Genomic DNA, 60948 nt, shown 5'->3' on the forward strand with positions numbered 1-60948 from the left:
ATTGCTTTGGCTATTCGGGGTCTTTTGTGTTTCCATATAAATTTGAAAATTATTTGTTCTAGTTCTGTGAAAAATGCCCTTGCTATTTGATATGGATGGCATTGAATCTGTAGATTACCTTGAGTAGTATGGTCGCTTAAATTATATTAATTCTTCCAGTCCATGAACACATTATCCCTTTCCATCTGTTTGTTTTGTCCTCAGTTTATTTCATCAGTGTTTTATAGTTTTCTGAGTTCAGGTCTTTTACTACCTTAGGTAGGTTTTATTCCCAGGTATTGTATTCTTTCTGATGGGATTGTAAGTGGGATTATGGGTAAATTTTTAACTCAATCAATCTCTTTAATGCTTATGTTTGTTTTCCTTGATTAACTTTGGCAGAGGCTTGTCTGTTTTTAAAAATATGATTTTCAGGGCTTCCCTGGTAGCACAGTGGTTGAGAGTCCGCCTGCTGATGCAAGGGACATGGGTTCATGCCCCGGTCCGGAAAGATCCCACATGCCGCCGAGCGGCTGGGCCCGTGAGCCATGGCCACTGAGCCTGTGCGTCCGGAGCCTGTGCTCCGCAACGGGAGAGGCCACAACAGTGAGAGGCCCACGTACCGCCTCTCTCTATATATATTATATATATAATTATATATATATATATAATAATATATATATATATAATAATATATATATTACTTTCAGATACATGTTTTCATTCTTTATTCCATTTACTATTGATTTCAGCTCTTATTTCCTTCTTTACCTTTTAATTTTCTTCAGGTTCATTTTGCTGTTACCTACCTTTTTACTGGTATTCTTAAGCCATTACATCTTTTACATCATTTTAAGTAATATGCATTAAAGCATACAGGCATACCTCAGAGATGTTGCAGGTTCAGTTCCACACCATGGTAATAAAGTGAATATGACAAAGTGAGTTTCACACATTTTTTGATTTTCCAGTGCCTGTAAGTTATCTTTGGGACCTCCCCAGCAGTTCAGTGGTTAAGACTCATGCGTCCACTGCAGGGGGCACAGGTTTGATCCCTGGTCGGGGAACTAAGATCCTGAATGCCATGCTTGGTGCAGAAATAAAATAAATAAATTAAATAAATGAACAAATAAAAATAAAGTTATGTTTACCCTATACTGTAGTCTGTTAAGTGTGCAATACCATTAAGTCAAAAAAATACATACATACCTTATGTAAAAAGTACTTGATTGCTAAAAAATACCTACCATCCTGTGACAACACACGGTTGCCATAAAGCTTCAATTTGTAAAAAAAAACAGTAAAATGAGGTATGCCTGTATAAAATTCTAAATTAGTGCTTCAGCTGCAAGTTACCAAGTTGCATTTTATATGCAGGTTCATTGACTTAAAGATTGCTGAGTGCTTATTATGTGCATGCTCATGTACTGCAATGAGAGAAAGAGTAGGTCCAAAAGAGATTGAGGTTTAAGGGGTACAGCTGCCATTTAAAGCAGTTTATATTGTCATTCAAGTAGAAGTATGTTCTGATTTTCAACAGGATTTGACTTTTCTATAAGTTCATTTTTTTTCAATTCAAGCATATGGAATTTCTTTTGGCTATGGTGTCATGTTTACTAAATATTACATATTTATGTAAAATAGTTTTACCTGATAGCTGAGTGACAGTTCATATAATTATATTAGATCTAGGTTTTAAAGTTCTATTCATTTGTTTATACTTATAGCCTACTACCAGTTATCACTGATACTGTGGGCCTAAACTTCTTTTCGTAGTTGTCAAATTGCTTTATATATTTAGAGGCTGTTGTTTCAGAGTTACATTTCTGGTGAATTGCTCTACCATTATTAAAACTCTGTATACCAATACTCCCCCCTTTTTTTCCCCACTGTAAAGGCAACTTAATCTGATTAATAAGTTTCTTTTGATTGGCATTTTTTCATTAATTTACTTTCAACTATTACATCATTATGTTTAAGAAGTGTATTTGTAAACACTACATGTAGTTCTTAAACTGCTAAGTTTATGGTACTTACGTTGTCATAACTAGTGATATTTGGACTTCTATTTTATTTCTCTTTGTTCTTTGCTTCTCGTTGCCTTCAACAGGGTTAATTTTCTTTACTACAAATTCCTAGTTATTTGTTCTTAATTTAACGTGAATCTTGTTATGTCTAAAACGAATACACAAATCCTTTTCAGTGAGGTTAAACAGGAGACCAAATATAATTGTGAAGAAAAGTAAGGAAATGCTGCTCAACAGAACTGCTTCAAATTGCCTTTTGGCATTTGCAGGATGCATGAACCATCCTGAACCGATTTCTTTACCTTTCAGCAGAGGGGAGAGCTTGAGGATAAAGTATTAGGAGGTACTTACAGTCAACGGACATTCCTTCTTCACCTCGGGAAGGTTATCAACTCTTTGCTGTTTAATCACTAGGGATTGTGGGTTAAAAAAAAAAAAGAGCAAAATCCTCTCCAGTTCTTCCCCAAATCAGGATAAGATGAACAGGAATGAACTGCCAAGTGTTCAGCCTTCTAGACTTTGAAAGTACTCATTTCCATTTCATTGGAAAGTTAAATGGGGGTATAAATATTTTTCTGAGTTGAGGATTTATTATCCTTCTTATTCTCACAAATTGTTCAAGCACTAGAAGATTAAGCACCAAATGCTGTAATCTAGACCAGGGGACCTCAGTTGTTTCCTTATCCCAACATGCTATTTGACACATGTTCAACTGGAATAGCAATTCTCAAAAAGAGGTCAGGAGAAACTTGGGCAGGGAGCTCCTCTTTGTGTACTGAAAATTTCTGAAGTCTAGTTCATTTATCGCTAGATTTTCTCTTCTAATATAAAGTTAAGTTATTCGCTGACAACACAGTATTAGCAAACTACTATTGTAGTTTTCAGAATCGATATCATTTGATGGTTTAAAAAGTTTGTCAATTTACTCAGAACCCTCACTGCCAAGCAAATTTATGTAAATGACTCTGATGACCTGTCCACAAACCACCAAGTCAGTGAAGTTCAGTATGTGAACATTAAGCCTCAGGTGTGTAAAACTCATGGTTCAAAGAGTAAGTAGATAAATATATTTATAATTACATAACTTCTTGACAATGTGCACTTGCCATCCAAAACTGAAATGCATTTATCAATTGCTATTTGTTCACTAGTATGAAGATGCCATTTTATATATATAATGTTTTATATACTTTGATTCTGTGAAATGTAAACATTTTAAATGTGAACCAAAATTGTATGCCACATATATATTAGCATCATATATAATAACATTACCGACTTAACATTACAAACCATTCTCAAGTCTGCTTATTGAAACTAAGGGTCTGTTATATGCAGTTTATAGACACATCACACTTCATTATGATTTTCTGCTTTGCACTGGTCAATCTGTGCTAAAAACAAACTGGGAAATTGAGAAATCAAATGCAGTAGTTTTCTTTAAAAAAAAAAAAAAGCTAGTAGGTACTAAACTGCCAGAAGGTATTTTATACTAATGACTGGAGTCGGAGTCACTATGTGTATAAATTATTTTAATAATGGTTGGAGAAAGGAAAAATGACTTGGATGCCATTTTAGTACTAAACAATTCAGTAACTTCATTAAAAATTTGCTTCTATATTAAACAACAATGGCTTCATCCTGCCAAATATAACATTTTTTAATTTTAATGTGAGTCTCCTTCCAAGACACTAAGCCATAAAAGTATTATTTCAGGTGAAGAAACCACAACACTTTAATGTTTCCTTTGCTTAGCTCTCCATTTCTAATTACATTTTTACATCTACATTCTGGGTGGGTCCATAAGATTTCAAGAGCATGTTAACTCAAGGTCTTGGAAGCAAAAAATTTAAGAAATTCTGAAAAACAGCAAGAAGGATGCACAAAACATGTACGTAATCAGAAAGCAGCAAAGAATTGAAGTTGTCTGATCTTTAACAACTGTTTTGAATTTCTGACCCTTTTTGTTACATTGATATCTGGATTAAAAACGAGGGACGTTGGTTACTTAATACACAGTACTCACAAAATTGACCTCTTTTGGTCTAGAACTACTTAAAAGTATTCAAAGGCCAGAATATGAAAAATCTATTAAGCCTTATTAAATTTTAGAGAAATTACATATGGAAACTTATAACATGGCTTTTCAAGTATAAATTTAAGAGTCAAAAAATTCTTAACAGTAAGATTTGGTTTTAAAGTAAAAAGACAGGTAATAAAATTAGCCATCAAAGTGATCGTAAAAGTATTTTTTTAAATCCATGAAATAAAAGGCTTAAAGAATAATCCAAAATAAAACAAAATGTAATTGAGAGAAATATAATGATTATTTAAGAGTCCAGAACTGAGAGATAAAACAAGGTAACTGGAAAGACTAAGATAATTTCCACTTATAGTGTAATATACTATAATGCAATTAAACTATCTAAAACATGTTGAAGTTCACTAATCTCTTTATAGGATGGGTAATCAATACACTTCCCTAATACTCATCATGTGACCTAGGACATGACAGTAAATTAGAGATTCCAAAGCAAAGATCATTACCATTTATTTTTGTTGCTGTTGTTGATATGGATTTTGACCTGCCTGACAGACTAAGTCAAATGTTCGTGATTCAATTATTAGTTTTCTTTCTTTGACTTGAAAGCTCCAAGTTATTTCATAATGTATCTGAACAGACATGCCTTTTGTTTTAATGCTTACTCGAACAATATGCTAGAGGTACCCCTAGAGATCTGGAAGGTGAAAGAGCCATTACCACTTATAGGTACTGACTACTGCCATAGACATTTAGGGGTTTTTCTTCTAAGCAGTTTGTTAATATTCTAAAAATTCCAGGTACCCTGTTATTGTATGAAACAATCACCCTTGAATTTAACAAGGGAAAAAAACTTAAGACATCTAGCTATATTATAAACCCAGAGCTGTCTGGTTAAGAAACATGGAAGAATATTAATTTTAGTTTATTGTGTATTAGAGATGTGAAAGTAAAATAACTAAAGCTTTTGTTTTGGTTAAAGACCTGGTCTTGATCTGCATTAAATCTTATTACTTTTTATCAAAAGAAAAGATTATGTGCTTCCTGGAAGTTGTCTTAAAATTATACTTTGGCTTAACCTTGACAAAAAAAAAAAAAGGTAGTTTTAAAACTGTTTTCTCTTTTTTGATCAAAAAGTCTGTCTCTTCTGAAACTGACTAAGAAGATTAGTTTGGTAAATGACTGATAGTTATAAAACATACTGTAGTTAAGAGGATAATAAAACATTAGAATCAGACTTTATAAGCATCCTGACACCTGTGTCATTTGAAAAGATATCAGTGGCTGACTTTAATCAATGCCATCAGATTTTAAATACTGAGGTATCAATACAATCAGATATGCCTCTCATTAAGTTTTACAGAATCCACTATCACAAAACCAAATTCCACTTAGAAGTTCTGAAGTCTAACCACAAAATAACATCTACTTTAGAACTGAAGTTTTTTTGTTGTCAGATTCTAAAAGTTGAGAAAGATGAAGTTATATTTGTCTATCACTTCTAAATCTATGACATGTAAAGTTAATGCCAAGACTTTAATTGTTGTGGACTACCAAATACCAACTATTAAAAACAAAACAAAATCCTAATGGGAATGTTTGTAGGCTTAGTTTTACAATTCAAATTTATGAAAACAGAGGGATGGTTAAATCTGTTTTGGGTCAATTGATCACTGTATTCAAATGTCTATTATCTTTAAATATAGTCTTTCAAAACAGTTGCATCTGTGCTAATTTGGATAAACTGTTTTAACATATCACTTTATTATATTGATAATTGATCCCCAAAATTCACTTTAAAGATTTCTAGCTAGGAAATATAATCATAAGTATACTAAAAATTGACCCCCCAAAGTCTAAGAAATCTTTATTGCTTCTTAAAGTCTAATTTTTACCTTTTTAAAATTGAGATTATCTGTTATTCCAATAGCCTCATTCTTTGGTGTGCTGTTTGTATTGATAGTTGTTTTAAAACTTAAGTATTCTGTATATTGCTAAGGAATTAAAACATCACAGACTTTCTTTTGTTACATTATTTAGCAATCTGTTTTTAAAATCACCATGCGATTGGCTATCAGGAGTTGATTTCTAAAACCAAATAATTTATACTTTTCCAGAGTCGTAGTGTATTAGATTAATACATTAAATTAATCATTTCCTATTAATCCTATTAATCATTTCCTACATACTTAGTTCTTATTTGTTTACTACAGGAATACATCCTATTTTGCAATGTATTTTTAAAAATAACGTCTAAAATAGTGGCTTTTTATTTTGAAAAAAGGTCTTTAATTTTTCATCTAAGCACTGCATATTTCATACAGATTAAAATTAAACTGAACCCATGCCTTCTACCCAAAACTATATTGAGAACATTTTCTCTTTTATTACTGTATTCAATAAATAATTATAAGGTTAAGGGCTTTTGAAAATCATTTAAGTTGAATAAATGGGTAGGAAAAGTATACATATTATCTTTGGATATATTTAACTTATTAAATGAAGTGTTACATAACTGCAGGAATTGGAATGTTATAATTCTGACTAAAACACAGAACTATATAAACTGACTTATGGAACTGGAAAATGTCAGGATGTACTACACAATTCAGATGCAGAAAGCTTTGTTCCCATATATTCCCAATTAGTTTTGGAGGTACAGCTCCTAACAAAGTGGGTGGAGATTTTCTTCTTAAAAAGCTGTGAATGCCCTATGTGTACTGTTATATATTCCCTTTCATAACTTTTATGCTCTTACTGAAGTGAACCTATATATTCAACATACAAACGAAAAGTAACAAACATGCTTTTAAAAAAATGTATTATTTCATCATTACTAATGTATATAATTACTTCATTAGTTTGAAAACATTAAAAAATATATTGGGTCTATATGATTTTTTAATGCAAAAAAGGGACATCTCCCTCAAAAATGATGAATAAAAATCCCTGCAAAATGCACTGCTCCATACTTTCCTTTCAGTGCAGACTACACTGTAGAAACAGAATCTCTCTTAGAGAACTAGTTGTGAGAAGTAACGACTATCCCTAAAGATATTAAACTCTCAATTTTTATTACTTAAGAAAAGTCCATATTAATTTGTTTTTAATCCTTAATATAAAGATGATGTAGCTTTGGGGAAAACTGAGCCTTTCAAAATTTTAACCTATGTCAATCTAGTTGATTGGCATTAAGAACACAAGTGCCCATGCATTGTCTATGCTTCTTTTTCTTGTAGGTTGAAAAGTCATTTCATTCTGCTCCCATATCAAGCTTCTGCACAGAACTGAACAGTGTGAACAAGTCTGGTGATGAAGCACAGATTAAGTCTTTAAAATATCTTAATTTCACAGCCCTTCAACACATATAATTTATATATGAAGCACCAAAACTGGAGCCAAGGTCTGAACAGGTATTGTAACAGCAGGAACTATAATTTAATCACATCATATCATATTACACTATGTAACATTCTATATTTTGCCTGTTGATGTGTAACACAGTTAAGTTTATTACAAGCAGTATTTCCTAAGACCTATGGTATAAGTGCTTCTTTTCAAGTATTACTGCTTATTTAGTGTTTATATGTTAACATTAAGTAAATCAGTGATAAATGTATACAATGCAATACACATTGTGCCGTTTCTCCCTGCCCTCTGTTAACATATTAACAAAATCAACTAAGAAGACCAAAACAACTATTAAAACTAAAACAAGGTTATCAACATCACAGATGCATGTCTGAGTAGGTCAACAGCATTTTCCCCTTAACATGAAGGTATTTTCATCAAAAATGCTTCATCATTTTTGGGCCAGCATCACTTTAGCAGCAACTGGTCTTCAGGACAAGTAGATCAGAAGTTTCAAGCGCTAAAGACACTGAATTACTCTAAGAAACATCAATCCACATGACTAATGAAAAGAAGCTAACTGCTGGTGTCACCTTAACATAAAATTGTGCATTTTCCTTTTCAATGTGTGATTTAGTTCATTTATATGATGAAAACAAAGTTTTGAAGTTCTCATGGCACACCAACGAGATGGACTAATTTGTCAAGGAACCTCTTATTTGTTTTAATATTTAAATTATAACAATACCATAACTAGAAAAAGGTCAGTGACTTGGTGGCTTTAAACCACATCAGTGTCAATATTTGTTTTTCAAAATAATGATGCAATTAAATCTATGCTTCTGCAACAGTAGCACAATACAGTATCCTTTCCTGAATAAAGGAGCTGAGGTTTATCCAAGTAGAAGCTTTAAATAAGGTTGCCAGCTACTTATCAATCTTGCATGTTTGACATAAAATATATTAGGAAAGCTTAAACTGACTTGTTAATGTATATTCAGCTAAATCTTCACATTAAGCAGCAATGGAAATGAACAAGAGGTGAACTCAATATAAAACACTTTTCAAAACTACTCCAAAAAACAAATGACAAAAAGTGGTTAAGAACAACTAAATGTCTGTTGTGTGTACCAGATGTAAAAGAAGAATGGACCCTGTGGTTACTTGCACTGTTTGAATTACGTGAAGGTGAAATTAAGACTTAGTCCACTTCCATCTCTCCAGAAGATTTAGTATGCTGTGTGCTGTCTTTTGTTGTATCTGGTTTAGTTTCAGTCCCACTCTGTCCATCCACTGGTCCGTTGTGTTCACTATTAGCTTTTGCCTTGTCTTCAGCAACCTCTACTTTTGGTTTGGGCTTATAAATGATGGGGTTACAGAAATGATCCAGTTCCTAAAGACATGAAGAAAATTGATTATATTAAAAATATTATGTAACAAGTTACCATTAACATTCTAAAGTCCACATTAACTTTCTAAATTTCCACATAATTCCACATTCCTGAATAGCTGTTGGCTCAGCTAGATAACCAACTAATTCTTAAACTACCGATTTACCTTCTCAGCTAGTGTTTGTCAGGGGTGATAAGAAACTATTCAGTCTTTAATAATATATTCTGTATTTACTGTTCCTAAAATTTTTTCCTCATAATTTGAATACAGTGTATTTTGGCAGGAATCGTTTTTATTTTATTTATTTTTTTGGCTGCACTGTGCAGCATGCGACATCTTAGCTTCCCGACCAGGGATTGAACCTGGGCTCTTGGCAGTGAGAGCGCGGAGTCCTCACCACTGGTCCGCCAGGGAATTCCCAGGAATAAATTTTAATTCATTCCTTTAAATTATGCCGAGAGCTCTGTTATGAAAATTACATCATGTAATACCTATTGCATAAATTAAAATTTCTCAACATTTACAAAAAACAGTTTTAATAAATGGAATTATATAAATATACACACTGACTTCATTTACTTTCTGAAAACAGCTCAGTAGCCTTTTCTGTTGAAGGAAAAATAAGCCATGAAAGTAAATTCAACTTAATAATTTAAAAGAGATATATTTTCCATATCCTTGCTTTTTCTACACAGAAATAAAAGACCATTTCAGATAAAGCTACTGAAAACACTTTAAGTTCTTTCAAGACCAGTGTCACAGATATTGGGATAGGGACGGAAACATAGAAAGTAACATCCTTGGAGAGTGCTTTAGTGCAAACTGTTCTTATCACACTCTGCATCTCATCTGATTAGGAGTAAATTACTGTAGATTCTTTGTCAAACTTTCTCAAAAGGAAAATACTCTTATTTTATGATTTTAAAAAATACCCATTTTGGTACAGGAAAAGTTGCTCAACATCACTAATCATCAGAAAAATGCAAATCAAAATCACAATGACATATCTCACACATGTCAGAATGGCTATCATCAAAAAGAATACAAATAACAAATTTTGGCAAGGATATAGGGAAAAGGGAACTTTAGGTACACGTCTGGTGGAAATGCAAATTGGTACAGCCATTATAGAAAACAGTATGGGGGTTCCTCAAAAAGCTAAAAATAGAATTACCATATGATTCAGCAATTCTACTTCTGGGTAAATATCCAGAAAAAATGAAACTACTAATTTGAAAAGATACATGCACCCTAATGTTCCTAAGCAGCATTATTTACAATAGCCAAGATAAGAAGCAACCTAAGTGTCCATCAACAGATGAATGGACAAAGAAGATGTGGCACGTATATACAATGGAATATTACTACTCAGCCATAAAAAAAGAATGACAATTTGCCGCTTGCAACAACATGGAGGGTATTATGCTTATAGAAAAAGACAAATACTGTATGTTATTACTTACATGTGGAATTTTAAAAATAAAGCAAATGAGTGAATATAACAAAAAAGAAATAGATTCACAGATATAAACAAACTAGAGGTTACCAGTGGGGAGAGGGAACTGGGGACGGGAAAGATACGGGTAGAGGATTAAGAGGTACAAACTAATATGTATAAAATAAATAAGCTACAAGGATATATTGTACAACATAGGGAATACAGCCAATATTTTATAATAACTTTGAAGTATAATCTATAAAACATTAATCACTGTGTGTACACTTGAAACTAATCTTGTAAATCAAATACACTCCAATTAAAAACACCCTAAAACCTGTTTTTGTTTTAAAAATGAATCAAATACCTACAGACATACTGAACTAGATTAAAAAGAATCACCTGAAATTCCATCTCCTATAGATTAACATAACTAACCTTTTGGTGAACATCCTAGATGTATGTCCATGCACACACACATCTCCAAACATACAAATCTATGAACATGCTAATTGATACAGTGAGATTACAGAATCTAAATAAAGTTATCTTTCCTTTTTCACTGAATATGTTGTATAAATCTATATATCTAAATAGATTTACCTCTGATATCTTAAATACTATATTTAATTGTTGAAATGTGTTTTAATATTGAAATATGCATCAATTTATTTATCTAGTTTCTTACTGATAGGTATTTAGGTTGTTGCCAGTTTTTTGCTATCATAAGCAAGGGTATTTATCTGCATATACTTATGCAACAGTCAAATTAAGGTGAATTCCTAGAATTGTGATTTCTGCATTAAAGGGTAAACTCATTTTAAATTTCTATACATATTCTGAAATGATGTCCCAGAAAAACGGTAACAAATTTAACCAAGTTGCTCAGGAAGAGCGTCCATTTCTTCACACCCTTGGCAATTATGGCAAAGATTGTGAATGTAAACACACAACCAAATCAGAGAGAAGAGATTCGCATTTCTTAGATTAGTAATGAAGATGAACACCTTTTCATGTTTATTGGATATGTATTTCTTTCTTTGTCAGATGTTTTACCAATGTCTTTACTCATTTTTCTACTTAGATGCTGATCTTTATTATCATGTTTGTCCCCGTGTTTTTCATAGTGTTTTCTATAACCTTTGATATTTTCAGTAGTAATGTTTTTTAAACTGGAAAGTTTAATCTCATAAGTAAGATTTTACCATGGAATTTTACACGTTTCAAACTACGTCAAAGACAAACATATATTGCAGTTTTACAATGGAGGCTCAGAAGTATTATACAGCCTAGAAAAATCGGACATATTTGGAGTTGTCACATTGCTTTACTTCATTCTGTATTACACTTAAAATCTAAAAAACAGCTTTGTGTATATGACTAATTAAATCAAGGAACAGAGATGTCCCACCTAGAATGTTTTTTTCCCCCAAATTAAAGATTAGCCTCAAATTCCTGTTTTTCTATATTCTTCTGCCAAGCTGATTATTTCTCAAAGTATGGCTCCTACTAACAATGTTTAGTGACTGAACCCATGAAAAAGCGAAGTTTATAGTTTCTTACCTTTGACTTTGCGACTATTTCTGAAACTTTGACCACAGGATCTTGAGTGAGACTTAGTTTGTTCTGTGCATTCATCTTACTGTTCAGCCAACTCATGGCTTCACTGATATATTTTTCAACTTTTTCCATTTCAGCAGGATCCAAATGATCGTATCTTTCATCCTATTAGGAAAAAAAAAAAAACTTTACTTAATGTAACAGGTTTTTCAATAAGCACCAATTTATTGATAATTTCTGCTTAAAAGAGTTAAGACTCTTATTGAGTGTACACCTCACACATACGCATGTGAAGAAGCCATTTACAGACTACACAGAACTGAAGAAACTGGGAGAAAGAAAAATCAGTATGGGGTTTTAAAAGGAAAGGCCTTCTGAAGAAGTCAGGTTTGGAAAAGAATGGTGAAGAGTATTAGAGGAAAAAGTAGTATTTAGCCAAGAAAGAAGCTGCATGGACTTAAATTTGTCAGGGAGTAAAGAAAAATAAGTTAAGCAGGCACATAGCAAGCTAGACAGAAAATTCTGACTGTACAACAGAATATGTTTAAGTTGTTGACAAGAATTACTGGGTTGGCCAAAAAGTGCCTTTGGTTTTTAAGTAAAAATAAAAGACACATTTTCCATGTTCACCAAGAACTTCACTGAACAACGCATTCACCCTTTTGTTCCACTACCTTCTGCCATTTTTCAGGCAACGTCATAATTCCATCTTCCCAAAACTTTTTCTTTATGAGCAAAGAACCGTTCCAGGCCTTTTACAGTCTTCCAGGGAACTGAAATTTTTTCCATTAAGAGAATTTCGTAAAGACCAAAATAAGTGGAAATCCGAAGGTGCAATATCTGGTGAATATGGCAGATCAATTAGAACCTCCCAGCCAAGCTGTAACAATTTTTGCCTGGTCATCAAAGAAACACGTGGTTATCCTGATGGAAGATTATGCGTTTTCTGTAGACTAATTCCGGACGCTTTCCATCGAGTGCTGCTTTCAGTTGGTCTAACTGGGGGCAGTACTTGTTGGAATTAATCTTTTCGTTTTCCAGAAGGAGCTCATAATAGAGGACTCCCTCCCAATCCCACCATATATGCAACATCACTTTCTTTGGATGAAGCCCGGCCTTTCGTGGTGCTGGTGGTGGTTCATTTCGCTTGCCCCATGATCTCTTCCGTTCCAAATTATTGTACAGTATCCACTTTTCTTTGCCCCTCACAATTTGTTTTAAAAACGAAACGTTTTCATTACATTTAAGTAGAGAATCACGTTTGGAAATATGATCAAGGTTTTTCTCGCTTAACCTATGTGGAACCCAAACATCAAAGTGATTAACATAACCAAGCTGGTGCAAATGATTTTCAACACTTGATTTGTATATTTTGAGTATGTCGGCTATATCCCGCGTGGTATAACATTGATTGTTCTCAATGTCTCGATTTGATCGCTATCAACTTTAACTGGTCTACCTGATTGTGGAGCATCATCCAGCGAGAAATGTCCACCATTAAACTTCACAAACCACTTTTGACACGTCTGTTCGGTCACAGCACCTTCTCCATACACTGCGCAAATCTTGTTTTTCAGTTGCATTTTTACTTTGCTTGAAATAATAAAGCATAATATGCCGAAAATGTTGCTTTTTTCTTCCATCTTCATTATTAAAATGGCTACACAAAAATCCACCAATTTTGATGTTGTTTTTAAAATGCATGCTGATATGACAGCTGTCAAAATACAATCTAATAAAATTGTTTTGAATGAAGTTTAAGACAACTAAGTGCTAGTAGAGCCATCTTACAAAAAAACCGAATGAACCTTTTGGCCAACCCAATACATAATAAAATTTTGTCTGAAAGAGACAACTGCAGCTGTCACATGTAGGCAGCGATCTAAGATGTGATGATTTAGACTGGCAGTCTCAAAACCAGAAAGAAATGACAATGCAACATATAGAAAGAGGATCTCCTCCCCATTCATCCCTCTATCTGCATGCTTTTTTAATTTATTTTTTATTTTATTTTTTTTATTTTTTGCGGTACGCAGCCCTCTCACTGTTGTGGCCTCTCTCGTTGCGGAGCACAGGCTCCGGACGCGCAGGCTCAGCGCAGGCTCACGGGCCCAGCCGCTCTGCGGCATGTGGGATCTTCCCGGACCGGGGCACGAACCCGTGTCCCCTGCATCGGCAGGCGGACTCTCAACCACTGCGCCACCAGGGAAGCCCCCTGCATGCTTTTAAAAAAATCTCTAGCCTGAACCTCTTCCCTGAACTCCCTAGTCTATAGCCAACTTCCAACTTGAATTCTTATTTGTAATGTTTGAAACGACTTACCTATGTTTCAAACTCATGATTACCTCCCCACCTACTCTTCCAAGTTCTCCCCGTCTCAGTAAATGGCAACTTCACCCTTGCAGGCCAAAAATCCTTGGAGTCATTTGACTCCTCTTTCTGTTATATTTACATAAAATCTATCAGTGAATCTTATTGGCTCTGCCTTCAAAATATATGCAGCAGAAATCCAACCACTTCTTCCCCCTCCACTCTCCGGGTTCAGGGCTCCGTCACTGCTTGCTTGTGTTATTCTAATGTTTTAACTAGTCTCTCTGCTTCCGTAGCCTTTAAAAGAAAAGTCAAAATTTAAAATTCTATGCTCAAAAGCCTCCAGTGGATTCCTATCTTAGTGTAAAATCCAAACTTTTATAATGGCCCACTAGGCCCTTCATGATCTGGCAGCTGATAATCCCACCCCCCAATGTTCTGAGCCACACTGGCTTCCTTACTGTTACTCCAACACATTCTCCCCTTTGCAACTGCTATTCCCCCTTTGTTAAGGACATTCTTTTTATAGTTATCATACGTCTTGAACCCTCACGTCCTTTAATTCTCCCCTCACATGATGTCATCTTATTAGTCTATATTTCTGACAAATCTCCTCCACCTATGGCAGTCCCTTACTTTTCCCATAGCCCTTATCACCATCTGACTACTTCATAGTAACTCATTTATTGTCTATCTCTTCCCACTGAAGCATATTAGAAACAAGTTCAGTGTTTTGTTTGATGCTGTAGTTCCAGAACCTTGAAGAGAGCCTAGAACGTAGTAACTCAAAATTCTTGAGCATAAGTGAAATCTTGCCTTGCTTTGAATAATACTTTAAACCTGCATCCTCAAGAAGACTGCTACAGCCTGGCGAACACTAGGTTATAGTAGTTGTATACAGATCTTCCAATACCAGATGTGAAATACTCTTGGTGTTTTTATTTGTCTGCTTGTTCCTTCTTACTTTTCCATTATCCTTACATTCTATTTGTACTTATATGGACACTGATATTGGCAGGCACATTCACAATCAGTACCTGGGTTATTCTTTTAGGCAGGCTGGATTGCACTCTTTATTTTACAGAATTTACAAATCTTTATTTCTAAAATAAGTAATCACCCTCCCTCCACATTGTGTAGTGAAAAGCAGTATAGTTGTTAAGGGTCTGCATGTTTCAGATTGCTTAGGTTTTATCCTGACTGCTTCTCTTAACCTACCTGTGTAATCCTTGACAAGTTTGCTTAAGCACTGCAATTCTCTTACATAATACATTCTTGTGAGAATAAAGTGAGATAATTCATGCAAAGTGCCTAAAATTTAGTAAGTGCTTGATAAATGTAAGCTATGATAATACCCTGCCTAAATCTTTCTGGTGCTGGCCTCTGCAGCCCACTGATGCAATTTTAACATCAGTGGTAAAACCTGGGGAATTATAGTGGATATCTGTTTAAAACAGGAGTCAGCAAACTTGTCCTGCAGGCCAAATCCAACTTGCTGAATTTTTAAATAAAGTTATTCTGGAACACAGCAATGCCCATTCATTTACACATTGTGTGCTTGCTCTTGCGCTACAATGGCAAAGTTGGGTAGTTGTATAGAGATGGTAGGCCTACAGAGCCTAAAATATTTATTATTTGTTCATTTAAAGAAAAAGCCTACTAACCTCTGATTTAGAGGGCAAAAATCATCAGCTTAATTTTGTCAAATCTTACTGTTACATCCAAATGGAGATATTATCTATACAACTAAATATTTCAGGCTGAAAAACAGTGGAAAGGTTAAGGGTAGTAAGATAGATTTGGGCACATATATAAAACAATAAATGATACGGGAGTTACAGATGAGTGAAAGACCGGAAGACAAAGTGCAACCAAAAGAAAAAGAGGCCAAGGGACAAAATGAATGCTAGCAGAGTCCAGTTTCAAAGAGGCCTGTAAATTAAAAAAGGTCCAAAAAAACCTTCTGCACTATAATGAAACACCTAAGAAGAAAACAATGCATTTGGTCACTGGATTAAATTTATAATATCGTTTTAGGGAATTTTAAAAGATTAAAGCCACATATCTGCACTGTATTTGAAATTATCAGTATCCTTTACTGATAATTTTACAATAAAGAAAAAAAAGTTTAAGTTTGGTGCACAATGTCTCTGGAATTTGGTAGCAACAACTGCTATAGCTTTGTAGTTGAGAATTTTTAGATTTACCCCACCCTCTCTGCGTAATACACACCAGTTTACTTTATGAATTCAATACCTTGTTTCTGTATGCTTCTATAACTTTCATGACAAGTTGGATCTTTTTTCCCAAGTCGTTTAAAGCTTTTGGTCTCTCTTCATGTTCCACGTACCTCATTTGAATTGGCTGGCCATATTTCTGTTAACACAAGTTTTTTAAAAAGAAAAAGTTATTAACAGAAAACAACTTCTATTGGGCCCTTACAGAATGATGAATAGGAAAGAAAGCTGGTCAGATTAAAATATGTCCCCTCTTGTTTTCCTACATGGAGATGAGTTCCAGTTGTTATTTGCTTACTGAATCCTACACAGGAATGCCTATCTTCTCTCATTCATTAAGATTACCTCTTGATTCCTCTCAAATCCAAAGAAAAACTTTAATTACTTTAAAGTTACATGTTAAAAGTCTATAAAACCATTAAGAAAACCATAAGGACTATATACTGTGTGCAGGACTCACGTATTTGAAACTTGGTTTCAAATATTTATAATGCATATAACTCTCTAAAAGCAACATGATTACTGGGATTTCCTGATATTTAATACCTATTGAATATTATTTGTTATATTTATTCATTAGATTAAGATGTGTATTTTAAGTATAGTGCTTAAAAACAAAAAAACCCATTCAGCCCCTTGCCCCAGGTGCCTGGTAGGAGGGAGTTTCTAAATTTTAAAACAGCCTCCTATAACTTTGAGGAGGGGAATGCATTAGAAAGACAAATATTTTCTTTCAAATCCTTTACATATTTAAATAAAAATCAGCTTATTTTAGAGCAATTTTAGGTTTTCAGAAAAGTTACAAAGGAAACAATAAGAGCCAAGCACCTTTTCTCTAATGTTAACATCTTATTCCTCGTGGTACATTTGTCAAAAATAAGAAACCAACACTGGTGTATTACTATTAACTGAACTCCAGATTATGTGGATTTCATCTTTTTCTGTTCCAGGATACCATATTGCATTTAGCCTCTTTACACATCATACTTTTTATTGTTAATGTTTTTGAAAGCATTTTAATTCCTAAAAGCCATCTCAAAAAAAACAGTAAAGCCTATGAAAACATCTATAACATTCATTTCTATGGTTACTTATATACTTGAAGTGAAATAATCCATTCTGGGAGCTGCTGGGCTTTTCAGTTATTTCTATTAGCCTCAGCTGCCTGGTTTGCGCCTCCAGCCCCAAGTATATATATTTTAGGGAGATGGGGAGTAAAAACCACCAAGATAAAATACAGTAAAGCTAGTTTTGCGTTCATAAGCTTAGGTTTTCAAGTTGCTTTTTAATTATTCCCTTTGAAAGTAATTTATTGGCATGAAGGTAATTTTTGCAAGGTATTAACTTCTTTTGCTTTTAAGTTAAGTAACTTCTTTTGCACACACCACCCCCGCCAGTCCCTAAAGGGCTTCCTTTTCCCATACGCTAGAAGTCCTTATTAATGTCATCACCTAGCATCTGTGTATTCACTTGCTACTCAAAGAATGGTTCAGGGACCAGCAGCATCAGAATCTCCCAGAAGCTTATTAAAAAGTGCAGAATCGGGCTTCCCTGGTGGCGCAGTGGTTGAGAGTCCACCTGCCGATGCAGAGGACACGGGTTTGTGCCCTGGTCCGGGAAGATCCCACATGCCGCGGAGCGGCTGGGCCCGTGAGCCATGGCCGCTGAGCCTGCGCGTCCGGAGAGAGGCCACAACAGTGTGAGGCCCGTGTACCGCAAAAAAAAAAAAAAAAAAAAGAGTGCAGAATCATGGGCCCAACTCGGATATACTGAACCATAATTTGCTTTTCAGTAAGGGCCCCTGGTAATTCATGTGCACATTAAAGGACTGCTATGATTCACACTAAGAAGGAAAATTTCCTGTCATCCTTCCAATCTGAACTTCTAATCTTTTAAAGCATTTTTTTTTCTGCGTGGGGGGAGCGCTGGGTAGCAAGCAGGAGGAAAAGAGTAATAGTGGTCTTTTCTTAAAGTCAGACCACTGACCTAGTAGAAGAAGGGCAGCTGGTGGACACATCTCCTTATTTCTTTGTAAAAGGACACTGAAGAGCAGGGGTACTATTTCTGAAGTTCTTTGCTGGCCTGGTGTCCCACTAATTTCACATTAGTTATAATGTGAAAATAGGAATGGGCAGTGTATTACTCCTCAAACTCAGAGCAGTCAAGGGGGAAAGAAGCAGAGCAAGGGTAACTCCTTTAATGGATAAGGGGTCAGGCTGACAAATCACTTATTAATGACATCTCAGAAACATATGGCTTGTATGAAAGTAATATTAACACTCTGGTCATCTGCTAAATTTTTATATCTGAGTATCATGATAGACAAATATGATTATACATTATTTCAGTTATCATGTAGCATTACTCACCTCAAATTCAGAGAACACTTCCTCTTACACATACCTGCCTTAGTAATTTCTTATATATTTATTAAACACATACACTGTGCTCTTACACCATAATTTTTAGGACAACTTAATGTTCTGTTCAACACTAACATGGACTTTAAAAAGTTTACCTTTAGTTCTTGAAGCTTATCCACATAAATCTGTTTAGCTTGGTCCTCTCCTTCTTCATAAAGCCAATTTTCTGTGTCTTCCAATATTGCAGACAGTTTTCTCAAGTCCTAGTTATACATTTAAGAGATACTGATTGAAAATGCTCTCCTTAGAAATAAAAGTCATCAAGGAAGCACAAAATGTTTTTCAAGTGTAAAAAATTATTTTTTTCTGACTTTTTATTTATAAACATCTTTCTCACCAGCCTTCTGTAATTTGGAAAAATAACTAAGAACCATTCCTAAATGTGCTCAAAAAGATTGACAACAATAACACATTTGGTACATTTATTTACATAATTCGTATTAGCATTCTCAAGCAAACATTTAAATAGTTCTCATAAAAAACTACAAAATTTAGACTTACTTCTAGAGTGATGAATTTTTCATAGACAGTGCCAAGCTTGTCCCTAAAATCATATACATATTCTTCAACAGCATTCTTCGCATCATTTCTTTCTTTCTCTAATTTGTCCTGCATTATCATCTTCCCCTATTCAAAAAGTTTCAGATTAGCTGCCATGAAAACACTAGGGAAATACAAACCAAAACTGCAATGAAATACTACTTCACACCTACTAGGATGACTATAATCGAAGAAATGGAACATAATAAGTGTTGGTGATGATTTGGAGAATTTGAAACCCTTGTACATTGCTGTTGGGAATGTAAAATACTGCAGCTTAGGAAAAAACAGTATGGTGGCTCCTAAAGAAGCTAAACAAAGATTTACAATATGGGGCTTCCCTGGTGGCATAGTGGTTGCAAGTCTGCCTGCCAATGCAGGGGACACGGGTTCAAGCCCTGGTCTGGGAAGATCCCACATGCCGTGGAGCAGCTGGGCCTGTGTGCCACAACTACTGGGCCTGTGCTCTAGAGCCCCCCAAGCCACAACTACTGAGTCCATGTGCCACAACTGCTGAAGCCCGTGCACCTGGAGCCCGTGCTTCGCAGCAGGAGAAGACACTGCAGTGAGGGGCCCCCGCACCGTGGCAAGGAGTGGTTCCCCACTCACCGCAACTGGAGAAGGCCTGCGTGCAGCAACAAAGACCCAACACAGCCAAAAATAAATAATAAATAAATAAATTCTAAAAAAAAAAAAAATAAGAATGACACTATGACCCAGCAATTTCACTCCTAGGTATATAACCAAAAAATTGAAAGCAGGAACTCAAACAATTATTCGTATGCCAATGTTCACTGCAGCATTATTCACAATAGCCAAAAGGTGGAAATAACTCACTTGATCTGTAACAGATGAATGGATAAGTAAAATGTATATATACAAAATGGAATATTACTCTACTATAAAAAGAAATAAAGTTCTGATACATGTTACAAAGTGGATAAACCTTGAAAACATTATGCTAAGTGAAATAAGCCAGACACAAAAGGACAAATATTCTATGATTACATTTATATGAGTTATCTACCAAATTCATAGAGACAAAGTATCGATAGATTGGTTTACTGGGGATTGGGGGAAGGGAGGAATGAGAGTTATTACTTAATGGTTACAGTTTCGGTTTGGGGTGATGAAAAGGTTTTGGAAAAGATAGTGGCAATGGTGGGACTCCCCTGGTGGTCCAGTGGTAAAGAATCTGCCTTAGAATGCAGGGGACACGGGTTCGATCCCTGGTCAGGGAACTAAGATCCCATGTGCCACTGCTATTGAGCTCACGTGCCTCACCTACAGCCTGCGTGCCGCAAACTACAGAGCCCATGCACCACAACTAGAGAAGAGAAAACCCACACACCACAACGAGAAAGAAGCCCATGCGCTGCAACGAAAGATCCTGCATGCCTCAACTAAGATCCTGTGTGCCGCAACTAAGACTCAATGCAGCCAAAAATAAATAAAATAAATGAATAATAAATAAATCTTTAAAAAAGATAGTGGCAATGGTTATATAACTGTGAATATAATTAATGTCACTGAATTGTATGCTTAAAATGGTCAAAATGGCAAATTTCACGTTATATATATTTTACAATTTAAAAAATTAATAATACCAAAAGCCACTGAACTGTACACTTTAAATTAGTGAATTGTATGGTATGTGAATTATACCTCAATAAAAGCTTTTTTAAAAAAAAACCATAGGGCTTCCCTGGTGGCGCAGTGTTTGAGCGTCCACCTGCCGAAGCAGGGTACACGGGTTCGTGCCCCGGTCCAGGAAGATCCCACATGCCGCGAAGCCTGCACCTCCGGAGCCTGTGCTCCGCAACGGGAGAGGCCACAACAGTGAGAGGCCCGCGTACCGCAAAAAAAACCAAAAAAAGCAAAAAAAAAACCCCATAGACTATGTCATTGTACATATTGGTGTTCAAATCCCAGCTTTCCCACTTACTACCTTTGAAATTGCAGCGAAGTCACCTAACCTAAGCCTCAGTTTTCTTATTCTGGAGCGCTAACTTCTATCTGTCTCGTATGGCTGTTAATAAGATTGACGTAATTCACATAAAATATTTAGTACAGTGCCTGACACATAACTGGTACTGAATAAATGTTGGTTTTGGTAAGTGACACAGTACAGTGGCTGTGATCTTGAGCTTTGGAGACAGACTACCTGGCTCCAAAACAAAAGGTTACTCTTTGAACTTCGGTGATTCAGTCTACCTCTGCCTGTTTCCTCATCTATTAAATGTAGATCTCTAACAGTACTTACACTTCGTAGGTTTGAGGATTAAATAAGATATCAAAGTATTTAAAGATGTTAGCAAAAATCATTATTGTCAAATCAAAAGCAAAGAAAGAATCTGAAGACTAATAAAAAACAAAATTTGTACTTTAACAAAAACATAGTATTTTAAACGTAATACTACAATGCACTGATATTTGTGAATTTAAAATAGTGAGACAGGAAATCTAAGAAAGAGTGGATATATGTATAGGTATAACTGATTCACTTTGCTGTACAGCAGAAACTAACACAACATTGTAAAGTAACTATATTCCAATTTGAAAAAAAAATAGTGAGACATGGACTTCCCTGGTGGCACAGTGGTTAAGAATCCACCTGCCAATGCAGGGGACACAGGTTCAATCCCTGTTCTGGGAAGATCTCACATGCCCCAGAGCAACTAAGCCCGTACGCCACAACTACTGAGCCTGTGCTCCAGAGCCTGCGAGCCACAACTACTGAGCCCGCATGCTGCAACTAGTGAAGCCCGTGCACCTAGAGCCCATGCTCCACAACGAGAAGCCACCGCTTTGAGAAGCCCGCGCACTGCAATGAAGAGTAGCCCCCGCTCACCACAGCAACAAAGACCCAACGCAGCCAAAAATAAATAAATAAAATAATTTTATTTTAAAATTTAAAAAATAGTGAGCCATTTAAAAATTTAAGAAAAAATCTTATACACAAAATTTATCATTAGCTGCACTTCCCCACAATTCATTCCTTTGAGAAAATTAGTCTCAAATCATACAAATTCAGAATTATTCAGGATTATCTCAGAATTATTTCTAGAGATAGAAATGCTTCACATAAAGTGTAGCCTTTAATAACTAATGAATAGGTGATACACTTAGGTACTAGAAAGAGCAGCATTGTAAAGTCAAAAATCTCTTTAGGAAATTCCCAGAATAACATGCAGCAAGTGGAGAATATGTGGCACTTCAAAGAAAACTGACCTTCTTTAATGCCAGTCAAGCCTGTAGAAATTAGTAACTACCACTTAAGTGTAAATTTTAATATAAAAAAATTACTTTTACACACAACTATTGGTAAAGAAACCAAACTCTTTTCCTCAAGAGACTGTAAAATGAAGCATGTAAATACGTAAAGAAAATTTCAAGAATGACAACAGATTCTAAAAAGTATTAAATGGAAGTCAGAAAACATTCTGAATTGAACGTTAATCTTTAAGGACAACACATTAGAAGAGGGGAGCTGGTAATACTTTCCTATACAATGTCTGCTGGGTGTGCTACTGTTAAGACATAATAAAAGGGGGTAAGAATTACTAGTATTGGAAAGGCCTTTCTCTATAGTGGAGACAATCCATGTTTTTCATGTAACTAAGGTGAAAGTTACACTGTACATGACACAAATACAGCTCAGCATTTTGTCCAAAATAAAATAGTTCAATAATCTATTTAATAATTCCTTATGAGTTATAGCCTACTTCCACAAATTTGACGGATAATCATTTACTTCTACAAACATTTCAGAACACGCTACCACCTATTTCAACATCAATTCTGATTTATATACCTCATTTTCAATGTAGATGTTGAGAAGATCTTGGCCCAATTGCCTACACAGGCTACTCTGGATAGGTAGATCAATACTCTTGATTCTTCCTTTTTTAATGGTCTGGTTTAATCGCTCTTGTTTATCTGAGGGTACAGACTGCAAAAGAAATGCAAGAAAAGTATAAATTTCTAAAACTAGCTTAAAAATATATTTAAGAGACTGATTTCTGATGAAACAAAGTAAAATCAAACAAAACTATTATCATCTACTATACTTTAATTAAAAACATTATTTTACTATTGATAGTATTTTACACCCTGTATACACTAAATATTGTGCTGGAAATGCAAATTAAAACCACAATGAGGGCTTCCCTGGTGGCACAGTGGTTAAGAATCCGCCTGCCAATGCAGGGGACATGGGTTCGAGCCCCGGTCCGAGAAGATCCCACATGCAGTGGAGCAACTAAGCCCGTGCACCACAACTACTGAGCCTGCACTCTAGAGCCCGCATGCCACAACTACTGAAGCCCGCATGCCTAGAGCCCGTGCTCCGCAACAAGAGAAGCCACCACAATGAGAAGCCCGCGCACCTCAACGAAGACCCAACCCAGCCAAAAATAAATAAAATAAAAACCACAATGAGGTGCCATTTCATACCCACTAGGATGACTATAATAAAAAAAAAAAAGAGGAAGAGTTGGTGAGGATATAGAGAAATGGAAACCCTCATACATTTTTGACAACATAGTAAAATATTGCAGCCATTTTGGAAAACAGTTGGGCAGTTCCTCAAATTGTTAAACACACAGATACCATATGACCCAGCAATTCCATTCCTAGGTACACGCCCAAGAAAAATGAAAATATCCATCCACACAAAACCTGTATATGTTCATAATAGCATTATTCGTAATAGTCAAAAAGTAGAAACAATCTAAGTGTCCATCAGCTGATGAATGAATACATGTGGTATGCATCCGTATGATACATTACTCAGCCATAAAAGGGAATGAAGTACTGATATATCCTACAACCTGGATGAACCCTGAAAACACGCTTAGTGAAAGAAGCCAGTCATTAAAGGACTACATATTGTATGACTGTTTTTATATGAAATGTCCAGAACAGGCAAGTCAATGAGACAAAAAGACTAGTGGGTGCCTAGAGCTGGCAAGGGGAGGGTTGGGAGGAAAATAAAGAGTTACTGCTAATGGGTACAGGGCTTCTTTTTCGAGTGATGAAAACGTAAAATTGTGATAATGATTGCATAACTCTGTGAGTATATTAAAAACCTTTGAATTGTACTTTTAAATGGGAGAATTGCATGGTATGTAAATTATATCTCAATAGAGCTGTTGAATAATTGAAGGCAAACATATTGAATAAAATAAAAAAATTAGTTTCAGGTTTTATATTACTTGAGCAACTAGGATTTATAACTGAATCTTTATAGCCTTTGGAAAAAATCTATACAGCTAACCATCACAGATTAAATTCTGCTCAGGTTAGAAAAATCTGTCAAAGATGATAGTTTAGAGCTGTAGCCACATTCATCGGGGTGACTGGGGCAGGGTGTTTCTCCCTTCTCTTCTATCAGCAATCATTTTCTTAATAAAATAATGACTCTTAATAAGAGAGTCATTTATCCTTTAAAATTTTACTTCCAAAATATTATCTTGCACAAAAAAACAGCTTTATGACATGCAGCAAAATGCTTAGAGTGGTTAATATTCAGATGCAGCATTATTGCTAATTTAAGTTTTCTTCATTTGTCCTATTCTGGTTTCTATTTTCTGAGATTACATGATTTTTAGTGAGGAAAAAAAAAGTAATGAAAAACATCTTTTTTCCCCGCCAAAAAAATAATTTTACTCATATTAGAGTTCATTCTTTTAAAAATCTTCTATAGTGAGTCACTGAAGTGTATTTATTCTGGTTATATGCTTTCATAATACGAAATTTAAAACACCAGGTGTATTAAAAGCATGCATTACACAGCAAATGTATTAACTCAAAATATCAATCTCAAAAAGACACAACCACAGTAATAGTATAACAAACCTTTGTTTTGGTTCCTGTATGATCAATTTCTTCTTCTGGAGTGTGTTCAGCATGACATTTTTGATGACCCTCTTCTTCCTGGTCAACCTGCATTTTATCCTGCAAAGAAAATATGTAATTGACAATATCTGTAGTCTTTTTCTTTCTTTCTTTTTTCTATTTGTTTGGTAATGAACAGCATCTTAGAGTTCAAGCCTGTTTTCAAATATGTGAACACAGTGAAGTAGAAGCTGTTTCTGAGAGTAACTATAAATAACTATATTAACAGGTAGTAAGTAAAATGAAAAGATCTATTTGATGCTATATGAATAAATCTTGTTTCATTTACCTGTGGCCAAATAACTGCAAAATAAATGGAAAATTGTTCTCAAGTCAAATTCACAAACGAAGATTCACAAAAAAAGAGAACATTAAACTTGACATGAAAAATGTTTATAAAGAACTTAATGTGGGAAAATAAAGAGAAAAAGATACAAAATTTAAGTATTAACATAAATTCAATTACATTTTTTAAATGTAGGAAAATACTCAAACGAAATGTATCGAAACTGTCTAAGTAGATGTCTCTGAATTATTACAATTTAAACTTTTAATATTTTTCTTAATGTCTAAAAGACAAACTTTCAACCCATAAGATTGCCAAGATGGACTCTCCGCTTGGCAAACAATCACAAGTATTAAGTTTTTCTGGTCTTTCTTAATCTTACCCACCACCATCCTCCTAAAAAGGAGAAAGCTTGGAATTCAGGAATCAGGATAATTTAGGTCTTCATATATATATATATATATATATATATATATATATATATATATATATATATATATATATAGTTAAGTATACAAATAATGTCCAGAAGGCTATCTTGAATAAATGCTTATTTGTGCCAAAGAGAAAAACAAGTTAGAAGATAATTTACACCACTGTTCTTCGTAATTAAAAGGTCAGCTACTGAAATTCCACCCCCCATCCTCCCTGCCCTACCACCTTCCAACTCTACAATTTTCCCAACCCTATGATGGAAAAGCAGTGGAAAATGTGTTATAGTGGTGAGTTGTGGTAATGCAGAAAGACACAAATACATTAATAACTCTATTTCATGTAATACTAAGAAAACAATGCTGCCAATTAAGGCCAAAATACTTTATCACTTGGCATTTTTATTTTATACTTATTGAAAAAGCTCTTCTATTGTGTATATATTCATATCTCTAAAAGAAATAAACCAAATAATATGGTTAAGGTATTTCTAAAACGACTCCACATTAAGAATCCAACTCTTCTAAATCACTTAAGTTGTTGATGTCTGAATTTTTTTACACAATATTGTTCTCTGTGCCATCAAGAGCATTAGTGACCCAGCCATTTGTTTAAAAATTGCTCCTGTATGGTCTCTAATGTTTTTTTATAAGCCACTGACACATCTTCTACAAGTTTTTTTTTTTTTTTGGCCACGCCATGTGGCAGGCGGGACATTAGTTCCCCGACCAGGGATTGAACCCGTGCCCCCTGCAGTGGAGGCTTAACCACTGGACCGCCAAAGGAAGTCCCCTATTCTACAAGTTTTATGATGTTTTTTTCTCTGTCTTACCAGAAGGAGTCAATAGATTATTTTCGGACAACAACCAGGACTGATAATCCTTCCTTGAATGGTCCTTAAGTTGTTTAATGTCAAGGGGTTGCAATTGCCTACTCATGCCATTAGGAATAACAACCAAGTTCACACATGTACAGATGATGAGAACTTCTCATGATTACTGCCATAGGCAACAGTGAATATAAGATATTATCATTTGCATGACCCATCCCAATTTCAGATATATTAAGTGGAAAACTGTACATCTTACAATTGATATGAGAGTAATTTGTTAGTCTTTTAAAATAATTTTAAGAAGGTTCATAGGAATATTATCACTAGTGGGTAAGTTAATGGACGTGCCTCTAGGCTGGCTTCTCTAATTGATTTTAAACTCCACGAGGGCTGAGACTGTCTTTCTATTCACTGCTATATCCAAACACACAATTTAGGTACTTCTAGTTATTTGCTGAATAAATGAAAAAGCACTTAAGAATAAAATCCAGAATAATTATCTAATCTGTCCCTTGATCTACCTTCTCAATTTCTTTTTTTTTTGTCACTCTCCCCTTTTCTGTATTTTATATTATCAGCTACCTTAGTATCTGTAACAATAAAAAAGGATATCCTGCCATCAGGGCCTTTGTTATTCTCTCTGTCTGGACAACTACCTACCTGATCCTTACTCTCAAACTGCCTTTTCATCTTTCAGGCTAGCGTTCCTTTTCCTTCCTCACAGGTGGCTTTCCTCATCACTTAATTTCCACTATGCATCCCCTGCTTTTAATTTCCTTTATATTTATACGGTATCTTGTTGCTTCTAGCCTATCCTCTTCCATTAGAATGTAAGTTACAGATGGGTGGGGACCTTCTTTATCTTGCTTATTACCACTGTATCCTCAGTGCCTGGAACAGTACCTGGTACATATAAGTAATCAGATGTTTTGAATTAAAAAATAGAAAGATAAACAACCCAAATTGTCAACAACTGGGGAATAAATTGTGGTACATTAGTACGATAGTCTCTTTGATCCTTCACTGTGCCATGAAGCCTAAGTTGTAATACCTTCCTAATATGTCCAGATATTAATAAATACCTAGAAGAAAAGTGTCCATTTTCTGAGATATCCTTATACTGTATTGAAGAAAAGTTGGCAATCTATGTTATGGTTTTTCAGGAAAATCGAAGCCATCTTAATTTTTAATGAAAAAATGAGGCCCATAAAATAATCTCTCATAAATTGACTCTCATGCAAAGAAAGACAAAAACAAAGAACTCCTACTGTTGCTCACTGATATATGTCTGGGTTTCATCGACCTAAGAGCCAGCAATGTCAGCAAATAGGGAACAGTAAAAAAGAACTTATTATCTTCTTACCTTCTGCTGTAAAGCTTAAAACAATTAGCTTCCAGAGTCTACTTTGAATTTGTTCACATTTTGGGAGCAGGTAAGGGAGAGACTGCTTTATAATGGTATTTAAGCCTTAAGCTTTTTTTTTTTTTTTTTTTTTTTTTGCGGTACGCGGGCCTCTCACTGTTGTGGCCTCTCCCGTTGTGGAGCACAGGCTCCGGACGCACAGGCTCAGTGGCCATGGCTCACGGGCCCAGCCGCTCCATGGCATGTAGGATCTTCCCGGACCGGGGCATGAACCCGTGTCCCCTGCATTGGCAGGCGGACTCTCAACCACTGTGCCACCAGGGAAGCCCAAGCCTTAAGCTTTTAAACTTCTGGATACAGAATTAAAGAGAAAAGTCCTAGAGAGAACCATTAAGCAATACAGTACACAGGATGTTTTCTACACAGTAGGGTACTCAACATCACCCCTTATGTTAAAAGCAATGACAAGGAAATAATTTACGTTATTAGCAAGAATAAGGAAATAAACTACAATTTATTCAACACCTATTGTATCAGCTAAGGTAGGGATTTAAAAGGAGATTAATATATGTGAATGTGCTCACCAACAATGCTAAGTATATGATCCATAATGTTAGTTACCTTTTTTTTGGCTCTTGATTATATAAATTATAAAAGAAATAGGAACATCTCACTTAAGAAGAAGAAATACCTTATATGGGACACCAACTACCTGGGTTCTAGTAAGCCGAAAACACTCTTGTAAGCAAATCAATCTATGAATGGCCAAAGCAGATGTTATAAATTCATACATTTTATTCACAAGTGAGTTTTTTAAGTCCACATTCAAGAGATCATCCTAAAGGACTGGCTAACTGGATTTCAAGCCCACAGACAAATAGAAGCAGCAAATAAGAAATGCCAGGAGAGGTAGAAAATGGGTGCCATACTCTCCTTGTTTTTAGTGCCCAGGATTCACTAACATTACACAGAGAAAACTAAAGGTCTAAGACATTACACAGAGACTTTGAAGAAAAAGAGGTGAAGAAAGTGAAACAGCTTTTAAAGAACTCACTCTAAAAGGCACTGCTGGTGGGAATGTAAATTGATACAGCCACTATGGAGAACAGTATGGAGGTTCCTTAAAAAACTACAAACAGAACTACCATACGACCCAGCAATCCCACTACTGGGCATATACCCTGAGAAAACCATAATTCAGAAAGAGTCATGTACCACAATGTTCATTGCAGCGCTATTTACAATAGCCAGGACATGGAAGTAACCTAAGTGTCCATTGACAGATGAATGGATAAAGAAGATGTGGCACATATATACAATGGAATATTACTCAGCCATAAAAAGAAATGAAATTGAGTTATCTGTAGTGAGGTGGATGGACCTAGAGTCTGCCATACAGAGTGAAGTAAGTCAGAAGGAGGAAAACAAATACCATGTGCTAAGAAATATATAAGGAATCTTAGAAAAAAAAGGTTCTGAAGAACTGAGGGGCAGGACAGGAATAAAGATGCAGATGTAGAGAATGGACTTGAGCACAGGGGGAGGGGGAAGGGTAAGCTGGGACAAAGTGAGAGAGTGGCATGGACATATATACACTACCAAATGTAAGGTAGATAGCTAGTGGGAAGCAGCCGCATAGCACAGGGAGATCAGCTCGGTGCTTTGTGACCACCTAGAGGGGTGGGATAGGGAGATGCAAGAGGGAGGAGATGGGGGATATATGTATATGTATAGCTGATTCACTTCGTTATAAAGCAGAAACTAACACACCATTGTAAAGCAATTATACTCCAATAAAGATGTTAAAATAAAAGGCATACAGAATGCTTTCAATTTTAGCAAAAAAAAAAAAAATATTAAATGGATTAAATGTCTGCCATACATTGTTGTGAACTACAATTAGGAAAATTAACTTTTCACCTATTACTCTTATGTTTATTTATGAAACATTGACTGTATCTTCACTAACATATTAGGACAGTATTTCCTTCTCCTCAATTCAAGGAAGGGAGGATATAATAGGAAAATAACACACGGGAAGAAGAATGAAAGAAAATGCCATGGTCCTTAAATGAAGTACTTTAAGGAGTAGTGGTAGAATTCTGATCAATCTGGAAGAAAAGATTTTATAGTAGCTGTTAGTACAAACAGACAAAAAGACAACTTTCACAAAAGGGAGAAACTGTCTTGAAATTTAAAATCTTAAAATCCATTCTTAACATGCAGAAATATATGAAAAATCTAGGGCAGACCTCCAATTATGATTTGAAAAAAATCCAACAAAAGCCATTAAAAATAACTTACAAATAGTATACATAAAAAGACGAAAACTTTATGTAATGGAATATAATAACTTTCTCCTAAGATTCCTTCATTCATAGTATGCCAAGAGTAAATACAATGTTAGAGTCATATAACTCTTTCATAAAGAAACTGTCAAAAATCTGTTTTAATGTTACTGAATGTACAGCACATTCTTCTGCTCAACTGCCACAGATATCTCCTAACTAAGCTCTGAAAATTTCTTTATTAAGCATGTATTCTCAATCTAAAAACACATATGTATACAGTTCAGAATTTATCATTCTGAATTGGATTTATGTGTAAGCTAAAAAGCTAGCTATAATAAATGTTTTTAATAGAAATAAAGAATTTAGGAACAATGACTCCAGACACACATATGCATATTTTCCATATAATGCTATGAAATACACAAACCTCCGAAAAGCATGTTACAATGTGAAAAGATGTAGAGCATTTAAAATAGAATTATTCTTTAATGATTTTATTTTTAAAAGTTTATATACTTATTCCTATAGAACTTCAGAGCAAAACCTCAGATATTAATATTTTCAACTATTAAAAGTACCAGGTAGAATTAAGATACTGCATATATTAGAGGAACCTTTTTGAAACAGAATTTCTACATACCACATCATCTTTGCTTTCATTCTTAAAAGAAGTTTCTGTCTCCATAGGAACATCACTGTGATCCCCTTCTATATTCTGCTTCTCAATTACTGATGCACTAGCCACACTGAAGATTCCATGGATGTTAATACGAACTTTAACCTTAACTTTGGAACTATCACCATCAGACTGTGGGAAAACATTCTGAATAGTGAAGCTCCCTTAAGGAAAAAAGAGCTTTGATCAGTACATAGGCCTCAGATTAACTCATTCAATTCATTCATTCAATAGTTTTACTATGATCTTTCAGATGCTGGCAAAAGAAAATCATAAATTATCATATGCTGATTAATTTCTGTGGGACATGCATTTCCCCCAGATTACCTTTTTAATATACTAATAAACCTGGTATAAACACTCAGACAGGTTAAGCAACCTGCCCAAAATCATCAACAACAGGAAAAAGGAGAGTTGGGATCTTAACCAAGGACAATCTGACTGAAGGCAATATCACTTTTAAGTTTTACAATGTTGCTACACTAAAACCAAAATAACAAAACACAATTTCTGAGTTTGAAAACCAAACAGATATTACCTTTTTGCTATAAACTTTGCAAATCATAATCGTCTTGGTAATTCATAAATAAAGCAATTTAAAATTTTTTCTGGATTTTTCCTATAGCAAAATTGCTAAGTTATCCAGTCACTACTACCTACTGAGGTCACTTTAATTTTTCACTTTAAGAAATCTGATGTTTTATTTTTCAGAAAAAAAAAATCTCAAATATATAATGTTATCCATAGTAAAGAGACACTACCAGGCAGAAAAACTGTATATAAAAAATCTGGCTGACCTATATTAGAGGTTGAATTATGACCTCCCTCTGGCCCCAATTCATATATTGAAGCCCTACTCTCCAGTAACCTCAGAAGATGACCTTATTTGGAGATAGGGTCTTTACAGGTAATCAAGTTAAAGTGAAGTCATCAGGTGGGTTCTAATCAAATGACTTGGCGTCCTTATTTGGAGACAGATACATACACAGGAGAACGTCATGTGAACATGAAGAGAGCCATTTATGAACCAAGAACAAACACCTGGAATGGATCCTTCCCCCACAGCCCTAAGAAGGAACCAATCCTGCCAACAACTTAATTTTGAACTTCTAGACTCCAGAACTGTGAGATGATAAATTTCTATTGTTGAAACCACCTAGTTTGTGGTACTTTGTTCCCGAAGCCCTTGAAAACTAATACCATTTTCAATAATGTACTTCTACTGCTTTAAATAATGTACATGAAAAATTAATATTGTCTCCTTTTTTAGTCTATCAATAAAAGTAGCACATATAGAAAATTTTTTAATTTAATATTCCTTTTCTTTTAAATGATGTAAATCATACTTTGTTTTATATCTTCTAAAAGATTACTCAGCTAAAATGGATATTACAGTCTCCTATTTCCACTTTTGTATTAATCTAATGATTAACTGGCTTCTAGTTGTTGCCAGTGAACGTAAGTTTAAAATCAGAATATGTAGTCTGGCAGCACAATTTCAGTTTACCGATTAAAGAGTTCTTCCATTAAAAAATAACCCTCACCCAAACTTTTCAGGTCAATTACAGAGCATTTTAAATATACATTTCAAAATGAATTAAAAAGATTCAAACTTGCTGTTATTCCAGAAATAAACTCTGAGCACTAAAAAGTGCACATTTAGAAAAAAGTATGATTATTTTTCTTTAAAAATCCAGTGCTGGCTTAGCTGAAATGTTACTTTGTTTCCTTGATTCAAATATTAACATATTTGTAAGAGGCTAAAATTTATGAAAAAAAAGTTTTGGAGTTCTCTTACCAATTCTTGGATCTGGATAAGGCACTTCATGTAAATTAGTATAAAATGCTTCTAGTTCAAATGGTTCTTTCTTGTGGAAAGTAATGACTTTTGAGAATGGGGCAGGATGGTTCTTACAGAATACTTCACATTCCCTAAAATGGAGCGGGAAAACAGTTTAAAATAAATAGAAAGTTGCCTATGAACCTAATTACAGAATCCATCTCATTTTTAATTCATGATAAGCAGCAATTTTAAAGGCCTCTGTGCACAAATTTTAAGAAAAAGCATTACTGGTTTTGCTATAAATAAACATGCCTTTTGACAGGTTTAGGGCTCAAAGTTCTAGAACGTTTGACATAGTAACAGACAATTCTATCCTACTGAGAAAAATTATCTGAGAATAGGTATATTTTGTTTGTTTGTTTGTTTGTTTGTTTTGGCGGTACGTGGGCCTCTCACTGTTGTGGCCTCTCCCGTTGCGAAGCAGAGGCTCCGGACGTGCAGGCTCATCGGCCATGGCTCACGGGCCCAGCCGCTCCGCGGTATGTGGGATCTTCCCGGACCAGGGCACGAACCCGTGTTCCCTGCATCGGCAGGCAGACTCTCAACCACTGCACCACCAGGGAAGCCCTGAGAATAGGTATATTTTAAGGCAATATATAAGGATGTTTTTGCTCACATCTGAGGACCAAATTCTATCGATATTTTTGAAATTTGTGCAAAAATTTCAATTTCTTGGGGGTGCAGATGTATAGAACACAGAACAAAATCTTAAAAGCAACTTCAAAACCTAAATACAGGTTTATTTTATTATACCAACTACACTTCTGAAAAGCAGTCAAATATAATATTTGAAATACAGATTTTTATTTTAGTAGGAAAGTAAACAATTTATATCCTGGGCAGTTCATGGAAAAGGAAATGTTAATGTCAAAGCAAGAAAAGACTTGCAGCTCACAACAGTCAGAAATGCAAATTTAATAATAAAGTACGATTTAAAAGTGATGCTTTTATTTGGATATTCAAAGAAAATGACTGGATAGATATATACCCAGCTGTTAACAATAGTTAGTTACCTCAATAAAATGGGCTAAGGGAGTTGGGATATGGCAAATGCAAATTTTTAAGTTTTTATATTTCTATACTGTGATTTTTATTTGAAAATAGAATGTTTTACTTTTGTAATAAAATACTAATTAAAAAATATGCCATAATGGTTTACAGATAATATATCATTTTCATATTCTCCTTGTTTCTAAGATAGTATTCTAAAGTGTTTGACAAGTTTAAGAAGTATAAATTCCTCTAATTTAGAATAGTAGGTTCAATTGATTATTTATGACAAGCTCTAACCAAGGCTTTAGAAGTAACTTACCCAGTCCCATCTTCAAAAGAGGTCTTCCAACTTAATGTGATTGAATAGGGAACAAGGTCTGTTATGGAAAATTCACGCACTTTAAATGCTGGTGAGAGAATCGCACACTGAAAATAAGATGTATACCATATTTAAATCAACAAACACCAAACATATCCTAGGTTACCATGATTGAACTGCTTAATAAAGTTCTTATAATAAAATAGTTACATTTTAAAAATTTCTGGGTTTTTGGTAATAACTAGTTAAAATTTTAAAGTGTCAGAGCACTCTTTCTGTGACTTTACAAAAACTGATGTAAAATATGTTTAAATCTCAAAAAAAGAATTTTAAATAGGAATAATTATAAGAATTAATAAAACAAATGCTTTTTCGGTATAATTACAGACATACTGTCCTATGATAGTTTAAAGACAAATGGGACAGACACAACCCTTATATTTTAGGAATAATTTCAATTTAATTTTAGCTTATTGATAACTGGTTGGACAAGATAATATTAAAAAGTTCTTTGAGGCCTATCACCATATTTCTGGCAAAATATACATTCTAAAATTAAAAAAAAGACTAATAATCATACCTGTAATGCACACCCTCTTGCAACAGCTTCATCAGCATTTAATGTGGTACTTATGTCTTTAAGAAAGAATTTAGTGATTTGTTCCTTCACAGCAGGAATTCGTGTTGCTCCCCCTACAATTTCTATACTACTTATGTCTTCACATTGTAAGTCTGGAAAATGAAAGGTTTAATTGAGAAAAATAAGACAGTCTTTATAAAAATGTGAACAGTAGACCCCAGAAAGTACTTTTTTAAAAAAATGTATTTTTTTATTTGCTCAAAATGAGGTAAAATGGAAAGAAGTTAAAAATAAATTTTGGAAAAAAGCAAAATTTAATAGATATTAATTATCTACTTATCAGGCACTGTACTTGGTCTAGATGATGCAGTGACCACAAGAACAGACATGCACCTCATGGACTTCAGAGTCCTTCAGTTTTAACTTCCACCTCACAAATTGCCACAGAAGGTAATTTTAATTGATTACAAAAAACTCTAACAAAAAGCAGTCATGTCCTCATTTCAACTTTCAATCAATCTTTAAAATCTTACATATAGACATCTTCAAATATAACTAGCATTAGTTTTATGATGTAAACAATATGAGTCAGAAGGAGTTCTCATAAACTTTGATTTCTAGTGGCCCTGCTCTTATGAATAAACAATGAGTTATAATCTCCTTCTCTAAAACAAGAAATATAAGTCTTCAAAAAGCACATGAATTTTTTATTGTTTTTACCATTTTCTACCCCATTCAAGTAACACCATGGTACAGTTTTGATGGTTAGTTCAGTAACTTCCACTTACTAGCTTGTTCCATTACTGCTTTTAATGGTGGGTCAACTCTGGCTAAGAGGGAAGCACATAATTGTTCAAACTGAGCCCTATGGGAAAATGAAATAAAATTCATTATTTGGGGATATAAAAATTGAGCATATCTTCTAAAATAACAGAACGAAGAAAAATCAGACATGAACTAAACATAAAATAAGGAAACATTTTTCAAACTGAAAGCATGCATGGTACCTGTTCATTTTACTAGAAACATCAAGGTCATTGATGAAACACTCAATGTTCAGTGGAAGGTCTGATGCATTTGCACTCATTAGCTTCTTTAGTTTTTCACATTCCTGATATAAGCGCAACAAGGCCCGAGAGTTTTCTTTTACATTTATCTTATATTTTGTCTTGAACTCATCACAGAAGTAGTCTACTAAAACCTCATCAAAGTTCCTGCCACCCAAATATGGATCAAAGGTAGTAGCCAAGACCTGTTTAATTGAAAAACCAGAACTGAATTTTCAGAAATACTAGATGTTTTCAGCACCCCCTCCAAAATACCTTTTAAAATTAAAATCAAAACCAAAGAACTTGACAAAAATCACAGGGGTACCAAATTTGGAACCAGTTATATTAATTATTACTTACATTTAGCCAACATATCTAACCACTCTGAATTATCTGCTTTAAGTTATAGATCTATATACCTACGTGAAAGAATAATTCTAATTCTGAAATAACTGAGTTACAATGACTAAAACTTCATTATCTCACAACCCATGGTTCTATAACAACACTGAACAGGTGGGCCAAAAACCAAGTTTAAGAGAGCAAAGAAAGGGTCCTAAGTAAGTAACCAAAAACAAAACAGCCAAGAAGAGCCAATCCAAAGATTAAATCTAAAATATTGTAATTGGTCAACTTACAAATCAGGAATTAGTGCCCCCATCCCTCATAAATATATAGAAGGAACAAAAAAGCACGCGAGGGAACAAAAAAGAAAACAAAAAAAATGAAGAGGAGAGACAAAAATTTAATAAGCTTGTTGAGCAATAGGCCCCAGTTAGCAGTCGAGTGGAAAAGGAATAGACGAGTCACAGCACTTCAACGATATAGTTCTTGAAAACAGGACCAAGACATCTAGTCCCTCTCCCTGAGGTAGAGGGCAAAAATAACTACTTATAATAGTCATGACTAAAAAAGTAGAATCCCACTGTTGGTGTGGTTCATCAACTTCTTTTTCACAAGGATGGGTGGTGGAATAGTGGTAAACATCACAGTAGGATGTGAGCACAGACTGATTGGGATGTTATCCCAGATTAGCACGAAGAATCCATGGACAGACTTCTCATGAGGTCCAGTATTACCCAAAATTAGATGTAAAATTGTGTAGGTATGTGACTAGTGCAAATGTGCATCATTCTGAGAGAAGGGCCATAGCTTTTATCAAACTTCCAAAGGGGCCTGTGATCTAAAAAATTATAGCTCTATACTCTAGGGTATTCACTAAAAAGGAAGAAAGGAAAATGTTCTTTTTTAATTAAGTTAAAATTCAACACTAAATACCAAGGATTAAATCAATTTGCAAGAAACTATTCTACATTCACTATGAGTCATTTCCCTTTAATTTTCTGATTACAAGGATGTTAACATAGTACTATAAATGGCAAGACGAAAGGCTCTAAAAGGTGCTGGATAACCCAAAGCATTTACTCTTCTGAGCTAATCTATACATGTGTGTAATGGGGGGAGAGAGAGAGTGTGTGTTAAGTCTGGGTAAGATAATCAATGTAGAAATGAATACAAAACCAAACAAAGGCTGTAAGAAGATAAGCATATAGAGGTAAATAATACCACACTGTAGAAAATTTTGATTAGGACTCCAGGATAGAAAGGTTTCTAAAGACAATGGGAATCATTTTAGAAATGTTTCCTATGTACATTTATAAATATGTAATTTATGCTCCCTGATAGGTGACTGAAAACCTCAACAATAGTAAAAATAGCTAACACATAATATCTGCTATATGGCATTCCAAGCATCTTATAATCATTAACTCATTTTATCCTCAACAAGTCTATGAGGTACTTACTGATAATATCCTCAGGTGAGGAACCTGAGATTTGGGGAGGTTAAGTAACTTGCTCAAGGTCACAGTTTTTAAGTGGCAGAGCCAGGATTTAAACCCAAGCATTAGGGTTCTCTATATAGTCTCATATGCTCTTAGACATTAAAATTAAATATAGTAAATCATTTATTTACTTACTTTAAGTTTTCCTTTGTTAAAAGCACAAACTGAGATCTGGTAGGCAGAATGTCCCATATCAATAAATATTACATTTCTTGGTTTCTCATCTAATGGAGGAAGATCCTGTTTATAAATTCCATATGCCAGTGCAACTATGTAAGAACAAAGAATTAGGTTAATTCCAGCCTAGCAATCACTTGGGAAACAATAGGCAAGTCATGTTGATACTACATTTTAACACACAGTAGAGTAATACAAATTATTAGTTTCAAAGTAAATTCACTTTTCACAAATTGGTTAATGTTTTTTTCTCTACCCATCTATAACCCTATAATATTAATGACTCTTATAGCCAATGAAAGACATGTTTAAACTCTGCCATAATGTTGTGCTCCAAAATGACAAGCTTATATCAGTACATAATAGAGTTAAAAAATAAATGCTTTGTATTAATTAGAAAAAAGACTATAATAATATTTTTCTGACAGTAATTTTCAAATTGCAAACTGCTCACCTGCAGTAGTTTCATTCATTAGCCTTAAACAATTTAAGCCTGCAACCTGGGCTGCAGCCATCACAGATCTTCTCTCAGCATCAGTGAAAAAGCTCGGAATCTGGTGTTGCAAAACAATAATTGTTATTAGTTCAATGTAACAGATTTTACTTAAACATTTCATCAATTGAAAAATGAACTTATGTACAGCTTAAGGCAAAGACTGGTGTTCTAATAAAATAAATGAGGAAAAAATACTAGTTTCTTTTTTAAGGTTGGCAATTTCTACATCATAAAGTTTGACCTAAAGTATGAACACAAATTTAAAGCAATTAGTAAAACAGAATTAATATTGTAGGATTTCAAAAATATGTTAAATCCTTCTCATGTTGGTCTATAAAAATACTTATTTGTTAATCTTTAATAATGAAACACTAAAAACCCAAGAGTCTATTAAAATGAGATTGGTTAAATATGTTATATCCACATAATGGAATCCTACATAGATGTTAGAATCAGATCGATCTGAATTGTCATGGAATAGTATCTTTATTACATTAAAAAAAGGGGGCATGTAGAGCATGATTTCATTTTTGTGTATGTATGTACTACTAGAAGAATATATTTCCAAATGTTTACAATGGTTGTATTTCAAAGGGAGGGGGAACTATATTGCAGGGGACTTATGATGAGCATGTGTTTCTTTATAAATCACGAAAAAACATTAAATATATTTCTATTAAAAAATAAACTCTTAATTTAAAACTAATAATTAAGATTACATATACTTATTACTGTCAAACTAAGAAGCACTTTCATTTGGTCTACAGACAGATTTCTAAAAAGCTAATTAAGTATATCCATGTATAAAACTTGGGGCTCTTCCAATTTTAAGTAAGTAGTCTCCTCCAATCTTAGTGCTTTTTGAATTTAGAAATTTCATTTAATAGATAATAACACAAAAAGAACTTGAATTTTGATAAGTTTGTATATCCTGATTTTGGTATTATCCTTCAGACAAAAATCTAAATTATAAGGTATGGTTCACTTAATTTTCACTAAGCACTTATGTACCAGTACTTTTCTAGCCATTAGGGATATGACAGTGCATAGAGCAGAAAATACTTCCCTTTGTACAGCTCACATGGGTCTACTGCACTGATTACAAAGTTAATAATGCCCAAGAAGTTCACAATGCCATGTTCTGATACTAATTTCTGACATGAAAGTAAAATCAAGTATGGCTAAATAAATAGGGATGGATTTGAATTTAAGATACATTCTTAAAATGTGCACCATTCTGACATATACTTTCAAGTAGCAGTATAATGGAAGAGTTATGACCACAAGTTATTTAACTTCTCTGTGTCTCAGTTTTTTCATCTGTGAAATTGAGGTTAATAATATCCTACCTACAGAGTGGTTCTGAGGATTAAATGGGTTAATACACGTTAAATGCCTTTAATAGGGCCTGGACAATGGTAAACTCTATCATTTACTATAACAAAATGACTGGAAAACAAAATACTAAGCTAATATTTTTCTCTCATTTAAAAATTCTATATACACCTGACAGGGACTTCCCTGGTGGCACAGTGGTTAAGACTCCATGTTCCCAATACAGGAGGCCCAGGTTCGATCCCTGGTCAAGGCTAGATCCCACACGCATGCCGGAACTAAGGAGCCCGCCTTTCGCAACTAAGACCCAGCACAACCAAATAAATAAATATTTAAAAAAATAAATAAATACACCTGACAAATTTTAATTACTAAATTCATTGAAGAGTTCATAATACGATTCTATTTTTCTGATGACATGAGACTCCTGAACTTACGTAGTCAAGTTTAACAATACTAAGAATATATTCACATTTAGGTGACAACATATAACTTAAAAACTAGTTATCAATATATAATGGGATCTCAAGAGATAAAACGGGGTAAAAGATTAAACGCTTTGTTAAGAATCTTTAAAAGACAGATCTTTTCTTTCTGAAAAGTACTGCATGATCTCACCTATATGTGGAATCTAAAAAAGTCTAATTCATATGATAGAGTAGAATGGTGGTTAACAGGGGCAGGGAGTCGGGGAAATGGGGAGACAGTGGCCAAAGGGTACAAAATGTCAGTTATGTAGAATGAATAAGTTCTAGAAATCTAATGTACAGCATGGTGACTACACTTAACAATACTCTATTATATACTGGAAATGTGCTAAGAAAGTAGATCTCAGGTATTCTCACCACACAAACACAAAAAAAGTAACCACAGGAGATGGATACGTTAATTTGCTTGACTGTAGTGATCATTTCACTATGTATATCAAAGCATCATGTTGTTCATCTTATATAAAAACAATTTTTATCTTAAAGCCTCAAGTGGATTTTGAGGGGTGATAAATGTGTTTATTATACTGATTGTGATGATGATGGTTTCACGGGTGTATGCGTAGGTCAAAACTTCTGGAAGTATACACGTTAAATACATCTAATTTATTATTTTAAAAAAAGGATCTTTTATTTCTGATACAGAATATACAGAATCTCAAATTCCCAACTGGGCATTTTCAACCTTTGACATAAATGTTACTAAGGTCGGTCCCTAGGGGTGGGACATTAAGTGCTACCTGGAAAGATTCTTAGGGATAAGTGGCAGGTACAGCAGTCACCAACTAATCAAATACATTAGTTTTTATTTTAAGATTCACTGATTATCACAGTTAACTTTATGGGAAACTCAATCCTGAACTTTATCAAATAAAATAATTTTTTAACATAAAAGTAAAAATGGATTTAGGTTATTTACTGGATAAGGGCAGAAGGAATAAAGAAAAGGGAAGAAAAATATTTCATTACAACATTAATACACTGGAAAATATGATTCAAGAGTGTTCATTACTGAGGTAAAACTTACTGAAATCACACAGTCAGCCACTGGTTTCTTCAAAGCATTTTCTGAAGTCTCTTTAAGCTTAGCCAACAGCATTCCAGTAACTTGCTCGATTGCAAAAGGTCTCTCTTCTTCTAGGTATCGTGCCTAAAGCCAAAAGAGGAGATATTTATCAAGAGTCATTTATTGACCTAGTATTTTATGAGCACCTACCTTATACATGATCGATACACAACAGTGAAAAAGGCAAAGTCCTTGCTCAATGAAGTTATATACCAAAAGGATTGCTCTCGTATCATTATGTCTCATCGCTGAAGTTCCAGTGCCTTACACATAGTATTACAACCAAATAAATTATCAAGAGTGTCTTTACATGCTCCAGATCCCCATCTCCCAGAAGAGCAAGTTTTATCATTCACTACTCTTATAAACAGATAAGGGGAAAAAGATCAAATAATCTTTCTTTTGGAAGTTAGAACTCTTCTTGGGTTTAAAATGAAAACTTTAGTAATACAGTTTTGTGAAAAGGAAATGAGAACACAGCCAAAAAAAATTCCTTATTTAAAAAAAAAGAAATTTAATATATATTACTGTATATAGATGTATACATGGAATTTTTAAATTATTTTTTAAAATAACTACTTCATCTCATACACAGGTTTAAGACTAGGTTGAATTTAAGCACCTAAAATGAAACTTTACAGTGCTTCTTGACCAAGGAATACTGTGCTTTATTCAAGTAATCAAACCCTTTCATAATGACAACCACAATATTTATAAGCAATACAAAGTTACCTTAGAACCCATATGATAACTACATCCAACTTACAGAAGAAAACGCTATGCCTTTTAACTTTGTACCCCAATGGAGTGAATACACTAAACTTTGGAAGAGCTTTAAAGAACTTCTCAAGCAGCACAATGCATGTTTGTATATAAGTGTATAAGTATGCATAAATAATTATACAAAATTTACTTTGAAACAGACTTAAAATTGATAGTCATTTGTTTCCATATCAATTTACAAGTAAGTTCAAAACCAAGCATTACATGAAATTACTGTCTTTAAACATGGGAAGAAATCAAGCACATTGAAACAAGGGAAAATGAATCAAGTACCCATGTGTCTTAGTCTGATTATAGGAGGCACAACAGTACAGTATTTTCAAAAATAATATAAAAGTTAGATGAAATAAACATCAAAGTTTATTCAAACAAATGTCAGAAAAAATAAGTGGATAAAATGCTTGAGAAGTTGAATGCTAAAGATCTTCAGTCTTCAAAAGATGAAGAAACTTAGTTTGACACAGGACTGATTAACGTTTTCAAAGCCTCTTCAACTAGCTTACATGCACTCACTATGACTGTATAAAAATTGTATCACTTAAAAATTAGGTTTTGGCCTAGTGGTCCGGTAGTTAGGACTTGGCGCTTTCACTGCTGTGGGCCGTGGTTCAATCCCTGATTGGGGAACTAAGATCCTGCAAGCTGCACAGCCTGGCCAAAAAAAAAAAAGACATACAAGGTGTTAAAACTTTACTTCGGACTTCTCTGGTGACATAGTGGTTAAGAATCTGCCTGCCAATGCAGGGGACACGGGTTCGAGCCCTGGTCCGGGAAGATCCCACATGCCATGGAGCAACTAAGCCCATGTGCCACAACTACTGAGGCTGCGTGCCACAACTACTGAAGCCCGCATGCCTAGAGTTCGTGCTCTGCAACAAGAGAAGACTTTACTTCTAGTGCATTCTTTCATAAGACATGGCCACCAAAACTAGAGGGCAAAAAAAGATAGAGAAAGTTATGGAGTAGACGGTAAAAGTTCTCATCACAGAGGAAAAAAATTGTGCAGTGATGGATGTTAACTAGACTTACTGTGATCATTCTGAATGTATACATATATTGAATCATTATGTTGTACACCTGAATTAATACAATGTTATATGTCAAAAAAATTAGGTTTTGGCTTTCTGTAAAAATAATTTATTTTGTTTTTATCAAACTACTCACAAAGCATAATTTTTAATTTTCTTTTGAAAGAATAAAAGCAAAAGAATTTAAGTAGTTTAGAATAAAACTGCTCCACAAAGAGTCATTAACCAGAAGTTATCATATCTAAAGGACATGTGAATATTATTTTTTATCTCATTTATTGCTATCATGACCCATCCAGCTTCCTAGTCAGAAACTCCTGATCCACAAATTTCACCTCCTGATCCACAAATTTCACCATTTTTCAACTTGTCTTTAATCTCTCATGGTGTCTTTTTTGAACTACTGTAAGTCTCATGTCTCCTTACTACAACTCATCATCCATCCTGTAGTCAGAACCCTCTTCTAAACATGGAAATATATATCAAGTTTAAAATCAGCTATTAAAATTTTTAACTTTGAGATATAATTCATATCACATAAAGTTTATCCTTCTGAAGTATGTAATTCAGTGGTTTTTAGTCTATTCAAAGCTGTACACTGATTACCATTAACTGTAGTACGTTTTCATCACCCTAAAAAGAGTGACCCATTAGCAGTAGTAGTAGTAGATTCACCCATTCCCCCTTACCCTTAACTCCTAGCAACCACACATCTGTTTTCCATGTCTATTGATTTGCCTGATTCTGGATAGCCATAAAAATGGAATCATACAATATGCGGCCTTTTATATCTGCCTTATTTCCAGTTAGCATGTTTTCAAGGTTCATCCATGTTGTAGCACATATCAGTACTTCACTCCTTTTTATGGCCAAATAATATATTCCATTGAATAACTATACCATATTTTGTTTATCCACTCATCAGCTGATGGACGCTTGGGTTGTTTCCACTTTCTGGCTATTATAAATAATGCTATTATGAACATTAGTGTACAAGTTTTTGTGTGCACATATGGTTCAATTCTCTTGTGTATATACCTAAGAGTAGAATTGCTGAGCCATATAGTAACTCTGTGGTTTGGGGTATTCTGTTAGTTTTTGTTAACCAATCTATAACTTTCTGTCTCAGGATGTAGAAGTAAAAATCCAGAATCCATCTCTTACTTGGAAGAAGAGTTTGCTTTAATACTTCTGTAATATGTTATAAGATTCTTCTAAATTAGAGAAAGCTCATTATAGAAATTAACATACTTTTGGGGTCTATTTTTCTAAATCACATCTGCCTTTATTCCTTAAAAGTGGTTCACCTCTGAAAGTTCTCCAAATAATAATCCTTTTTTCTTGACAATAAAAGTATTTGGATTAAAAAGATTATTATTCTAAATCAGATTCGTTTTTTGCATTCACTAAAGCATATTACGAAAACTGCCTGTATTTTTGGTATAAAGGTACTGCATCCAGAGGAAAGGAGTTAAATTAAAAATTTTTTAAATATTTAAAAACAGGCAATATTATCATATTTGGTTTCTTTAATTTGAACATATGTTTGCATTCTGGGAATATAAGCTTACCTTAACTCCTGCACTTCCATTAGACATCTTCTGCAGCTCATAGGGAAGCCTGATCCTTTCAGTTTGCACAACAGGATCATCAAATGATCGCCCATGAAGCTTTTTGAAACCATGAATTGTATTTCTTACATTCGTGATTATCTGTTGGCAGTAAACACTTTTATTTATCAATTACTTAATTAATGCAAAATAAACACTATGCTAATACTTGAGAATCACCAAGTCTCCTTATCCTACATATCCAAGTTCAGAATCACACACAATCATTCATTCTTCTGGTTTCTAATTGATAGAAAAATTACACTATTGCCCCTCCAACTCTGCTCCTACCTTAGGAATGTTAGATTCAAAAAGAAAACTTTAAAACTTTTCAAATAATACAATGAAAATCTATCTACAACTCATTTCTGGCTTTCTTCAACACTTTTGGGCTAATAAATTAGTATCTTTGATTTCTTTCTTTCCACTTTCATTTGTGTTTTTATTTAAACTATGTTTTTTATTGCCATGTTCTTCTTTTACTCTCAATATCTTATTCTTTGTGGTACTATGTTGCTTCCACTGCTGAAAACTGCTCCTAGGCTAGTAAATTAAAACTCCTTCCATGTAACATGATGCTAAGTTAAAGTGTCTTAATTTGTAAATAGCTTGTATTTTGGCAAAGTAATTTTTTTCTTTAACTAGAACATGTAGTTCAAACTATAGAATATTATTGAGATCCAGTTGTTTCCCTCTCAGTGATCTTTAAAGTCAAGTAGATCTTGATCTTCAATTATGAGATGAAAACTACTGGGATGCTGAATTACCATGTTGATCTCTTTAGCTTTTTTGGAGAAGTAACTCATAGTTTGCTTTCTTCAGAGAGTCTGAGGTCTACGATACACTTAGAACATCAGCCAGGGGACTTCCCTGGTGGTCCAGTGGTTAAAGAATCCGCCTTCCAATGCAGGGGACACAACTTCGATCCCTGGTCAGGAAACTAAGATCCCACATGCCACGGGGCAACTAAGCCTACACGCCACAACTGTTGAACTTGCGCGCCTCAACGAGAGAGCCCATGTGCCGCAAACTACAGAGCCCAGACGCTCTGGAGCCAGAGAGCCCATGCACAACAACTAGAGAGAGAAAGCTGGCATGCCACAACTAGAGAGAAGCCCGCAAGCTGCAACTAGAGGGAAGCCTGAGCACCGCAACGAAAAGATCCCGCATGCCTCATCGAAGATCCTGTGTGCCGCAACTAAGACCCAACGCAGCCCCCCAAAATAAGGAAAATTAAAAAAGAAGAAGAAGAAGAAGATCAGCCAGAATACGAGATGTAAACTTTAGTGAAGGGGTCCTTTTGGCACAAACAACATTTGTTTATATGTAATATGAAAATGGAAAAGAAAGAAAAAAATACATTCATACACAGGCCAACTGTAAGACAATCTTCATAAAAAAAAATCTTAAGCAAAAATTCGTGGATAAATGAGTCAATTGAATAATTGAGTACAAAAAGTCATGAGGAAAAATGCCCCATTAAACAGACTTATTTTGTAATAAAGAAGACTCAGGTATATATTAAAATGTAAGAAGTAATTAAGGGTTTTGGTTCATGGTAATAAACAAAGTCCAAGGAAGATGAACCTATAGCATGGAATGTTAAAAGTGAATGTTTTATGCAAACGGATTTCAGAAGCCTAGAAATATAAATACTTAAACAGATTCCATGTAAAGTAGTAGTAAAATAGTAGCCACAGAGGATTACTCTGCATATTAGTTTCTCCATTTTTTCCCACCTTCTTTTACAAAGACATCATTCACTTGTTGTAGAAGTATATATTCTAGATAGGAGGATATCCCTCATAGAAAGTGACCATACAAGGAAAAACTGACGCCATTTGGTAGCATACTCTGACTTCACAACTAAGATTTTTTTAAAATAAAATTCAAGAAATATTTTACAACCCAAAGCAAAACATATTTAGTAAGATACAAAGATATAAGGACCAGTCATCTTCTTTATTCTCTTTTTTCACTCTCAAGTACATAAAATGGGAGCTTAGTTACCAATATGAAGTTAACTCTGCCTGTAAGTCAAAACATCTACAGGAACAATTTACCTGGCTCTTAGCTGCATTTCCAATGGCTCGCGTTCTTGATCCCAAAGATATACAGGCTCTAAACAGGAAAAAAACAAAAAGTTTGTTCTCAAGGTATTTTTATACTAATGTGCTATTACTCTGCTTCTCTCTATATAAAAATGAATTAAAGGAATGAATATAATTATGTATTACTCAAAAAAATAGGTTACTGAAATCAGAATTTTACATATTTTTAAACTTTCTTGAGTAATAGAATAGTGGTCAGAATAAAGGTTAGAATTTTTCTTAATGTGCTAATACTTGGCAACACTGTATTGGTCCCAAAATTGTTTTTCAAATTCTACTGGTCTATGACTTACTAAAAAGACTAACTGTATTTAGTTAAGGCCAGGCTCCTTGGATCTAAATCCTGGCCCTGCCCATTAACAGCTGAGTAACCTTGTAGAAATTACCTAACCATTATTTGCCTCAGCTTCCCATCAAGATAGTGTTGATAATAATACCTACTCACAGAGTTGTGTGAAGATTAAGTGAGTGAGTATAGGTAAATGCTTTGAACAATATGATTGTTGCTTTTATTACTGCAAATGTAATTCGGCTTATAAAAACAAGTGTAGAGTAACATTTTTATCAAAAAAACTTTCAAAAAAAAATTTCATGTTGTGATTCGAGAAAATGTTTCCATGGTTTCAGTTGTAATTACAGGTAATTATTCATTCAATCAAAAAATATTTACAGGCATTGTGTGTATACTAGCTACAATCACTATGCTTGGAGAATATAGTCTATCAAAAGAAAATCAACATATAAAATAAAATTATGAATGATACTAGCAAAAAAAGAGAATAATCACTTCTAGATAATAAGGTTTAGAAAAGCAGGTGAAAGATGTGATTTCTGAATTAAGACTTGAAAGAAAACATTTTAATATGTATCTGTTTTGTGGAAAAGGACATTCCCAGTATATGTCTATTTTCAACATGACAGCCTGAGTGATCCTCTTAAAGACAAACTCCTCTGCTAAAAACACTTCAATGGTGTCCTATCTCCCCAACAGCCAATAAAGCCCTTCATGGTTTGGTTCTTAGCTGCTCTACTCTGGAACTTCAATCTAGGTACACAGGTCTCCTTGCTATTTCTGGAAGAGGGCAAGCACATTTCTGCATCAGGGGCTTTGTACACACTGTTCTCTCTTTCTGGAACACATGCCATGAGCTCTCACTTCTTTCATGTCTCTGGCTCAAATGTCAGCTTATCCGAGATACCTTCTCTATCTTATATAAATAACATTCTTGCTCCTCCCCAATACATACATCTCCTGTTTCCCCAATTTTATTCTTCTCCATAATGTATCACCATCTGATACAATTTATTTTTTTACTATCTCCACAGTAGGATGTGAACGCCATGTAGGTAGATAATGTATGTCCCATTGCCTTGATCTGCACTATCCAATATGGTAGCCACTAGCCACATGTAGCTAGTAAAATTTAAATTGACTAAAATTAAAAATTCAGTTCCTCAGCATTAGTCACATTTCAAGGGCTCAAGAGCCAAGTGCTTAACAGCTACATATGGCTACTGGATATGCAGAGAACAGAAAATACATAGAACATACACTGTAGAATAGAAAGTTCTGGATAGCACTGGTCTAGACATCTGGTACATAACCAAGGTACTTGCTGAAAGAAAGGGAAGATGACTCCTAAGGTTAATGCTCACTTGGAGACTAGGAAGAATACAACTTTGCTAGTTTCATAGGACATTTTGGTAGATACATCAGAGGGCCAGATTATACAGTGTCTCAAATGATATATTATAAATTTGAAATATATTTCAGTAGGTTATGAGAGTTCATTAAAGGCTTTTGAATAATAGAATGAACACTCCATGCTTACGTATAATACAAAGTGGAAAAAAAAAAAAGATCCCAGAACAGTGCTTCTCAAGGGCTGAACAAGATATTGTTATACTGGGGACACAGGATTTTTCAGGGAAGGCAAGCAGTTAAGTTCATTCAGTCAATTTAACAGATGAATACTGAGTAACTACTACATGCCTGGCACTCTGTTGGGTACTAAAGCTATAATAATAAGGGGAAAAAAGTCAGACATCGTTTGGCTCCCTTGGAACTTATATTGCTATAGAGTCACAGGTGAAAGTAAACTAGGTGGTACAAAAACGGGTACACATGGTGCAACAGCACGAATTGACCTAAAAGAGGATCGGGAATGGCTTATCGGAGAAAGTGATGAGATTTGAAGGAAGAGTAAATGATGATGGATTCAATTAGGGGAGTGTTTGGTGGAGATCGTTTTTTTTTTGGGGGGGGGGGGGGGGTTCGCAGGCCTCTCACTGTTGTGGCCTCTCCCGTTGCAGAGAACAGGCTCCGGACGCGCAGGCTCAGTGGCCATGGCTCACGGGCCTAGCTGCTCCACAGCATGTGGGATCTTCCCGGACCAGGGCATGAACCCGTGTCCCCTGCATCGGCAGGCGGACTCTCAACCACTGTGCCACCAGGGAAGCCCTGGTGGAGATCATTTTGACTACAGGAATGGGAGGAAGGCTAGAAGTTATCAATAATCTCTATCAGTACAGTAGCAGCTGAGACAGAAGGAAAAGGAATTAAGAGATTTTAGGAGCTAAAACTCAAAGGACTTTGTGATGAACTAGGTCTTCGCGGTGCAATCCGGCAGCCACCAGACACACGTGGCTATCAGGCACATGAAACGCAGCTAGGCTGTATAAGTACCTCGCGCTAACCAACTGTGACACTGGAGCTCCAGCGCAGTTAATCTGAATTGGATGTATTTATTTTAAGTGTGAAATACACTCTGGATTTTGAAGATTTAAAATTTAAAAAGAAATGTTACAATATCCCATTAATTTTAAAACACTGATTACACGTTGAAATAAGATTCTGAATATAGTGATTTAATCAAGTATATTAAAACTCTGCCTGTTTCTTAGCTTTTTAATGTAACTACTAGAACATTTAAAATTATGTATGTGGCTCACATACATTATATTTATTTTTATTGAACAGTGCTGGAATACATAATAGGAAGAGGTATCAAGAATAATGTCTAGTCCAGTTTGTGTAAGAGGGTAGATAGTGGTGCCATGCAATGGGACAGAAAACACTGTAAGAGAGACACGTTTGGGGATGGACCTTCACAAGTTCTATTTTGGACATGTTGAGATTGAGGTACCTTTGAGACATCCAAGCAGATATATATGTAGGACTAAAATGTTAAATGTGATGAACAGATGAACGAAATGGAAGTTACTTTTAATTGTGATCTGGCCAAAACAGGATATAGTAAGAATCAGTGGTTCAGGTGACATCTTCATTTCTCTTGCAAATAACTCCTTGATTCAACACAGTCTTTGCCAGAGTAGATATCTGCATACCTGATATAGCAATCCACGCGGATGGTTGGCATTCCACCCTAAAACTCATCAGAGAAAACATGGACTTGCCATCTCTTAGCCTGTTTATAGTCCATCTTACTCTCAACTCCATTATTTGGATACACTTCTGAATACTTTTTTCAATACGAGGCTACCAACATTTCAATGCACAGAAAATCTTATTCTTAGGTTGATTCTCAAGAGTTTAACTTGTTAGAACACTTAGTTCCAAATAAGATTGATTCAACTATCATTTATTAAGTGCTGTATTCACTGAAATACGTTTTGCACCTGTATCACTTCACAAGGAAAGCTAAACAGTTATCATTATCAGATATTCTTTTAGGTTAAAAGCAGACAACTTTTAAAGTTTAAAAATTTAATGTTATAACTTGGAAATACCCAGTTTCAATACAGAGAAAATTGTCCTCACATACTAAAGTTCTTCGAATTCCTTCCTTCGATTTTTTTTTTCAAAAAGATTCTAGAACACAGCCATTAAATAAATACCTATCAAGGATTCTCAGAAAAATCAAAATAAGTTAAATACCTATTCTCTTTCAACACTTTTACCTGACCTTTAGTAATACCAAGGAAATTACACACATATTAGGTTGATATAAAAGTTCTTATAGAAAAGGATACTCAACAGTTTATCCAACTATGTATCACATAATCCAATTATATTATACTTTTTATATATTATTTCAACTACTATTTAGAAATTCCATTTTATACCTAAAAGAAAAAAAAAAGGAGAGTTCACAATGCAGCTTAAATATATTATATCCAGTCTGATGTTGCCACCACAGTGGTAGTCTTAGATTCTCAAAGAATGCCACAAAACTCTAAACAAATAAGCAAAGCTTCTGAATGTCCTATATCACTTTTAGTAGAGGAGGGGCATAAAAATCAAATGACAGGATATTACTTTAAGAAAGATGTACTTGTATTTTCCCTTAAAATCTAAGATTAACTTTCTGTCTCTCTTATAAAGCCTATTTTTATAAAGCCAAGGCATGGTTAGGTTGGAGAAAACACATACTGCCAATAGACTATGAAACTTCTCACCTAAGAGGGCAACACTAAATTTGTTTGCTTCTTTATAAAGCAAAGGATTCAAAACCTCCTGATCTTACCATTTACACTTTAAAAATAGCCCTATTTTTAGAAATCTCTGCTTTCCCTTGCCAGTCCCATGAGACCATAATTACTATTTATAGCCTCTTTGGCTATCATTGAGTAGATGCTAAGAAATACAATAGCTGAATTAATGATATGAGAGGACAATCAATTAGTTTAAATCAAAAGGTCCGCTCCTTGCATGGCCAATTTGGCTCTGAATCAAATTGTCAACCGCTGATATGGTTGCCAAGATGTCTATAGAGCAGGGTTTCTCAACCTTGGTACTGCTGACATTTTGGGCTAATTTTTTTTGAGGGAGTGGGGCTATTTTGTGCACTAGAGGATTTCAGGAGCATCTCTGGCCTCTACCTGCTGGAAGCCAGTAGCACTCCTCCTTTCCCCCTCCCCGTGTGACAACCAAAATATCTTCAGATATTGTCAGATACGCTCTAGCGGACAACATCTTCTCCAGCTGAGAACTACTGCATCATTTCCCAAATAGTGTTCTGTACAAAATGATTCCTTAGTGGTTCAAATAACTTGGAGACAACATTCTTAGAGTGTTTCAATGCCTATAAACAAATTAAGGGATCTGAGAGTTTGACAGTAAAGAAAACATCTAGTTATTATTTCTCAAAATTAACTATCTGGAAAAAAGTTGCCCTAGAAGGGGTGGGGGAGGAATGTTCTCAAAAGGACTGATTGTTGCCATTTCCTTTTTAGCTTGCTACTTAAAAGTATAAAACTTCTAGGCATATATGATTTAGTAATAATATAAACTTTTAAATCTTTCAATATGGACAATGCATAAAACATTTTAACAGATAAAAATAATAAAAATTCCTTTAATAGTTTCCAAACGCTTCTAGTAAGCATAATTCACAAATTAGTTTATAACTTGAACCCATTAACAGAAATCACAGACATTTATATAGGTAGACACAATAATTAAAAAGCTGATTAGATACATTAAATGAGACATATTGTTTATTTAGATTAATTATTAGATTAGATATATTATTTTAAAAGCTGACTATCTTACTTAAAATTCATCAGTTCAAAGACAAATATCCATGCACAGTAATTTTAAGTCTTTTGATTATGACTGCCTAGAACAGAGGTTTGCAAATTACCCCTTGCCACTTATTTTTGCAAATTAAGTTTTATTAGAACATGGCTATGGTCATTAATTTGTATTTTAGTGATCACATACTAAAAAGACTACCAATGACATGAAACACCTTCAACTCGTAATAGATATTATGTAATTTGTACCTATCATTCCTTGACTTCTAGAAACTTTTCAGAATTTGTCACCCACAAATTCAAGGCAATGACTGGAGATTCATTTTGTTTCGTGCATAATATTCATACTAGAAGATTTTATAGTTCTAGCTTTGGCCGTGCTTAAGTGTGAGATACCTGCCCACCCACTCCTTTAGGCACAATTTCATTTTTTAAAAAAAGAAGGGTGTGGGAAAGCTGTTCATTGAACTTCGTTTGTCAACAGCAAAATATTTTGAAATGTACACTAATGGTAGTGTATAGATAAACGGAATGCTGTACAACCATTAAAAAGATGAGATAAATTAGAGTCATATGAGCAAGTCTGAGATGTCCACAGTATATTTTGAAAAAAGCAATTGCAAAAGATGTATAATGTAATTCTACGTTAAAAAAAAAAATCCCAATTATATACATATACTTGCAAATGTATAGAAACACACTAAAGTTTAGGAGGTGTCTGGGAAGAGAAAAAGGAGATTTACTTTATGTAATTCTTCAGTATTTAAAATATTTTAAATCAAAGTTAATGTAAGCTAATAGTAAAACATACAAACAAAACCATTTCATATAGTACAAAGAATATTTAATTTAAAAAACTGCAAAAATATTCTCCTACTCCAAACTGCTATTATCATAAAAAGTCCTCCTACCCAACTAGCCACTGTTAATGTCTGTAGTTTTGTCATTTTCTGTGTACAAAAATTTTTATTTTCAATACCCCAAGGTAAGTGATTTCTACTTTTGTGCATTGAAGAGGACATCTCACATATTTGAGGTGTAGTGTATAAATAATATTTTCGCCTATTTTCAGATTATACATACACTGGAAAAGAAATAGGGAAAAAGTAATGAAGACAGAAAAACAGAGAATTGAACAGTAAGTCGGATCCTACAGAATGTTGATGACAAAACAAATACGTACACCTAACAAAAATGTCTTGAAATAATAGTTTGATTAAAAGATCCATTTTCCTTACTGTAAAATAAGTTCATAAAAATTCAAAACATTACAGACTATGTATTAAAAGCACACTCTATAATTCTACTGTCAAGAAATATCCATTGTTAATAGTTTATAGTCTTTCCACAATACTTTCCTCCATAGGTTTACACTAACTTATTTTGTGTACATATTTTTTAATGAATTTCTAAATTGAAACAAGATTTTTACATGTTCTTAAAATAACTTAAAAGCATATTAAAACATTTTAAAACAAGATAATACTTCTTAAAAAAATAGCCAAAAATAGATGACTTGACTGATATTAAAGATCCTTCTCTCTACAGTAACTGCCCAAACAATTTGTCCCATGACACCCCCATGAACCCAATATATAGATACCATCCATATGCCAATGGATAATGTAAGGACATTGGGGTTCAGGGGTCAAAGCAGCCTGAAACTGAATCCAGTTCACGGCTTACTAGTTCTTGGCCAAGATACTTAACTTTGCTTAAGGCTTCTTACGGAAAAAGATAGCTAGTATTATCAAACTCATAGAACTGGTGTGATATGTGTGACAGCGCAAACACAATGCTTAGCACCTAGACATCACTATTATCAATACAGGCAGGCAGCATGTTTTAGCTGACCACATGCTTTAATCTGATAATGAATGAGGATTTCTGGCTGCAGTTTTCTTTTCCCATGTGTGAAACTAATCACTTTGATATAACTGAGTCTAGCATGGAAATTCCAATCCCTACATCTATACCTAATCAAGCAATACAAACATATCTAAGGCCTTAAGAATGTACACACTCAGTAATTCTACTTCTAGGAACTTATTTGAAGGAATTAAGGGTCAAAAATTTAGTTATAAAGATAGTTATCGCAACACTGCTTATAAAAAGAAAATATAAACAACCTGAATATCCAATAAGGGATGAATTAAATTAAGGAATGATTATACAGACACTAAAACTAATAGTATAGAAATATATTTTATATATAAAGAGGACACCAAATAGAATATAAAATATAATCTACCCTTGAAATACAAACAGAGAAAACCATCTGGAAGTTTTATTTCTGGATGGAAAAATTATAATTTTCATTTTCATCTTTTAACATGCCTATATTTCTACAATAAACATGTACTATTTGCATAATAATTTTAAATAAGAAAATATTCAGAAAAAATAAGTTAATATTTTATTCAATTTATGCATGTTAATTTCTTTCTTCCTCTTCAATTTATGCACGAGATAAGAGAGGCTAGTACAAGCACTCCCAACTTTACAGAAGGTGAATCTGAAAAACAGGTTTAACTACTTGCCCTTGGTCCCTTAATTGTACACCAAACTTAAGGAATTATCTTTTTCATTAAATTGTTCTTTGTTTATACGTGGGATTCTCCCATGAATCCATAATCAAGTTTGTTAAAGAATGAAACAAATGTGAAAAAGTATGGATGTTGAAACCAACTAAATCAAACATTTCCTACCTCTTTTCCACAGGACCTTTTTATCAATATTTTATCCTATTTTAATCTATTCTATTCTATTCGCCTCAGGTCATGTGGGATATTAGTTCCCTGACCAGGGATCGAACCCGTGCCCCCAGCAGTGGAAGCTCGGAGTCTTAAACACTGGCCTACCCAGGAAGTCCTCACAGGATCTTTTTATAATGTATTTGCATCTCAGAAATACCTGTGTCATATTACCTTGATGTCAGCAACTGGAATATGGAAAAAAATTTTTTTTGAAATGCTAGTTTTTGTGTATTATTAAACACTGTGGTGTATTAGAAAAGTTACAGGTCCTCTAATAGTTATGCTTTTTGCAAGACAGGCATTTAACGAATAAATGTCTAGGGATCAGAAAGGGCTATGTTTTCACTCAAAAATGTAAGCCCTGCAAAGCAAATATACAGTATAAGAACACTGGACTACAGTGAAGTATTAGTTCAGTAACAATAAAAGACATATTTCTGAGATAAATGACAGTACACAGCCACAGAAAGAAGGGAAGAGTTGCTGATACAAGCTAGGAATACAGTCCTTCCACCTTTAGAACTTTCTACTTTGGATTAGGCTCATTAAATCTAGATATTAGAAGTGACTCTCTTACAATCAGATCATTAACTCTCAGCCACACAGAATTTGCCAGTGTGCTTAAGAATATTAACTAAGAGACTTTTAGAAGACTTAAATAAGCAGCCTAATTTCTAAATAACTCTCTTTGAAAGTTTGGCCAGGCTCTTTAAATTTAAAGAGTCATGGACCCACTACTAAGATTTCTGAGCCTGGAAATGCAGTATCTATTTTACAATTCTCGTTTATGACCTTTTAGGATAAGGCTTTAAAGATAAGGGGAACGTCCATCCTACCTCTCACTTTTTCTCCATAGGCTAAGTCCCTGAAGCCAAAGACTGCCCCCATTAACCTTTACTCTGCTGAAAGAGCAGAGTGGAATTTCCTAGTCCTTTTCTGGCAGAAGCCCATATCTGCTGTGGCTTAAAACAAAACGTTGTAGAGATGAAGTCATAAATAGTTCACAATTACTACTTCACCTTCTCATTGTGCATAAAAGCCAGAAAAAGATGTAAAAAGAAGAGTTCTAACAGTACTATGAAAATTAACTGACCTATGCTCACATTTGAGAATACAACGATCCAAAATTTCAGTAAAAGAAATGTAATGCATATAATCCAGAAAAACGTGGTATAAAACCTTATAGAATATTCTTGGAAAGAAACCAAAGCACAAAATGATTCAAGTAAGCTATCGTCAACATCTCCTTGACATAATTTAAATTACTCATAAAAGTGTAGTAATATAATTATTTAAAGGCTTAGCTTAACACTGACAAGATTAGTCTTATATTTAAAGTATTGTATTTTGGACCATTCAGAAGGGTCAAATTAACATGTTTAGTTGCCTCTCCATAGGAAATAAGATATGGACAGTTGGTTTCCTCATAAAATTACCGGTAACAGGAGTCTACAATAAGAAGCTAGTTTTTCATACCCTGTCTTACTTAATTCTATTCTTTGCTAACTTCCCAGATCAGAGAAACAATGGAACTATGGAAACATGTTTCCATGACATAATGCCACTCCTCCTAAGTGTTTCGTTAAGTGTTGTAATGGAATCACTTCACAGTCATGCTTATACAGGGCAGCGGCCTCTGACTCTCCAACGGTTCATTCTGTAGAAATATGCTTTTGGTAGGTTCTAACTCCCCCACTTTCCTTTAATGGATGAACATTACCAATACTTGAGGCCAACGACTCCCATCCCTGATTCTCTCCCTATTAATGTACCATTAACCTACGCCCCTGGAAACCGATCCGATTACCTCGAATTCTCAAGGACACTGAGATAAAAACGTGAATATCTCAATCTCTTCTTTAAAAACAAACAAAAAAGGTTTTCTGGGTCAGATGAACTTGCAACTCATCTTCTGATATTTGCAGTCTAAGCTTTCATTTCCTACTTTTTTTGAGAGAAAGCTGTCACGCTGACAGATGGGGAAAGCAGGAAGGGAAAAAAGAATAAACAGTTTTTCTACTGAGCGAGCGGCGATGCCCGCCAGCGGCCAATAATCCCACACAAGCCCCACTAGGGGTAACCAAAGATCTTTCTCCAGTGTTCCGGACATCGTGGTGGTACCACTCCAATCCCTTTCCCGAAAACTAAAGCAGGGCCGCCGGCGGACAGAGGCGTGGTGGGCGGCGTGGGGGGGGGGGGGAGAGGGGGCGTGGGTACAGAAAGGAGAGATGGGCCAGCTTTCCGAGTTAAGTCCCTTGTCCTTGAAGGAAAAGCAGCTGTGCGGAGCGAGTACGTCCGACTCCCACCTGGGCGCGCCAACCCGCGGTCCCTAGAGATCGCAGTTGATGCACTGCACCTGTCATCTCAGAGTTCCGCGCATCAGAAGAAACCAGCGGGCGGGACAAGCGTAAGGGTCGGGAGGAGACGTTTCCTAGGGTTATGACCAGACAAGGCACTTACGGGGTACACCTGTCGCTGTACTCATTGGCGATGGTTTCGATGCCGCCACTCCTCGCTACCGCGATGTAGCAGTTGAGAAAGCCGAGGTCAATGCCGACCACAGACATCCCGCCGCCTAATGGTCGGGGGGATGGTGCTGAAGCCCTCTGTGCGGGGACCGCGTCCTCTTCTAGGCTGTTGTTCCTGGAACTGCGACTCCTACGAGAAGCAAAGGAGAGATGACCCGAAGTCGCTGCGCATTAAAACGAGGGCAGCGCGTCGGGGAACCCTGGAGGAGGTGGAGGCCGCCCGCGCCGCAGCCTCCTCCAGCCAGGTCTCTCTCCACTGCGGTTCGGCCGCCTCCAACCGGCAGTTACTTGGGTCTGCGCCTGCGCGTTCGGTCGCTGGGGAGGCGCGCCGGCTCCCCCTCCGCGCCCGAGGCTGCTCCCGGCCTCGACTTCGGCCGCTTCCGTCAGCACTCGGGCAACGGCTGCCCGAGGAGCTGCGGGTTCGAGAAAGATCTGGAAAATGGAGGCGACTGAGGCCGCCGGGAGTGGGAGGGAGGAGAAGGGGGAGCGGGGAGGATCGGGCAGGAGAGGAGGAGGGTAAGCAGAACTAGCTAGCTCGGTCGCCACCGCGCGGCAGTGGGGCGCACTGCGGCTGGTATAGCTGAGAGCGGCCGCCGGCGGTTTGCCCACGTGTTCGGAAGGACCCCTTCCGATTGTTTTGGCAACCGGGGGCGGCCGGTCGCAGGGGCAGGACACTGCCCAGGCCTGCCCGCTGTCGGGCGCGCAGCGTGGCGGTTGATGACCCGGCAACCACCTCCTCGCTCTTTCCCCCGAGGGCCCGCCCGCAGCCTTGGCTCCCCCCACAACCCCCGCCGGCCTCGCCGCCCCGAGGTGCCCACGTGCCGCCGGCCGGCCCGCCCGCAACCCTGCCGCGCCGCGCCCGCCCCTGTGAGGTGGCTCCCATTGTGCGGCCGACAGCGGCCTCGCCTCGCCCTACGGGGCACCGCGGATCCCGGGCGGGGGCGTGGGGGAAGGAGTCCTTTTCTCCTCACAAGTGACAGTGTCTGGTATGAAAGCCAATGGGACTTTTTTTTTTTTCCCCGCCTCACCAGGGCTTGAAATACCAAAAAAAACTTATATCAAGAAACAACACACTGACAACTTTCCCTTCGTTTAACTTCCCTCATATCCTAAAAGGTGCAGTCTCATCCACTAACCCTTACCTCTGAAAACCAGTTTTACAGGAAAGCAACCTTACGCCTGTGTGTCGCCGTGACACCAAGCAAGCCTGTGCGTGGCCTCCAGCCTCTGCCCTTTCGTCCGCAGAAAAGGAGCCTCCGCTGCCCCAGCTGTCTGCTTTCTTCATTTGATCAGCATCTGTGTCTGCCTGAAGTTTGGCTGTCCTGTTCCTTCTCATTCGTTTCTTTGTGAGTTTCTTCCTTGTTCACTTCTTCCTGGGGTTCCTGTTCCTTGTCATTCGGTGCTTCGTGGTCCTGTCCGCTGTCGTTCAGTTCTTCCCGGGTTTCCTGTACACTCTCGTCCAATTCCTTGTGTGATTCCTGTTGCTTCTCGCCCGATTCCTCAGGTCTTTCCTGTTTCCCGTTGGTTGGTCTCATGAAAGAGACTTTTTTACGAGGTTTTTCCGTACGCTCATTGTCCTTATTTGTCCACTTTCTAAAAGAACGTAGACTTCTTACCACTATCAATGCTGCAACAGCCGCAGCAGCAAGGGTGGCTATAGCTCCTGCTGCTGTTGCTATGAGGAATGTGAAATCCATTTTCAAGGGCGGTACTGTGGAAACCGCAATGTAATGTTTTGGCTCTGGTCTTTCTACGTTAAAGAATCACACCGCTCTTCCGTCTCACAAGCACACCGGAGAAGTTGGTGACACCCGTCGACGCCGTCCTCTGTCCTCTCCGACGGCGGCGGGTGTCGCGGCCTCGCCTCCCAGCAGGCAGTGCGTGAGCAGCGAGGGGACTGGGTGCCGCTGCTCCCAACAGACCCCGGGCCCCAGTGCTGCTGGGCGGCTCCCGGCTTCTCCCCGCTCTCCTCAGTTGCCCCTGCGGCCACCATCCTTTTAGGCCCGCCACCGTCCGGATTTTGTCCAGAATATCCTGAAATTCTCCTAGGACCATTTATTTCTCCATGTTGTGTGTACAATTTGAGGGTGTGAGAGTAATTTTCCTATTAAAAAAACACAAAATATCAGAGTAAAAAGAAAGATTTGGGATCAGGCGCAAGGGATTATTATCATTACATTCTCTACATTTACTGGGAGTAAATGAGAATACCTCCTGGCTAGGTTTGGGGTCACATAGACTTGGGTTGTAGTCCCAGCCTCACCTAAGTTACTAGCAGTAGGACCTTCGGCAAGTTACTTAGCTATCCAAGTCCCATGTTCAAAACCTGTTAAAAGGAAGACGACAAATACACCTATGAGGCTGTTTTTATTATTAAATAATGTGAGCATAGCCACAATGCCTGGAACCAAAAAAGCCAATACATGGTAGGTATGCCCAGCTGCTGCTACAACATAGGGATTACGTTGATTTATGTATATTGATCAATGTATCCATCAATCCTGCTGTATTCTCAAAAATTCTAATATTTGTAGAGTTTCTTGGATTTTCTGTATATAGAACCATATGGCCTGGGAAATAACCAAATTTTTTCTTCATTTTTAATACTACTTCTTTTTTCTTAATTATGTTGCCTAAGCTCTTCAGTACAATGGTGAACATAAGCTATAGCGGTGAGCATCCTTGTCTTGTGCTTAACGTTAAAGAAAATACTTCTGCGTTGATATAAAAAAGCTAATATTATCCTCTTTTCCTTGCTAAGAGTTTTTTCTCGTAAGTGGATACTGAAACTTAACAAACGCTATTCATCATCTATTGAAATGATCTTTTTTTCTCCCTAAATCAGTTAATGCAGTGAGAAATACTAATAGATTTTTTAACATCCCTGTATTCCTCGGATAAACCTGTTAGGCCACCCATGATGGTTCTGTTTTTAGATATATTGGATTTAGCTTGTGATTATTTTATTTAGAATGTTTGTATCTATAAGGTTTAATTTTCCTTTCTTTACTCTTCTTGCTAATATCAAGATTATACTAGCTTCATAGAAGAAGTTGAGGAGGTTTCCCCTTTTTCTTTTCTCTGGCAAAGTTTTGGTAAAACAAGCCTGAAAACCATCTTGGCCTGGAGCTTACAAGTAGATTTATGATCATGGGTTAAGTTTCTTTAGGGGATACAGTCTTTGTTTTCTATTATTTCTTGTATCAATATTGATTTATATTTTTATTGAAAATTGACCATTTCATGTAAGCCTTCACGTTTGTTGGCATAAAGCTGATTATTCATTTATTTAAAAAATCTTTTCTATGTGTCCAATATTCTCATTCTTAATATTATTTGAATCTCTTTTCTTGGCTCCTATCACTAG

General features: G+C 35.5%; 1 protein-coding gene across 1 annotated transcript; it reads right to left on the reverse strand.

The window, feature by feature from the left end:
- Positions 1–3273: 3273 nt before the first annotated feature.
- On the reverse strand, positions 3274–59011 carry HSPA4L (heat shock protein family A (Hsp70) member 4 like). Its single transcript, XM_079919356.1, has 20 exons — positions 58724–59011; positions 57514–57711; positions 46751–46808; positions 44649–44789; positions 41228–41350; positions 38336–38435; positions 37840–37973; positions 35819–36063; positions 35600–35676; positions 34812–34963; positions 34232–34338; positions 32875–33008; positions 31041–31240; positions 25158–25256; positions 23113–23250; positions 19260–19385; positions 18854–18961; positions 16355–16474; positions 11792–11953; positions 3274–8791 (listed from the first exon to the last, which is right to left on the reverse strand). The coding sequence occupies exons 1-20, from the start codon at positions 58915–58917 to the stop codon at positions 8600–8602; spliced, it is 2808 nt and encodes a 935-aa protein (XP_079775482.1). The 5' UTR covers positions 58918–59011; the 3' UTR covers positions 3274–8599.
- Between the last annotated feature and the right edge of the window lie 1937 nt (positions 59012–60948).

The sequence above is a fragment of the Stenella coeruleoalba genome (assembly GCF_951394435.1).
Source record: "Stenella coeruleoalba genome assembly, chromosome: 4".
NCBI lineage: Eukaryota > Metazoa > Chordata > Mammalia > Artiodactyla > Delphinidae > Stenella > Stenella coeruleoalba.

Excerpts from the sequence above, each read along its gene's own strand:
- HSPA4L (XM_079919356.1), bottom strand. The coding sequence starts at position 58,917 with ATGAGAAGGAACAGGACAGCCAAACTTCAGGCAGACACAGATGCTGAT. Across the intron at positions 44,790-46,750 it reads GAAATGCAGCTAAGAGCCAG|ATAATCACGAATGTAAGAAA; the intron begins GTAAATTGTTCC and ends TACTGCCAACAG. Across the intron at positions 41,351-44,648 it reads ATGGAAGTGCAGGAGTTAAG|GCACGATACCTAGAAGAAGA; the intron begins GTAAGCTTATAT and ends TTTTGGCTTTAG.